Below are 67836 nucleotides of genomic sequence, written 5' to 3'. Positions count from 1 at the left end.
TTTTGCATAACATACTGTAAGTGGGAAAATAAAGACATTTTAAGGGAAATAAATGTCACAACATAGTTTTCTTATTTGTTACAGTTATGCATCTATAACTTAAATAACTAACTAGAATAACAGTTTATGGTTGTAATGTTACTATCCCAAAATGTATGTCCACCAAAGTGGACGTAAAATAGTTGCCAGGTAAGATATTGGACATGTTAGTTTGATCACATTTGTAAAATCTTTTGTTACTTTGTGTTGATTTTATTCAATATGATTGTCAAAGACAAACTGCTACATATTATATGCTAATGTAAAATATGCATAATTGTAAAACAAACAACAGTGTAAAGTGTATTATGATGTGTTTATGTTTTGGACCTAAAATTAGGACTCCACCTTACTAAGTTCCATGGTAACTGGGTTCAGTCCAGGGATTTCTGGGGCTTTCTTTCTCTGTTTGAGGATGTTGTCATTGTCTCGTGGCTGGTAGCTAAAGTTTACCATTCAGCAGAGATTTTTAAAATTGCTTAACCTTGTCCTTCACTGTGATCTATGAATACATCAGTAGCCCTTACTAGTTGTTGATTAATGGTAACGTCAAAATATTTGTTATTAAATTCTTGACTGTTGTGTATCAATTATAATATTTTCACATTTGTAAGTGAAAGACAAATGTATCTGTAGGGGGTTGGTGGTCTATGTTTGATATATGCTGTTGGTGTGTTTTTGTTACATTCCTAATGTAGTTGGTGTGTCACTACAACATCTATACGGTGTAGCGATATTGTCAACCTTGTCGTATCTCTTCATTGCCATTGTGTAGTCACATAGAAGTCCATGGCTGCACATATACCTATATCTGATGGTGGTGGGTTGGCTGTGTAAATGACATTTTTGAATGTAGACTGATATTCAACCCTATTAAAGCACAGAGGGCCTCATGTACTAACGCTTTTGCGCCCACTTAATGCGTATTTGTTTCTCAATTTGCGCGTAAAAGCATTGCAAGGTATGTAGGCTACAAACATGCAACACTGAGGGTAAAGCGCAGACTGCCTGTCGCGGGAACTGAAAATGGCAAACTGCGCTTTTCTGAGTCATGCATATGAATTCACGGGAGGGTCAAGGGGAAGGTGGGAGTTCCCATAAAGAAATGGGAGATGCTAAAGTGCGCCTAATTACGTATTCCGCGGAAAACACAGAAACCGCCCGAGAAAGCGTGCTTCTATTTTGCGGTGAAAGAGTATCCGCATTTTAAAAGCAGCCGTAAACCAGGATGCGCATATGCCTCCTGTTGAATTTGCAGCCTTAACACGAGCAAGACGAAGACCTAGGGCAAAGGAATTTTGCCACAAGGATCACACTTTTCGAGTTGAGAACAGGAAATCATTACGCGTTACAGATTAAGCAACCATGCAATATTACAGTTATTGGTGACGGCCTCCTCAGCCGTTAAGTGGCTACAACTGGGCCCGGTTGTTTCCTCCCCTTTAAATGGACTCCGGGAGAGAGAGACCTCTCCGTTTGTCCACAGCACACTTTTGTTTTGAGATGTGGCAACCTTTTGATCTTTTGTTAATAAACCTTTCAACACTGCTCACATGGGACTCTCGCACACATGTACTGATTTACTGACTTACATAACTCACTTTTGATTATGTTAAATTAATATTCTTTAATAAATTAGCACAGCATTAGTCCTCGCGCATGTTCCCCTTTGTTTTGTCTCAACCCCCGAGCCGGGTTCGTGACAGGAAGGAATCAAATTTCCGACTCGTTCATATTCTATTCCAGCAGTTGTTAAACTCCTTGCTACATTACAAATATTGTCATCAGGATCATTTCAAACAGTCATTGCTGTTTTGACTTTGGTGGCTGATCCATGATGATAGAAAGAGAAAAGGGGGAAAAGGCGCATTCAATTGCGCGTTTAAATGCTCGCAATGTACGGTATAGTGGGCGGAGAAAGGCGCTGTTTACCCGATGACCTGCAGGTTTCGTAAATACGCCGTAAACTGAAGTATCACAGTGTGCGCAATCTGCGGGTTGGCCATGGCGCTAACAACGCTACGTTTGCGAATGTACGTACATGAGGCCCAGTGTGTTTTGATGCTCCTCACTGTGTTCTCTTCATGACCCAGAATCATTCAGATTACTGGCTTGGGTCACACACACCTGGTGTATGAGACTCATGGAAACAGGACCTCTCATCTGGATCTCTCCGTTCTGGATCTCTGCCCTCTCAGCTCTGATTTCTCGAATGGCTATTTGCTCTCTTGAGTTCCTCTCTAGGAAGTCTTGATCTTTAGCTCTACAGTGCTTATCTGCCCCGAGCAAATAGATATGATTCCAACGCCCAACCACTTATATAAGCCATAAATCTAAGCTTTTGCTTCTGAGACAGATAACATGAATGCTCACAGATGTCACATGGTTATGTATTGGCGTGTTGGATGCATTTCAGCCGTGTTCTGATCATGCTTTGTACTTAAAGATTTGACCTGTTAACTGTGAACACAAACTGTTGCTGTTTAGCCAGGAAAAGTATCTGATGCATGCATGATAGCCACAGGAGATTTAAGTAAACAAATTGGAAACATCACACAACAATAAAATCTCTCAGTGAAGCTGTGTGAGGAGTAGGAAACAGAAGCGGAATGTTAAACTTGTTGATGCCACAGGCATCCAAACAGATAAGCAGTCTGTTAAGATATCTCAAAACCTGTAGTTTATTTCTTTCCCATAAATTACACCCCTGTGAAATGGCATGAGACACAAAATACCAAGGACTACAATTACCAGCTTAACAAAAGAAGATGATAGGGTTTTGACATTTTTGTTGCTGAAACTGTTTCAGTGTCGGCCCCAGAGCATACCTCCGGCTAACCCTGTCTTTGTTGAAGCATATCAGCGAGGGCCAAAGTATTAGGTGACAGGTAAGACCCTTATAAAATGCTTATTAACATACATTAATAAGACTATTCAAGTGTTAATAATATAAGTAAAGGTTAGGGCTAGGGTTAGGTTTAGGATTAGGGCTAGTGTTAACATAAGATGAGATAAGTGTCAGTTAATAGGTTGTAAAACCTTTATGATATGCTTAGAAACATTCAAACTAAGACTTTCTAACTTACCAAGGCCTTATGACCTGTACCTAACACTCATTACAAGCATCGGGATCCAAAGCGTCACCTCATTTTGGAGTTGCACGTGAGTTGTATAAACACAGCATGTATTGGTAATGTGTTATACAAAAAATTGCACAAGGCCAAGAGATGATACCTGCTACACACTCTCATGGTATGCTACAGACAACATTGGCGTGACTCACAAAGGGTGATTAAGAGTTAAGTCATACGTTTTTATGAAATTCCACTTTGGTTGAAGAAGGTGTAGATGTTATCAGCTGTGTTTCACATGTGAACACGTTATAAGTGTGTGTGTGGCAGGGAGCAATCCCAGAGACCCAAATATATATGTGCAGTAACAGTTAAATATGCTTTACAGTAATTATGCCAAAATATGAAGCACAGACATATCTTTCACCTGCCCTGCTCACAGGATTCATATTGAAAACTGGAATTTAATATAAACTTTTAACAATCTTCATCCCCCATCAGTATGGCCTGCAACACACCCTGAGGGACAAATCTCTCAAGAAGATGAAAGGACACAGCTAGCAAAGAGCACAAGAGACTGACAGCTTGGCTATTAGGCGAGAGGGACATGTTCCAGAGGAGCTAAGTCAGATGAGAGAGGGAACCCAACAAGACAGAGAAGATCGACAGGTAACTGGGGAGATAAGCACCACAGGACACGAAAGGAGACAGACAGGTGGAAAAGAGGGGTTGAGTGGGTCATTGAAAGGACAGTACGAATATGAGAAGAGACAGAGAGAGCAGTGGCCTCCCGTGAGTACACATTCATGAACAAAGTTCTGAGTGGCTGTGACTCGAAGGGATCAATGGCATATCAGTTCAAACTGGTCTGCCTCTTCTTTCAGATCAAAGTGATTAACGTGAAACAGATAATGTTTTGAAATGTGTATTTCCAAAAAGGTTACTCAAATCTGTCATACAAGCCCGTATGGAGCTGGCCTGACGTTGTCATACTCATAATTCTAGTCAGAATATGAGTCTGAAAACTCTCCGTTGAGCTTTGAGTACGGAGCGTGTTTCAACCGAACTCGTAAAACAAATGCCTCTACACTCAATTGGATAGACCTACAACCAGTCAGAGCAACGTATTATGTTGTTTGTTGAAACTGAATTCAACCCAAGGGCTCTTTCGTGACGTTGTTGATTACGTTACTGTTCATCATCTGTCCATCATCGTATAAAGCCCGCCCTGGCAATTTCATTGGTCCGCCCAGATCCTGGTTTTATGTAGTTGTCCCTAATACGAGACCCTCCAGACCCAACTTCCCGAACAAATGTTTTTGTGGGCGGGAGAAGTTGGGCTGGCAGCCAGGCTAGTATGGAGCATGTTTGGGAGTCCGTTGCTGGTTTTCTGATACTGATACAACCTCTAGTGGTGGAGATGGGAAGTGTCCTTTCCCAGTCCTTGCTTCTCATCTTTGTGGACAGACAATATTGAGCTATCTCAGAGTCCCATCTAGTGGTGACAGGTGAGATACCAGGACTGCACACCAGTTTCTCTGGATATTGGAGATGCTTGAGGGAGTTCAGTGAATTGAGTTCCTTCAGATGGTATGTTACTTCAGGGCAGTCTTAGTCTATGGTTCTGACCATTGCAGGAGCTGTGGCTGCCTGATCTCAAAGCCTGCTTAACATCATTGCTATTGTGACTAAATACAAACGAGGCTCAACTTATTGAAAAAGTGTGCAACATTTTCATTCTTGACTCTTTTCAACTCTTTATTTGATCAAACAATCATGATCAGGCTTGATTAGAGACCAGACCCTGCCAGAGTTGGAGACAAAGCGATTGCTCCTTCAACTCTCAACCGACATACAGTACCAGTCAAAAGTTTGGAAACGTGTCCAAACTTTTGACTGGTACTGTATTTCATTGTGGTTTCTCTGATGAACATGAAAGGCATTGGCACAAAATGCATTCCTTGTATCCCAATTCTATACACTTATATTTAAAAGGCATGGCAGTAGTTAACATTTTTAAGATTGACTTAATAGCACTAACCCAATGATTCAGGGAGTCTGTATAACCAGGATACAGGGACACAGTAAAAAACCCATCTATCCCATCTCTGGGCCCTGTTCAACACATTCTCAGTTAGTGAGCTCCAGGAGACAGTGAGCTCCAGGAGACAGTGAGCCCCAGGAGACAGTGAGCTCCAGGAGACAGTGAGCTCCAGGAGACAGTGAGCTCCAGGAGACAGTGAGCTCCAGGAGACAGTGAGCTCCAGGAGACAGTGAGCTACAGTAGAACAGTTAATCCCTCCCTCCATCTCTCCCCTTTCCACTTAATGCCCTGTCAACAAAGGGGTAGGCCAGTCTCTCTTAGACCCCTTTATTAACGTAGAAATCTCCCCTCCTCCCCAGCAGGCTGAGTTGGGCCGGGCCCAGGTGGTCTCACAGCTTGGAGAAAGTCACTTCCTTGGGGCTCTTCTTCTCCATGGAAGCCTGAGCGGACTTCATCACGTCCTGGGTCTGCAGCATGCTCATGTTCCAAGTAGCCTGCAGACAGACAGACATTATCAAATGAGCCTAATCTGTCTAGGATTCTAACCCTCCATAAGACCAGCGATCACTAGACCATCTGAGAGTACTGCTAGTCTCACCATGTAGTCCAGTCCTTCGGCCACGCTGTGGTCCCTGGAGTAGATCAAGTTGACCTTGGTACCCTGCACCGCCACGGGGCTGCGCCCGGCAATCTCCCCCGCCAACTCCAGAGCCGCCGCCATCATGGCCTCCTTGTCGTCAAACACACGGCTAGATGTGGTGGCGGGGGGATGACAAACATAATAACCATGAATTACAAACTCTCAGGCACACAAACAGACACTCACAGACACACACAGACACACTCCTAGTCTGCCCACCTGACAAGCCCGCTGCTCTTTGCCTCGTCAGCATACATCTTCCTGGCAGTCAGAGCCAGCTCATTCACAAGGCTGCAGGAGCAAAAAACTGTTATTTCATCATTTAATCACATTTACAGCAGGTAAATAACCTTGTAAATCAGCATTGTGTTATTTCTAGTAATATTGCTGTAGTATGATCATGGGAGTCTCTCTTTACCTGCGGCTGCCGATGACCTTCGGAAGTCTCTGCAGAGTTCCCACGTCAGCTGCCAAGCCAATATCCACTTCCTGGAGGAAGACAGGACCAATCATGTGATTGGTCGGTGGTTCTGACAATGAAGTGAAGGAAATAACATTTCTCTATGTTGAACGGTGGACCTAAAACAAAGTGTTTTATACTAGTTTGTTATCCCAAAGTTATCCAGTTAGTACGCTATTCAAGCCAGTCCTACCTTAACCTGGAACCAGGCATCCTGAGTGCACAGCCGGATGTCACACGCTGTGATCAGATCCACACCTGACAAACACATCAACATAGACATCCCCCACGTAAACACAAACAAAAACTGCAGATCAATACGAATGACTGGACAATATCAAAAAGCATTTGAGGAAGCTATTGTTCTAGATAGATGGAATGGTGCCCCCGCCCCCCCCGGCTGACCTCCTCCTATACAGGCACTGTGCACTGCCACCACCACTGGCTTCGGACACTGTAAGAAGACAGGTGGGTGGATGGGTGAGCCAATATACAATACACGTTTGTCTCTCTGATTGCATACATTTTGTCCACAGACCTTCTCAATGACGCTGAATGTCTCCTGGTACTTGCTGATGATGCGTTTCATGTTCCACGAAGTTCGGGCTATGTCGTCTCCCTCTGGTTGAAGTATATCACTGGCCATGTCCATCAGGTCGATGCCTGCTCACACACACAGACACACACGATCTACGTTCAGTAGGGATATATGCTTGATAAGGATTTGTGAAGGAATGATAACTATACTGCTAATCAATGCTGCTATACCAATCACTACCTCAAGTACATCAAATGTGTAATGCTTGATACTAAAACATATCCAATAATGATCAATTGATTTATTAAAGAACAGATGGGATCAGGCATCAAGATGTTTCTGAGTAAGTGAGGTCATGCTGAAATGTTTGTTTCTAAGTAACACTGTGGTGTGCGTGCAGGTATGACGAGGTCAAGCAAGCTACCATGGGAGTGAAGTTTGTGGTGCTCGGGGACTGGTGTGAGCACAATGGGATACTCAGCTTTTGGGAGCAGAGTGTCAGAATGAGAGATAAGGGGATGCTGGGACTATAACTATTCTCTGCTTCAGTACAAGCCAGACCGGTCTGGCTACCTTTGGATATACAACCTCTGTTCTGAGGTCACATTCCCTAGGAGACCCTGTCCCCCCTTCCTCACTGGATTATCTACCCCTTCTCCTTGGAGCCCCTGCCCCACCTGCCACTATACATAATCGACCCTGGCCTGGTGTGCCTCACCCCTTCTCCTGGACACACAACCCCCCCTTTCTTCCCTGGAGATGCAGCTCCCATCTCCCTGCACGCCATCTGGACCTTGGGGTGATCTACTCCCTTCCCTGGAGAACCCCACCTCCTTGGATTACCTCAGACCTGTGGGTCTTGTCTGCCCGCCTCCCTGAGCAGACCTGTGGGTCTTCTCTGCCCCCTCCCTCTCCGAACATTACCAGATCCTTGGACTGCCCACATGTGCCACCATGAAAGCCCTGGACATTTAACTGGACAACCACATTCCCACTCTATGGTCTTCTGACCAATCACCTATCAGAGTTCTCCCTGTCTGGGGGGTACAAGACCTGTCTCCCGAGGACAGGGAGACAGAACTTGGACTGGGCAGAACTCTCTCTGATCTCTGTCATGACTACTTTCTTAACAAAGGCCTTTTGTTTGTTCTATTCTGACACCGTTTCTGTGAAGCTGCATTGGCATCATCAACTGATTCACTGTACTAGACTAAGAACATCCTGGTGTGTCGTTTTCATTGTGTATTGTTGTGATTGCATCATTACTTACATTAAACTACAAATAACTTGGTCTGGTATTTAACCTTGGATTATTCTCCGCTACCAGTTTGACACAATTTAACAGAGTCCTATACAAAAGACTTTCATCCAACCATCTGACTCACCGGAAGTAAACATCTTGCCTGCTCCCGAGACGACCACCACTCTGCAATCTGGGTCTGCAGCTATCTGAGAGAAACAATCCACCATCTCGCTGGGAGGACGGCAAAGAAGATGGCGGGTTAAGAGGATCGACTCTGTGTCCCACCTCAATAATACATGGTTCATGGATGGTAGGGCATAATGACCGACCTCCAGAAGGCACGGTTCATGGCGTTGCGTTTCTCGGGGCGGTGCAGCTCCACGTGGGTGACGGCCGTGGCTGGGTGGCTGATTGAGAGGGTGGTAAAGGGGGAGGTGGGACCTCCGGAAGACATGGCTCTCATGGCTCTGATACCTGGTAGCCACACACTGCTGTCTGTGGAGTGGAAAGAGGGAGTGAAAGAAAGAATAAGGTATGGAGAGAGTGAAGGAAAGATAAAACAACTTTGCGAATGAGCGAGGGGTAGAGAGTAAGAAATGGGTAATGAGATACTGACAATTACAGAAAGGCAGACCAAAGACAAAGTCAAAACAAATGTAATAGAACATAAATGCACAAATCTGGACTCAGATCAGAGTGGACGGGCTTGACAGGCTCGACACAGTTTTAACCTCTCACCCACAAAACTGACTAGCTAGTAGTAAAAGGAGTTAGCTAACTAGCCACTCTAATTGCCCAATCGTCACAGGACTGAAGATAAACATTTAATTAATTCTAAACCATGCTGCTTGTCGTTACAGCTAGCATTGAAAATACGTGCGTGTTTTTATCATACAAACTTACTTTTTGTTAGAGCTGTTCTGACAATTAATGACAACATTGCCCTTCACTTAGTCCTCAGTGCTATCTTTCCAAAAGCTAAGACAAACCCGTCCTAACAAGTGGAAACACAAAGCAAATGGCAAATTAACTATCAATTTTATCCGCAATTTACTTTGCTTTCTGTTGTAAATCTTAATTTGTTGTGGCTTACTATCGGCAGATCTTACGAAATAGCCCTTCACGCACTCAATGTGTAGCTATTCTGTGCAGCTGTGTAAGGACGGTGTACGTGAAGGCTCAAATACATTCGTTCGTGCATTAGCGTGGAAAAGCCCTGTGTTGCCTACGGGACAATCTTAGTGGTTTGCAGTAGACTTACCGTAAATCCTCAAATAGTGGCCGGGGCTTTTATTTACATAGGCTGCACAGCGCACCGGCCTGTATTTGGGGCAGGCTTGTATTAGGGGCAGGCCTTTATTTCTTACTTACCGGTATCTTCTTTTATAGAATTGTATTATTTAAATAAAATAATTGGCATAATTACAGTAGGCTAATATCATTCATTGCATATGCGTTCAGCACTTCCTGCAACCATTTACTGATAGGCTACCGGTAGAATGAAACCGGTAGACCTATAGCTAATCAACTTTCTGGAGACTAACCATTTAGAAATGAATCAGTAATAAACCATAGTGTCGGTCTTAAGATACATCGTTAATTGCAGATATTTTCCAATGTTCTCAATTACAATCAAGCAAGTCAAAAATTTCACTCGGCCAAAAAAAAAGTTGATCGCGTATAGCGCTTTATTTGCAGTGTCAACGTAACAATAAATATCTGGTCCTGTCAAAGGACAACAATCACAGAACGAACAGGAGACCACCCAAATTAAACCAAATGGGCAGGACTTAGACTAGGTCTATCATATTACGCAACTACCAAATTCATCAGCAACATCTGAATGGGCATAGCCATTAAGCTACGGTCAAATGGAGCAAACAAACTCCGAACTAAATGGACCTTGCAAAATAGGCCTACATCTAAACATAATACTTAGGTCTACATCCAAAGCTCACCAGTAATGAGGCAACATTTGTACAGCTATTCGGCGTCCCCCTCAACACCCTCTTCCCCATCCTCATCATCGAGAACAACAAGTTCATTATTAAGCAGCTCCTCTTCGTCGTTCTCCTCATCCTGGGCTACTTGCGTGCGGTTCTCCTCCCCCCGCTGCCGGAGCTGCGCCAGCGCATCCCTACCAGCGGCGCATGGCTGTCCCGCTTTGAAGCAATGGATGAGATCATCTTCACTCCCGTCATCTTTCAGTGTCAGTCCACAAACTTTGAAGGACTTTCGGATCATGTCCTTGTCCAGCTTCTCCCAGGCAGCGACTACCCAGTTCACGAGCAGGTGGCGGGCAGGGGCTCTCAGGTTACCTCCAGCAGTATATTCTTTATCTGAGTCCCCGGCCATCCATAAATCATACGCCTCGTGTAGACTCTGCTTGAACGGCTGGTTCCACATAACATCTGGGGCTTGGATGTACTTAGTGCAGCCGCCAGGGATAACTGCAGTTGTGACATTATAGCCACATTTGAGTTCAGCCTTAGTGGCGGCGCTGATGTGGCATCGATATGCATCCCAGGCTAGGAGCCGTGGGGTGAAACTGAATTTCCCGACGACTGACTGTAGCCAGTCTGATGTCAGGCTGTCGTTCATCCAGCCATTCGCTGAAGTTGCAATCACAGCGCTTACTTTCTGTTGTTGCATTCGAGCCACTTCACGCACAGCCCCTTTGAAAACGATGTACGGCTTAAGTTTGGTACCATCGGCCTTGGCAGCCAGGATCACTGTGAGATGGCTCTTCTCATGCCCTGTAGTTTTTAAAGCCACGCTTTTGGCCCCTCGCTTATCCACCGTTGTGGACGACAGCATATCAAACCAGACTGCTGTTTCGTCCATGGCAATTATGTCTCTCTCCATAATATTTTTGGAGGCGATTACTTTTCCCACGTAGTCAATGTAGGAAACCAGCTTTTCAACCACCTGGTCTGGGTCTTTCTGAGACACCGTTGTACGTCTCCTTACTGAAAACCCATTGCGCTCCAGAAATCTCTGGAGCCAGCCCCTGCTTGCCACGAAGCTACAGTCTCCACTGTCACTCACGGAGGGAAATATTTCCAAAGCTTTATTTTGTATCATCTTTCTAGTTACCCTAGAATGCCTATCGCGGACTGAAAAAATCCATTCAATCAGGCTGGTCTCCATATCCAGGCTAACCTTTTTCCTACCTCCACCTGCTAGTCGGGCTCTGTTCTTTTTGGTCGCATTGAATTCATTCTTCTGCTTCTTCCAATATCGAATTTGTTTTGGGTCTATATTAAACTCCTTCGCTGCCTTTTCTCCCGAATGTTCTTCTGCGAACTTTAAAACCTTCTCTTTGAATTGTATGTCGAATTTTCGCCTTGGCGCCATAGTGCACTGCTTTATTATCTCTTTGAAAAAAGTAGCCTAGCCAACTAAAACGTTAAAGATAAATAACAGTAGGCTACGATACGTGCATTTAGGCTAAACAATAACAAATTCGCCTAGTAGGCCTACGTGGTAAAATGTCTTTTTTTATTGGCAACAGTCCATGAAATTAGCCAATAACATTAAACATAAGGAGAACATGTATTTATGAAATATTACTTTTACATATATATATATAAAAAAATAAAAATACCCCCGGCCTGTATTTGGGGCCCGGCCTTTATTTGTATGTATAGACCACGCCCCCGGCTACTATCTGAAGCCCGGCCTCTAATTGAATCCCGGTCTTTATTTGAGGATTTACGGTAACTACCTTACTTCCACTGTTTTTTTCAGAGAGTCACAATTACATCTGAATTTTCTGATCTCTTGTCACAAAAACATTAAGCCATGTAAAACCATTAACTGGAGAAAGCAGACAAGCTTTAATTCAAATTGGTTTTTAATTTTTCTTACAACAAAAGAAGCACTCTCCCTCCTCAACAAATGGACATGGACATGTTTGTGTACGCAGGTGCAGTACTGAGCAGACAGCAATAATAAAAAATAAAACAAAAGCAACGATTCAACATGGGAGAGCTATTGTAAAATTTTCAAAACAACATTACAAATAGCATGTTCTTAATCATCCGCCAGGCATAAAAATTGTTTATCCACAACATTTATCACATTTAATCCATCTTTTATGATGTTAATAATACCAAAGAATAAGGACAGGAGGGCATGACTGCAGACACACAAACTCCCTACAACTAACAGTCTGGAAAGAACACAATGTGAAATGGAGCTGTAGGGATATAGGTTAGAACGATCTCCATGGCGATGGCCAGAATGGGCTCAGTTTGTGTGCTGCGCAGTTGAGAAACACAGCTTGAGGGTGTAGGGGTAAGGTCCAGCTGAGGGGAGACATACAGAAAGTGTTAGGTACAAAATAGGTTTAACTGATCAGTACATTACATTCTACGGGTAGGCTTTTACACTGCTGTCGGCTTTGAGACTGTAACAAGGCTTATGTGTAGACTGTTGCAAGGCTGATACGGGCCCAGCGGAATGGGCAAAGAAGAAAGGGACTAACGTGAGGACGTACTGGAGTTTTTCATCTGGTAGTGGTTCATCATGGACAGGGCCTCCATGGCATCGTTGATGGACTCCCACTCCAGCAAGCCTGAAGAGCTGCGCTCGCTGGTTGCTGCCCCTCCTGCTCCACCAAACAAAAGCATTAGAACATGGGTACACCAGCATATAGATACAATTATACTGAAGAAAACTAAGTCACACCCTTTCCTGTGAACAATTTGATGTTGATGGGACTCTTGACACCCAGTTCTTCACAGATCTAGAAAAGAAAAAAAGCACCACAGCTGGTTAGAAACGAGTGGAACAAGCAAAGCAGACTGCAATCGACACCAAATTACATCCCAACGACAAAAATGCTATGATATAGCAAAACAATACATGTAAAGAACAATCTAGCATGTGACTGTTCCATGTGACTTTTTTTAAGGCCCCTCTGGGGCACCCACCTGGGAGAAGACCTCGACGGAGGCGTCGGGCTGGGCGTTAAAGAAGTGCAGCACGTTACTGGGGTGCTGGATGCGGTTCTTGGCAGCCTGCTCGGGGGAGGTGAAGCGGTTGTTACGGGAACCATGGAAATCTTTGAAACTGGTGGAACCGTCTTCCAGCTCGTAGGACTGTCCTGGCATGATGGCCTGCTGCTTGGACACACTGGAGAGGTGAGGCAGGTGGATTAGTGAACATCAGGAACTAACTAAAACTTTGTGATACATATCGCAACTTGACAAAATAATCTAATGAGGAGAAGTAAATGAGTGAAGAGAACAGGTGAGGGAGACACGGAGGCGTCTAGAGCCATGTCTAGCTACAGTGGGCATCCTCACCACACGTTCAGCTTCTGTCCAAACAGGAAGTTGTTGTTGAGGTGGGTGATGGCACGGTCAACAGCATAGCAGTCTCCCATCTCCACCATGGCTGCTCCAGGTTTGCTCTTCATGAACTTCACCTGGTGGTGGTGGGGGCAGGGGTTAGAGAAGTGTCACCAGATATTAAAGGGTACTCGTACTAACATTTATTTAATTGGCCACTCAACTGTCCAAATGGAGAGCTTCTGTCCTACTCTTCAGGAAGAGACATGACAACTCCAAAGTATCAAAGATTGCTACTGCAGGCGTGCCTACACATTCAAACTCACCCTCTCGACATTGCCATAGAGACAGAAGACATTGAAGACTCTGTCTGCGTTCATCTTGAGAGCCTCCAGGCCGTACACCATGACAACGGGAGAGTCTGCGTGAGCACTGTACTCGCCAGGGGGCGGGGGAGGGGGTCCATAGCCAGGGGCACCGTAGCCGCCGCGCCCACCACGCCCTCTCATTGGTGGGCCCATACGGCGGCCCTCGTGGGGCGGTGGGCCATAGCTCTCGTCGTATCCGTAGCCGTACCCACCCTGTCCACCTGCACGAATAGGAGACATGACCGTAACAGAGGCGGAGCCAGAGGTCAACTAAAGGCATTTTGCTGGCCATGGTCACTTTAGACTGGCACACAGAGCACGCAACTAAAGTTGTGAGGAACTGCCTACACAGAGTTTGACTACACAGCACCACTTTAGCTGCCACTGTGGGGGAACCTGATCGCCTTACAGAATTGTATTGGTCCCATTATAATCATTTAAAGAAAATGGCTGACTTTTGCGGGGGGACAGCTCAGTAGTGTGGTCCCCAGGAGCCTGAGGCTTACCGTACTCTGGAGGGTGGTCTCCCAGCAGAGCAGGCTGTCTCTGCCGCTTGTTGGGGTTGGCATTCACATCTGAGAAGTAAGGCACAGGGAGAGAAGCAGGAAGAGGATATGGAGAAAGAAAGTGATAGATGTGAAGGAAGGGACAGACGGTTGATTTGCCAGTTCAGAGACAGTATAGATGGATTCCTAGTGAAAACAACCAACCAATCTAAAAGGAGCACATTTAACCATAAGCGTCGAGTTCTGCCAGACTAACACAAAAACTGCAATGCCAAGTGTTCCATATTTCTCAGCTAGGGTATTGTGACATTGACCCCTCTGTGACAAATACAGATTACATCAGAACTTCCACACCAGGAATCACTTGCGTAAACATCAGTTCATTAATGCGATCTGAGTAGGGAGCGATGCTTAGCACGGATTGCTGCAGCAATACCCAAAAACCAAACCAGTACTGTAGTTCTATAACACGCTACATCTATGCTAAATGTGCTATCATTTAAGAACTGGAATAACATACGTTATCAAACTAAACAGTCCTGATGCTAGGCTACAACCAACATGCCAAATTCTTTAGCCCTAGAATGACTAGAACAAAAAGACAACAGCTTGGTTAATATTGGTTTCAAATAAGTGGCCAAGAAACAGGGCATGGGATTTGAATTGGTGGTGTGTGAAAGGGGTGGAGGGGAGGGGGGGATAGGATACCCAACTAACGGTTTTGTACACACACCTGAATTGCTCCCATTTCCATCAGCCTCAGCATCTGTACAGGTACACATAATAGAGTCAAACTCAGGTAAATCCACCTCAACATCACAACACACTGGCAACACATCAAATCAGGACAACGCTATCAAAACACTGCTTTGTCCACATCAGAACGGGGTCAGCGCTCGCTTACTGCAACACCTGCTGTACTAACGACAGTGATGTCTTAACATCTCAGGCCGGATTGCATTCAAGCAATAAACCATTTTTAAAGGGGTAGATTACACAAAATGCATATCAACACCCTGCCCTTAAATAAACAGCACTACTACTACCCAAGTGGCAAACGTTCATTTGCATTTCGAGTAAACTGTACTTTTAAAACACAAGCTTTATTAATTTAGGTAATTGGACATAGGAAATTGATACAGTTTGGCACATATGCACCCCCCAGCACCCATACACCAACTTCAACCTGGCGCAACTAAAGGGCAAAATACAATCCTGGCAACAGACATGAGGAAAAACCAGAGGACAAACAAATGCAGGACAACATTGTAGGCTCCATTTGCAGAGTCTTGGCAGCAAAAAAAGAAAACCCGCCCACAAAAGAAAATAAAGTGATTAGGGTCTAAAATGGAGTCACTTGAAAATGATGTGGTGAGGAGAATCTTGAGTGTTGCAGGTGTTGTGCTGCTACTGTTTCCCAGACAGGGGGAGCAGATTACTTACAGCATAGGCACAACATTGGCAGTAACTTGGAACCTCTCCTATCTCTCCATCCATGTTTGTTTCATCCATCCATCCACTCACTCCCATCCTCTTGGGGGTGGGGCACAAGAGCACCGTTTTCACCTTTGGGACTTCCTTGAATCCTTTATCAAGCAGTAATTGCCCCAGTTGCTCCGTCCTCCGAGTGGCTTATCCTGCTTACCATTGGACGACCACTGGGTAAAATTCCCAGATTGGGGAGGCAGGGTCCTCTCTAGGCGTAAATTGCCACACCTGCATCACATGGAAGGTGTTACACAGGTGCTAACAGGATGCCAACATCTCACAATGGAGCTGTATTTCAGAAAGGGGTGAGCTAGACAGGAAAGTATGTAGTCAGAACAGGAAGGAGGAGGAGAGGAGAGAATAGAGGTATAAGAAAACACCCGAGTCCATGATGTGGTGCATAGGTAGGTATCTGTGGGTCAGAGTAGGCCTGCCTGAATGTGCCTGCATACTTGGGGGGGGCGTGTTGTCAGCAGTGTCGTCTTCATCAGCTTTTATAGGCTGCGGCCTGACCAATGGAATCAGTGGAATCATCGACATCAGAGGAGTGGAGTGACGGATTCTGGGTGATGTAGTTGTGAAGTAAACAGTGTCCCATTGATGTGTTGATAAACACCTGGAACAAAAGTGTGAGATGGCCCATACCATCCCCCCCAGTCCTGAAACAGGCCGGTTGAGAGACCGCCAGGACAGGCCATGGGTGCTGAACGACTGGTTGACAATCAGTATGGTTGATCAGTTGTGGTGTTTTGCTCTGCTCCATCTGTCACTAAGTGAGTCTGTCTTTGTCTGCCTTCCAAATCGACCGCACAGACAAGGGTTCCATGTCATCAGTGGTTTACGGTGGTGGTGATGATGACGCAGGTGTGGGTTGTTGGGTGGAGGAGGAAGAGGAGCAGTGTTTCAATGTGTCTGGCATCTCACTTGAGGTCACAACTGGGAGTGGGGCAGGAAGGGGAGGGAACCGGGCGGTTGAGAGGTACAAACAACCCCGACTCCCCCCCCACCCCAGCCAGAATGAACAATGTGTTGTACTGTGGAAGGAACAGCGTGTCTTCTTGGATCTGTAGATTATGTTGCTGAGGTTGAAATGACGAGACTCGGGTGGTGGAGAGGCATGGGGGGTGTCAGTCAGTTGTACGACTGTGTTGAAGGGAGTGTCTCTGGTCTCAACATCTTGTTGCAGTCTACCTCTTGGCTCAATGTCGGAGGGGGTGCGTGGATGGACTGTGCAGTGTTCCTTAGATCACTAAAGAGACTGGATGTGTCCTTAGACGTAGTATTGATTTAGTCAACAATGTGTCTGACTCTCCCCCAAGAGAGCATGGAAATGTGTTGTTGTTCCCCAGGGCAGGGAGAGGGAGATGAGTCAGTGAAGGACAGCCCTGACCACCTGGACAGCAGGTGTGGTAGGAGCAGCTGGATGTTGGGAGGCGGTGGAGGATTCAAAAGTGACTGGTGCATAACAAAGGAACTAAGTACCTGCTTTAAGACTATGAATACATTGTAGTCAGCCTAAAAAGTATGTCCAAGGAATCAGGCAGCAGCAAAATAATAAGCAGCTGCCAGGCGTCACCGCAAACTATGAGGGCATGGCTTATGTACGTTTGTGTCATATAGGTGGAATGCCAATCATGAACTGGAACTTCCTTAAAAGAAAACCTGCCCTTCTCGTCTTATGAAATGGTAGAAGCTAAACTTAGACCAATGCGGTTCATCTCATTCTAGAAAATAAGTACACTAGTATTCCAGACAGGAAGATCACATGCTACATTCTGATATGCATAGTGCATTTATTCTCCCTTCGGTTTCCTGCGGCACCGTCTACAACCTTAGTGCAGACACAATATCAGCATGTTTTTGGACTGGTCAGATTAAGCAGCTCATAAAGCTGTCCATCCACGATTCCAGCTGCTCTTAGCATACTTGTTGTTTGTCAGTACAACCCCTCAAATGCCTCAGTCATAACACCACTGAGACAAGACTCAACATCCTCTGGCTGAACCTTCCATTTACCAGCTCCCCGTTCCTGGCTTGTAACAGTGCTAGCCCAAACAGTATAGCCAATCCATTACAAGCCATATGTAAGACACAGAACTGAGGGTCCAGCCTTGAGTACCATCTATGCTGAGTGGTGCTATTCTGGAAGCTCTACCCTCCCCTCCCCCAGTGGCACTAAGGGTGCTGGGTAGTGACAAAAAAGACCAGTTGGACAGGTGTGTTACCTTGGGCACCAAGGTTGGGGTTGGTATAGTCCCATGTGTCCTGGTCATTCTTGAAGACATTAAGGCGTGTCGGCTAAAGGGAAAAAAATATGAAAAATTGATGACACCCCAACAGTATTACAACACCTGGCCTGCTATCTTGTCTGTTGAGTACAACAGGATCGTAAATGTTATAGAACTTGTTGTAAATAGCAGGTCTGTACAGGTAGCCGTTTATTAGTGTGTGGAGGGGTTGTATGTGCTCACCTTGGCATATTCAATCTTCAGGGTGCAGCAGCCAGAGTAGATGTCGGCTCCATTGAGGGAAGCTTTGGCTCGCTGTGCACTCTGCACAGAGTCAAACGTGGAGCGAGGGAATCAAGGAACAGACAAGAGGGAGCAAGGCCACAGGCTAGAGCATGTTTCATACAGGTACTGAACACTAGTTCCTTTAAAACACACTGTTATTACCCGTGTTTATATATACAGCCAGTGTAAAAACAATAACATTCCCAGACTCTTAACACAACTGAAGTATTTTGTGACCTTGTCAGCTTCGCTAAGAAATCCTGAGGTTGTATAAAAAGTGGAGTCGAGGTAAGCCAACCCATCTAAAACCAGGGGGAGCATTGCATTGAAAGCCAACGTTCCTACATCATGCTGCCATCACTATCTTTTATACAGGTACAATAATTACATTTCTCCTACATTCACCCACATCAAATCACCCCTTTTTATAAAAGGCAAGACCCAATGCCTATAGGCCAGACATTCAAAAAGATTAGCAGGCAGTTTATTAGGAGGTTTGGATAAGACACTGGGGAGAGTCAAACGGAAGCAGGAACAAATAATTCCAATGGACCTGCACTTGTTACAAATGGCCGAAACCTTGGAGTTTTAAAAAGGATATTCAACCATGGCCTGGACACCATTCTTCCTGAAGATGACGATCCTTTGGACGGGGCCACAATTGTTGCAGATGGTATAGAGGACGTCCTGAAAACCACATTATAGACGTGCATTTTTACAAAACAAACAAGACAATAATTCACACAATGTGGGGATTAGACTGTGCCGTTACCGTGGTGACTGGATAGATGGGGTTCATAATGGTGAGCAGGAGGACGTTGTTGACGCTACGGGCGTCATCCGGGTCTCCAGGCCGGGAGATCTTCTGGCTGGTGGAGTAGTTGATGAAGGCCGGGTGTCCAGCAATGTACACCTGGTTGTCGTTAGCGTAGGTGACGGCAGTGGACGAGCCATTCATATCCTCGTACTCCACCAGGGCCTGGCGCTTCTTGGGCATCACCACCACATAGCTGAGAAGAGATGAGGGTGCTGTTAACACTGCACAGCTCAGACAACACTGGTAGAAATAACACTGCCAGGCAGAGTACTTAATCTAACCACATGGAAGGACATTTTAGGGGGATTCAAACATTAAAAAGACTAATCAATGTATACAAAAAAAGAAAAGAATACAGTCAAGTCACAGGGTCAGATCAGGTCCTCTGACAACACCAACATTTCTTAACGCATGAATCATTCCTGAGATAAAGCAGCATTGTATTTCCCGTTAGACCAACTATGACGCATTCCATATGTCAAAACAAATCACAGACACCAAGTTAGTGTTACCATCGACCTGTAGTTGCTCACCTGATTGGGCCAAACTCTTGCAGGGCCTCCACAAGGTCCGCTTCTGTGATACCATCAACCAGCCCCCTCACGTGCACCACCACGGAAGGAAGGGTCTTGTGTGGGTCATCATAGCCCTCCTGCAAACATGAGAGAAACTTAAATCCACTTATCATTTTACGAAAGCGTTTGGTCAAGGCCGCAGTACAGACTACTAATCACTGGCTTGTAGGGCATCGTTATAAAGAAAGTCAACTTCCAGAATGCCGTGAATGTACTCTAAAATATTGCACTTTAGGTAGAATTATAACAAACTACTACGGTTACGAACAAAGATGTTTTGAAACAATGAGGACATAGGCGTACAATGAACCCCGAGGCCGAACCCCGTGGGGGAGGGGTTGTTCAACAAAATTTGAATAAAGTCAATCTGAAATGCCTAAAATGGTTAAGGTCATGCATAGTTTTATCATCGTAAATCTAGTCAACACAGTACGAGACAATAAATATACTTGGCCGTTCATTGCGTCGACTTCTTCCCCGGATGCCGATAACGTTTCAACAAAGCGGTACGGTAGCTAGCTCACGCTTGCTGGCGAGCTAACATTCAGTCCATATGGCGTGGCTTGAATTGCACCCCATTCATTCACATCAACAATCTGCTTTAGTAACCACGAATAGACTTCCGAGGGTAAACTATCACGGTCTCACTTGCATTAGTACACAAGAGTAAATCGAAAGCAGGTCCAATAACGCATCCTGAGTCAAATGCTTTTTCGATATTTTGGCAGCTCGCGTGGATACTAAGCAAGCTTCTGCTAGCTGGCCGACAGCTAGCTACAGATAGCTACGAAATCCATGAACCATCGCGTTATATCTATGATGAGTTGGATTGGTTTATTAAATGCAAAAGGTTTAAATATAGCTTATGAATGCAGCGTGATATATTACTCGTATAGGGATATTTAGTCATCACTTACTGTGGCCATTCCGTCGTTGTCGGTTTTTTGTCTTTTCGTTGCCCTACCGCCTTCGCTGTAATAACGGCCCGTCTGCGTAGCCATGTTGTCCCAGTTAAAAAGGTTGATAGTGGTGACGGAGCGAAATGGACGGAAAAGTCAAGAAAACGACACTCCAATGGACACGCCTCATAGAGTCACGGCGTGCTCCAATTGGCTTACCTCTTACGTCTATTTCAAAATCATCTCAATCGTGACCCAATGGCAATGCTCAGTATAGATCCTGGCGTTTCATGATTGGAAAACCATATCCTCAGTCAAATACCGCTTGTAAAATTAAAGCAGCCAGTTTCATTAAAAAAAGGAAACCATTTATATTTCTATCAACAGATGCAATCTGTGCTTCTGTAGTGTCTGATACGACTAGGCCCATTGTTTTGGTGAAACTTATAAAGGTTGAAAAGAAGCAAGGTAAAGGTAAATGTAGTTATCCAGATACTCAGATAAATAAACCCAACGAGCCCAAAGTACATGTCACCCCGGCATCAACTAGTAGAAACCTTGGGCATCTGTGCTTTATATACCAGGAAAACAACATCACTCCAGGGTTCTTCCAACTTGTCTCACCTTCTCAACACCCAGGTGGCAGTTTATATACAAAGGGAAACATAATGGCAACAGTATCATTCCTTAGATTCTAAAAAAGAACACAAAAACATCTGTGTACAGATTTATTTCAAAATAAACTGCTACTGCTTGCAAACTGGAACAGCTTTAACTGAACAGAACAACAAAGCCCAACACAACACTAGAACTTAATCTCACTCTGAATCTAGATCAAATACAAACAGAGATCGTTTCTAAAGAAATCCAATAAATCATGAAAATTATTTACTAGAACTGATTTGAGTAATTAAAAAGGGCAGTAGACGTAGACATGGGAAACATCTGCACGAGGAATGTGACATCGTAATCATCAGGTGAGGCATGCAGGTCGGGGTAATAAGAATGCTTGTTTGGGCGATTCAGACGCAGGTTTGAAGCCAACAGATTACTCTTATTACAGGTACAAAGAGGAAACAAATCACATTGACATAGCAATTCAAACACATATATGCAAAAAATCAAGAAAGAAATCCTTGACAAGCTGCTGGGCTGTGAGAACAGATTGATTTGTGGGTGGGGCTTTCTTCCTGGTTCAGTCCCCCGGGGTCTGGCTCCTCTTTGGGCTGGCCGATCTGGAACGACTGTAACACACCAGACAGGAGGGTGAGGGCCTGGTAAGAGAGGGCCTGCCAACTTTCTCACAACTATAACCAACTGACCCCTGTCTGTAACCCAACCCAACACCAACCCTGCTTGCTGGCCTGCCTGTCTCACATGGCTCTCAGACCTACCACAGCCCATTTCCCTGGACCAGGAGGCTTAATATCCGATGGCAAAGCAGTTGTACCCAGGTCATCAAGTCATTTGAAGGCCAAAGTCCTTCATCTTTCCAGCGCACCGGAAACAAGTGTCAGTGCAACTAGTAGAACACATAATGGCTGGGGGGCTGCCTTGTCTAAGGCCTGCCAGTGCTTATGTGAACATGTGTGATAAAGGTCCTGTAACCTTAAACATCAGAGGGTGACCCCCATTGTATGGCAGAAGTCCCTGAGATCAAGGAAATGGAGGGCAGTCTGTTGAGAGTCCATGACGAGTCTAAATGACCACATACAAAAAACAAAACATAAAGGCCAAGGCCTTCCAGATTGGGCAGGAGCAGAGGACAGTCACTAACTCAAACACAACTCCCCTAACCAATAATCACTCCTTAGTCCCTACAACCATATCAATGATGAAACGAATCAGCTTTCCTTTGACACACAAGTCCAAGTCTGTACAGAAACCCAATGACCCCTGCATTGTTAACTTAATATCACCACAGTGTAGACATTTGACTTACTCTCCAATGTAAACCTACCATTGTGGTCCAATCTAGGCCGCCGTGACCATGTTAAGCAAATATTGTATGTACAAAGCCACCACTGAGATATCTCCTGTCTTTTAAAAGTATTAGTAGTGTAAATTGAGTTATTACTACGGTTATATGATACCAGTATCACATGTGATTGGACAGTAGTGTCAATAAAATGTGGAATTGAACCAAATTAGGTGTCATTTGAAATTCACACCAACTTTCTCTCATCACACACAAACATACACGCACACACACACGCACAAAACCTTACTGTGCATGCCCAACAGTGGTTTAGAGTTAGTGTGTGTCTGTAAAGTAAAGTTAGGGACAGTATCAGACAAACTAGGCAAGTCCCATGTGTTTTGACCAAATCAAATGACATAATTTCAACTTGTTGTTGTTTTAGGTTTGGTTACCTTTGGAGACAGTGGCAGATACAACATGAACAGAGAAGCGACGGATGCTAGAACTGGAAGACACACTCGGAGGGTCTTGAAGTCTGATCTCTCGTCTCCCTCTCAGAAGCTAAGCCCTCAGGCAGGTAGGTAGGTAGGTAGGGACTGTAGTAGGGGGTTTAACTGGTCGTCTGAACGGAGCTCAGCGGTGTTCTCATCTGCCGCTGGCTGATTCTGGCTGACTCTGGGAGGGACGCGTGCTTTGGAACAACTGTGTGTGTGCAGGCAGGGTGGGTGGGTGCGTCTGTCAGTCGGGATCTGTAGCCGGTCGGACGGAAGGTCGACCTCTCTCTAAACCCCCCGCAGTGGAGGGGAAGGCCAGGCTGACTGGGCGGGTGTCTGGCCAGCTGTGGTCACCCTCCGGCTGGACGCACACACCACCAGGCTGACCCTGGGCTCATCCACTCGCTTTAAAAGGAAATGAAAACACACAGGCCCACTGCAGGTCACCGCTGTCTAGTCACCACTGAGGAGGAGGAAGGGGGAGGGTGGAGGGGAGGGGGGGGGCGTGAGGTTCTCTCTCTGAAGAACTAGTCAAACTGAGGCTGTATGGAGGGATCTGAAGAAGAGAAAAGAGAAGACCCCCCCCCCCACTCTCCCTCCATCTCTCATTCCATCTCATGCCTCCAACTTTTACAATCCTGCCCCCCACTAGCCACCCCCTAAAACATCCCCCGCCCCTTTTTCTGAGACTGCAGCTTCTCACTGCCTTTCAGTGTAGTGAAGTAGTCATATCCAAAAGTATTAAACAAGCTTAAAGACTACAAAGCAGATAAAGGACAGTTCCTATCTCATCTCTATCTTCTATCTGGCCCCAGGGTCCCCATCTTTCCTCCATCCATCTCCAGCAGCAGTCAGGACTCTCTAGGTGATGGGGGGTGGGAGGGTGGGATCGCTCAGCACTGCCGTTGGGAGAGAGGACAGTCTTCCGGTAGAGGAGGCCGACAGCCGGAAGTGGAAGGAAGGAGAAGTGTCTGCCACCCTAACCCTTACCCAAGAACACCCCATTGAAGGCTAGCACACTACAACTTTCAACTGTCAACACTGAGTACGGGAGGGCGGGGACAAGGGGGGGGGCTTTTCTTCGGCGTCTCCTCATGGAATCACATAAAAAAAAACATTCTAAAACATCCAAAGCAACTGTAGATTAACAGTAGTGTTAGGAACAGGAGCTGGAGGACAGACAGTTAAAACATATGGAGGCATAGAGACTAAGGAGAGGGGGAGAAGGGCTTACCTGGTCCTCTTGCGACTGGGGGAGGGGGAACGAGAGCGGGAGGCCGGGCGCCCTCTGCCCCGGGGAGCTGACCTGGAGCGAGACCTGGAGCGACTACACAGGAAAATACATCTCTTAGCCTATCACGTTCACATTGCCTGAGATGTCACAGAAGCAGGACTTTTCGTCCATGTTTCATCAGTGCTGTCCTCTCTACCCCTTGCCAAGAGCAAGTCCGTATAAATTCAAAAACAAAAAACCACAGGAGTCCACTCAAAGCCTCTCAGAGGAGAAGAGTATGAATGCTTTAGCTAAGCCATGTTGACTCATTTGGAGACGATAACTCACCTTCTCACAGGGCTCCTGGACTTGGAGCGAGTAGGGGAACCAGACCTAGTGGAAGGGGAACATGGAGCACTCCATGTTAACTCAGTCACAACAGACAACAGGCCTGTTCATCTGCAGTCACAGTCTTACCTGCTCTTGCGCTTGGAGTATGAGGGAGAGCGATGCCGGCTGCTACAATAGAAAGATGTCACATGATCAAGACAGGAGCAAGAGCGCACACAGCTCTGCAGGGTATATGATCTCATGGGGGGGAATACTCCTGTTGAGAAAGCTTGGAGTAACCCATGGGAACTTACCGTCCGTTGCTACGGCTGCGGGAACGGTATCGGCGACCACGAGATCTGGACCGGGAACGAGAATGGGAACGAGAGCGTGACCTAGGAGATGAGTAGACACAAAGCTGTGATTGTTCCATAGGGGCAGACACACTAATGGTTGGTCTTAAGGAGCAAATACATGGCTGTGATTGGCCTATTTGGTTTCCTAATGCACAAATTGGAAAGACACAACTGCCACCTTTGACTGAAAACCACAAGGCCTCAGAAAGATCCTGAGGCCTGCAAAACGTATTCATGTTCATCTGAAACAGTTTAATGAATCAACACTTGCACCTGTAAACACCTGTATCTCAAAAGTTCCAAATGGAAAAATGTTCCCATGTTCACGTTGTTAACAGATTGACAAAGTTTATGCTGCAGCATTAAGTAATATGAAAAGAAACCTAGCATTTGGGATTTGTTGCCGTTTCCTGTTTTATCAAACTCGTACCGAACCGTGACGCCAACACGGTGGTACGTTCCAAACCGTGACTTCTGTGTACCGTTACCCCCCTCATCTGTTTCTGTGTGTCTCTGTGAGGCTGTGCCAGGTGTGTAGGCTATGTATCCACTAGTGTATGTGTTCAATTGTGTGAGTCAGCTTGCTGAGTATCTCCACCTGCTGCGCCGACCCCCTCCTCTCTTGTTGAAACGGTAGCAGTCATAGGCATAGTGGCCCCTGTCTCCACACTGGTAACATCTGTCGTTGGGGTCAAAATGCCGCCGGCTGGGACGGCCATGGCGACTCTTTCTGGACATGCCTGTAGACAACTCCACACGGATTCGAGAGCCACACATCACCCTGGGAGGGACATAACAAAACATGATGAGTTAACACACAAAAATATGAAGTAACATTCTCCACAGACACGCTGAAGTTACAATCAACACTCACTTTCCATCCATCCCCTTCACCGCGTCCTCCGCGTCTCGCGCATCCTCGTACTCCACGAAGGCGAACCCGGGTGGGTTCCTAGCCACCCATACGCTGCGCAGAGGACCGTAGTAGCTGAATGCCCTCTCCAGCTCACCTTTGGCAGCACCGTTGCCCAAATCACCAACGTACACCTTGCAGTCGGTGTTCCGGGAAGAACCTCGCGAAGATGAGTAATGTGACATCTCCCTCACCTGTCCTACTCAGAAGTCAAAAGGAAAGGGCGATAGACGCACACTGTCATTCTCGCCTAATGTTGTTAATAAGTGACTTCATGAACATACATCTTACAAAAAATGTAAGGATTGACTCAATAGTGAATTTACACACAACAGTTAAAACAGCCTAACATCGAAGCCTCGGTTTGGGACGTCCCATGGGATTGGAGTTGATTCGGACATTTTAGCTATTTGGTATGATGTAAACAATGCAATGGCGTCCGTCGAAGCGAGAGCTCATTTTACCTTCCTGTAGTCCCACGGTTGAGTTTGTCACCCACGATTACTTCACAGAAAGACGATGCAATCAGATCACATAAACACACTATCTGTCTAGATAACTGGAATATTTAACTATATTTCAAGATGTTTTTTTCTGAACACTTCTAGTTCCGTGCTTTATTGAAGGGGTTTATCGCCTTACTCACTTGTACTGTACAGTGGTAGCCAGACTGCGATTAAATTGGCTTGCCAGATTGAAACATCCCCCAATTGAATGCATGCACCTTGGACGTGCCCCGTTCTGTGCGAAAATAAAGAGTGTGTATCAGAAACCTGGCAACCCGAGAGTTTACAGGGTAGTTTGAGGGACAAACTCAGCGCCTCCGCAAGTCCGCAATCAATACAGGAACCCAGCGCACGATGGCAATCGAAGCATTTCCACCACGACGTAGGCTACACTGCATAGGCTACTCAAGAAATCGCTATCTGGTCTTACTGGACCGACCAGTTAAATTAGTCTTTCCCCCAAAGAAAAGTTTACCTAAACAGTTATGTGTCAAAACAGTTAAACCTATGGGTCCTCTCTGTCCCGGTTTTACCGCAGTGTGCATAATGTAGGCTTAGGCTAACGTACTCAACGTTTGTGTCGTTTTATGTAAAATAGATCTAGTAGGCCTACACACACTTGTTTGCTGTTCGAACCTTTTAGAAACTAATGTCAGTTAGGCTATATTGGATTTATTTAGCAGACACATTAATTTAAAGAGACATACAAATAGCGCATTTATAAAACAGGCTACATAAGATCAAGGATCAAAAGTGCATTGTCCTAACAACATTTCGGTGGTCATAATCAAGCATCTAGGACTCATGCACGTCATACTTTCAACATCTCATAATTAGTGGGTGCACTTGCATATTGTCCATTGTGGCCAGACATCGGAAAGCGTACTGATTCAATAAAGTATTTATTGGGATTGATTTAGAAACAAAGCAAGTGTCCCCTTTTTTATGTCCATCTGTGTACCTTATTATTCCAATGAGTAATACAAATCAGAAAGAAAACAGTGGTAAAGAGAATAGCATGCACCATGGAAAAGCAATCAATCACTTTCTCACACACACATGCACATTTTGTCTCCCTGGTTCCCTGTCGACAGACTGTTCTCACCTTCTGCCAAAGGCAATTAGCCAATCACATAAGGCTCTGCTGTAGAGCAGCAAGGCTGTATTGATTAAACAGAACAGTAAGGCAGGAGGGGATGGAAGGATGTATGGAGTAGTTGTGAGATGAAGGGATTGGGAGGAGGGAAGACAGAGAAAACAGGCTAGGTATTGTCAGGAGAAAAGGTAAACAGATGTAATTGCTGAACTACTTTGATGGATGAATGGGTAGATGGATGGAAGGTCGAGTGAGAGGAGCAGATGGAGCTGAGTATAAAGGTGACCATCAGCAAAACCTGGAAATCACTCTGGCTACTGTGTGCATGTTTGATCTGCTGTGACATGTAATTCATTAAATTCATAACCTTTTCCCCTGAGCTTTCAAAAGCATTGAAATGTATCCCTATACATAATTTAAAAACGTCTCATATATCTAAAATGAAATATTCATAAATGCATGTATATATCTTTTTGTAGTTATGTACATGTATTTGGGATTTAATTAATGTATAGTGCCTGTTTGTTTCATAAATGTGTGCGTGAGAAAGACAGACACACACACACACACACAGAGAAAGAGAGAGAGACAGACAGACAGAGAGAGAGAGAGAGAGAGAGAGAGAGAGAGAGAGAGAGAGAGAGAGAGAGAGAGAGAGAAACAGATAGACAGACAAAGAGAGAGAGAGACATAAATAGAAAAATACTGTGACATTTATATATTGCCATGCCAATCTGAGATTTTCTGCTGTTTTGTTCTCTTCAGCAGCAAACTGCTGGGAAGTAGGGGTGTGTTTACTGGGTGAGCCACTGTATATCTGGGACATTTGACACAAACATATATTGTTCTCACACAATATGTAAGCACACATACATCATTATCATGTGTAATTACTTCAGTAGGCCAACCAATTCATATCTGGCTCTGCCACATGCCTTCACTCATAATTCCTAGCAGCTGTAATTAGCACACGTCATGACGTATGCTTCTCACAGCACACTGATTCAACCCTCCATCTCTCCTAATGAATGTTGGCCTAATTGATGTGTCAATCAAAACAACCTGGTTCAGAAATAGCTGAAACTGCAGAATAAGATCCTATCATTTGGTATTGTCTGTAATTACTGAGGAGCAGAGACAGGATTTAGACAGCTGCATATCTATATATAGCATGGTGATCCATGAAAAGTGGAGAGAGAGAGAGTGAAGGTGTAGAGTAGAGACAATGAGAGGAGTAAGAAAGGGATGTCAAATGTAATGTAATAGAGGGGGAGCTCAAATTGTTGCATTGCGGAGTGGTGTTGCGGTCGGTAGCCATGCTTGGGAAACTGCCACACGTTTCACTTTTACAATCACTCTCTCTCCTGTCTCAACTTTAATCTTGAACCAGCTAACCCTTTCCTCTTTCCCAATCTCAGCATTTTATACGGCACCCCTTACTCGTTCTTTTTCATCTTTCAATTTCTCCTTTCCCTACTAACCTAATCTTCTTCTTCAATTTTTTGAACACATTCAGGATTGTTGGGTTCTTTTCGACTTCAATTTCTTTGTGTTTTATTCTGTGTCAGCATTACGGAAATGTGGACAGAAAGTGGAATGCTGATCAGACACATACACACTGAGAAGGATTATACCTAATATCAGCTTCCAGAAGAGATTGTGTGATGGCTTCAGTATTCTGTTTACATTCCTAGGATGAAGATGGAATGGAGGCAAGGCCCATAGAGGGGTTTTGTCAGATTGAAGGCAAAGTCCAATAGATTTCTCCAGCGAAGGTTGCAGGTCAGGATGTTTAGGGGAGGCAGCCCAGAGTCTCTCTACCTATCTCTCTCACACACCCAAATTAATTTTTCACCCCTCTTCTCTGTGTCTTCAAGTCATGCTTCTCTATCTATATATCGTAATATTGTATTCATTTAGCAGAGGCTTTGATCCAAAGACCAAGACAGCAGGGGATTTGAATTTGCAACCACTTCAGTCAGTCAGTTCGTCAGCCAGTACAGTCAAATGCTCTTACCAATGACCTAAACCAATCCCCATATCCTATCATTAATACCTCCTTCTTTCATAACTCATCCATTTACTTTGACAGACTCATAATGATCTTACTTCCACCCCAACTCCCACTTCATCCACTCGCCCCATTGAGTCCTGTCTTTCCTCCCCCCTTACTAATTCCTCTCTCCCCTCCTCTTCTCCTTCAATACTCATCTGTCTCTTTCTTCCTCTCTTCTCCCCAAGCTCCCCCTACCCTCATTCTTCTTCTTCACCCCATATACTGTAGACTCTCCCTGCTATCTCAAAGCACTCTGCTAAAATGAGAAAATGTAATTAACTCCCCTCATCTGTTACTTGAATGGCTAATGGGGTAATGATGTCACCAGGTGACAGCCAGCCTGGAACAACCAGTCAGCAACAGGTGTTTGCCTATTTTTTACTTGCCTTAACAACCTATGCCCTTTATCTATTTGTTTTATTATCTAGTGAAGCACATTGATTTATGTAGCCTACATTTTGTGCTCAGTATGATCAATAGAAGATCTGAGACAACAAGATCAGGGGGAGTGTCGCTGAGGGCTTCAGATTATTACTCCCTCTCATTGATATCTAAAATGTTATATGAGGATGGCCGTCTAACCCTGCTCTGTCATCATGGTTCCCATAACCAGTCTTACTCTGAAGCAAGCTTTGTATGTGTGTTTGTGAGCGTTGGTGGTAGCGTTTGTCAGAGTGTTTAGGAAGACCAACCAAGAGCTTTACACAGTATCATGTGGAGGAGAGACCCGAGTCATAACCCGCCTTACTGCAGTAACTTTTCATGTAGAGAACTATTTTAGCAAAAGAGGGCTCTGCGAAAGACTTTAATTGTTAATGCATCTCCTTGCACTTCACCTCAAAGCTCCTGGAATGATGTCAAATATGCGTCCATCTCTGTCTAACTTTGTATTGACCCAGACAGTTGAAATTTGTGTGTTTTAATAATTGGGTAGCAGTGTACCCTGTGTGGGGGCCAGTGAACAAGCCTGTGGTGTTTATGGTGGCTGACAGATAGACAGACAGACAGACAGACAAGGAGGCAAACCCACATTTCTTTCCCTCTTACTCTCTGTTTCTGTCAATCTCTCTCTTTCTCTCTGTTTCACTCCCCATCCTCCCTCTTGCCTCCCCATCCCCCATCCACATCCCTCCCTCTGTCTCTCCAGTGGTTTGTTATGTAAACATGTAAATCCTAATGACAGTATTCCCTTCCTGGTGACATTTTAAATTCAGGCTTTTCTTCTCAGAGACAATTGCGTCCTAATGGTGAGGGATTAGCAGAGACAAGATCCAGGCCACATCACAGTGACTCTGGATCACAGGACCTTGTCTCCCCTCACACATTCATCCACACAGACAGGCTTCTGGACTATGTCGCTCCACAGGTGCAATACTCCCCAAACACCTGATAACTTCTCCTGGCTCAACGTGTAGAAGGCTCAGCAGACACTGATGTCTCACCTGGCAGAAGCTAGTGAAACACTGCTGTTTTTAGAATGACCAGAACAGGGTAGTGGATGGTCTGTCGTAGGCTGGATGTAGAAAGGCCTCTTTGCCAGCCTCAGCTGCTGGTGAGCCTGCTGGTCAGACTGTTTAACCTGCTGGTGGTCAGGCTGTTTAACAGGCTGGTAGTCTGACATGCTGGTCAGCTGTTCAATCAGTTGAAAATGAGTTTGGGAATGATTGAGCCTTTAAATGCATGGATGGCTCTAAGGGATTACATAAGAGAAAAGAGCTTTTAACAGCGGCCCCACCCACCACACATACATGACAATGGTCTCTTAGCTACTTTTACTGAATGTGTGGTGGAGTGCTTGTGTAAGGCAGTATAGCATAAAATCCATTGCTAGTAGGATCTTGTTTCAACCTTTGTTTAAAATTGCCTACTGCTCAGCCAAGCAGTCAGTTAGTTAGCCAGCCAGCCAGGCAGTCAACCATCCAGCCTGTTAGCCGTCCAACTATCTGGTCAGTTAGCCAGCCAGCCAGCCAGCCAGGCAGTCAACCATCCAGCCTGTTAGCCGTCCAACTATCTGGTCAGTTGGCCAGCCAGTCATCCACCACCTGGTCAGATAGCCAGCCAGCCAACCAGCCATCCAGTGTGTGTGCTAACCTGCAGTGCTGTCAGTAATGAGTGTGTGGTGGTCCAGCTGACATGTCAGACTCAGTGATACTGGCTAGCGTGCTGGGAGACAAGGCAGCCAGACACGACCTAGGAGACGTGTCGTGCCACACAGTCCCTGCCAACCTGCCAGAATGTGTGTGTCTCAGAGTGTGTGTGTGTGTGTGAGCAAGAGAGAGGTTGAGAAGGGAGAGTAGAGCTGGTGTTTGATTGGCGCGTTCTGCTAAGATCTGCTGCTTCCTGTTAGACCACGCATCATTTCTCCTCACTCAGCCCTCAGCTACTGCCTCTCTATCTTAGCCTCCTTCTGACACTTTCCTCTCTCTCTCTCTCTCTCTCTCTCTCTCTCTCTCCCTCTCTCTCTCTCTCTCTCTCTATCTCTCTCTCTCTCTCTCTCTCTCTCTCTCTCTCTCTCTCCCTGTCTCCTTCCTTAATCTTTTCCTCTCTTCCTTTGTCACATTCCCCTCTTTTTTGTCCTTGTCTTCCATTTCCTGCTATTTTAGTTGTTCTCCTTTCTGTCATCTAGTTTCTCTGTATATTTTGCAAATGCCTATTGATCTCTTCATCCCTTTTTGTCTCTAGCTGACCTTCAGTCCCTCCACCCCTCCAAGCCACTGAAGACCATTTCAGATCTGACACCTTTCAGCTCATCCCCCTCAATGAAGTTGCCTCCTTCCCTCTCTCTCTCTATCTCTCTCTCTCTCTCTCTCTCTCTCTCTCTCTCTCTCTCCATGTTTCTCTCTCTCCTTCTGCATGTCCTCTATGTCATCCTACCCACATCCTCCCATGCCACCCCTGCTCCTCAGCTGCTTTCCCTGAAGTCAAGCCAGAGTCAGCCAGGCAGAACATCCTGCATGCTCCCTCCCCCCTCCCTCGCCCTCCCCCTGCCTCCCTCTGCAGCCCTCTAACCCTCCTCCTGTTCCTCTCCTCCCTTCATTTCTCATTCCTTTTAAAAACAATTTATCTTCCTCCACCTCTGTATCCCTACCATCTTCTCTTTCTCATTCTTCCTTCTTTTTCTTCTCACCCGTCTCTTTATCCACCTTGTCGTCCTGTACCTCTTTCCTCCTTCTCTTTTTACTTCCTCCTTTTTCTCTCTCTTCTCTACCAACTCATGTTCTTCCAGCCATATCTACTCTGTACTGTATCCTGTTCCTCAAACTCCTCCTCTCTCCTCCAGCCACCTCCATCCACCCTTGCCCATCCCTCAGCCCCCCCCCCCCCCTTCTCTCAAATGTTTGAATCACAAGTACTATATGTTATATGTGTGTTCATGTGTTTGGACCACTGTTTTCAGCAGCACGTGGTAGATCAAAGTGTATTAAGTCTATACCTCTGTGGCAACCTAGGGGCTGGTAGGAAATCAACCTACAGTGAAATTAGAGCTGTGCTCACAGTCAGTCACCTGGCCAAGGACACAATGTACTGTATGGGTGATTAATGAGAGAGTGAGGAAAAGAGAGAGAGAGTCTAAGCAAGGTGAACTACAGTATTGATTTACTGTAATGATGAGGGTTATGGGTATGAGAGGATTAGATGATGGGGATGAGGAGGCTGGCCATTACGAAGGGGAGGGAGGTAGGTGGGTGTTTATGAAGGTGGTTGTATGCTTGTTGTGGCAGAGAGCATGATAATGATGACAATGATCATGGAGTTATGATGAAGGTCGTGCGGCCGCCGGTCGTGATGCTGTCTCCGGGGTGTTCTGTGGTTGTCAGGAAGTGATGCGCTCCCATGGCCATCTGTCTACAGATTAATCCTCGCTGCGCTTAAAGATATTACCGCCTGGCTTATCGCCGTGGCAACAAGCCCTCAATCCCAGTTCAGCACTGTCACCATGTGACCCTGCCGGGAAAGTAGGGGGAGAGAGAAAACACACACGCTTCACACACACCCAGATTGTGCATGCTATGTTGAAAGACACTGCACACACAGGCAATATTCCACCCCCCACCCCCCACCTCCTCGTCCTCTCCCTCCCATTCTCTTGCCCTCACCAGCTCTGTGGTCTGTGGAGGTTTAATCCTACTGAGAGGTTCCAGAGTCACCTCCGCTTGAGATGAGCACCATCCAGTTTGTCTTTCTGTCTGGGAAAGATCCAATATTTTGCCTATAGTCGATATGTGACGTGTCAAGGTTATAAGATTAGTACTAAATTTGATCATAAAGCCCCCCTCTCCCCCCATCCCCACACACACACACACAAACACACACACACACACACATCATAATCATTCTGTAGTCCATTCCCATCCCCACAAGGCAGTCTCAGGACCATATAGAGTAACATTCAAGGTTTATTCAGTCTTTACATACAGTACACAGTCAGAAAGGGACAGACCAAACCTTCAAATAAGGTCAGATATAAAAAACAAATCTGCCAAAACAACAGATTATTTTTCAAAAGGACAAAATGACATTTTTTTTCTCTTGCATTATTCTTTTGACATCCTTGTAGATGTTGGAGATGCTGAAGCTATGTTGAGCAGTGATACTAGTGCAACACCAAGTCTGTTTGGATACCATAATAACCCATCCAGTGGATGGAACGACCACACAGCACTAATGTGACTCCGTATAGAGACCTGCCGGTTGCCATGAAGACAGCTATACTGTAGGCTCAACCTCCTCCACTGTCCTTAACCTATCACGTTCCAGATCTTATCTTTAATCACCGTCTCCCTGGCAACCCCACCCAGAGTTCTCTTTGGGGAAAACGGTCAACGAACCAAGCAGAAGGTTCAGCTCCTTCTTTCTTTTCTGTATGCGAGGTATAAACTCACATGAACTGACTTCACACATTTTCCCTCTCCTCCTCTCCTCTTCTTCCTGCCAAGCCCTACCCAGACAAGTCTCCAATGATCTGACCTGATTACTCATCAGAAGAGATCAATGGGTAGCAGATTGACCCTCATAAACACTAATGTGTGTAATTTTAGTATGTACTACATACTATAAACACTACTATGTGTAATCCAGATTATAGCCTAGAATCTTACAGATGTGTATGGATGTATAAGCACACCAGCAGCCCTGCAGAGCCAAATGAAACTGTTTCATTAAGGGCAGTGTGGTCTTCCTGGTTTTGTTATTAATGGACAGTTGGAGCTTCCTTTCATGTTAGAAAAGATTTGTTTAGATACAAAATAAATGTGTCAGGTGTCAAATACAAATTCTTACAAATTGAATCTTTATGCTTTTTTCTTCTTCATATGTATGGCTCTTTAGTCAGTAACAAGGTTTAAGCCCTTAAAGGATGGGAGACTCACATAGAATGACAACTTCCTTGTGTACTACCAAAGCAAATATCAAACTTTTTTTGACAAATGGGAATATAGATTAGCCTCTGCCATCATGAAAGCCCAGTGACATCATAAAGAGGATACATGAAGTGACTCTATATGTCAGGTTCCTGAGGATGAGTCTAATCTCCACATCTGTCCCATTAGCACCAGCATGTTGAGAGTGGAGTCATATATCTGTCACAGGAGCAGAGCACTGTGGTGAGTTTGTGCCTTGACTCTGCAATATTAAAGGGATGTCTTTCATCTCTCAAGACGTCTGCTGTGAGTCTGTCAGCTTTGTCCTGATGGGTGTACTCCCTCTATCCAACAGACTTCCTGCATCTCTCAGATTCGTCGCGATGGCTAACCCAAGATGGCCGACCCAAGATGGCTGACCCCCAAAATGGCCGACTCAAGATGGCTGACTTACACACAGCATGTTTTGCATGCAGGAACAAGTCATAAACGAGTCAAACTGAGATGAGATCTGTAGTCAACATTTTGTAAAACTACATTACCCTTTTCTCATAATTGCCTGACACTAGTGCCTACCCTAGTACAGCTTCAGGGTTATGATGTGCTTCCTGGGTTAGACAAGGATCCTGATATAAAACACCAGCTGGATCGTCACAGACATGGTTATATAAAAGATAGTTTGTTGAGGAGCAGCCAAGGCCCTGAGGTGTCTAACTGGGGGGACAGGTGGGCAGCACACGCTGAACTGTCATCATCAGCTCAGGGAGTCATCAACAACGTAATCACCGTCTTAACCGGTTAATTAATCCGAGCGAATGAATTGTCCGGTGTGCTGTCGGGCGAGTAACCTTCAAAGGAGCTCACACAACCAGTGGGATTTACATCTATCCGTTGAATTAAACCTTGAAATGTTTTTAAAAAGTTATAATTGTGGTTTACAATATTATGATTGACCTAACTTTAATTGGCAGATTTTTCACAAAGTATAAAAACATTTGTCAATGTAAGAGTAGGTTAAACCCTGTGTTCTCCTGTTGCTAAGGACGTAGATGGCAGTCAGTACTGGCTGGCTGGATTTACAGGCTGGTTATACAGTTATACAGACTAGATATTAAAGAGTATTAGAGACACTTGGCATCAAGACTTCATAGCTTATCTCCTTCGTTTGGACTAAAAAAACATCTTAATCTTAAGATTTAGCATTTAAGAAAAGGTAGAAACATGCTTAGTCTAACCATTAAACATGCGTTTAAAAAAAGTTTTTTGAAACCTCAAGTTCATTTTTGCATTTCACTTTGGCAAAAGAAGAAATATAACATATTTCCACTTTTCCTAAGCTAACTTGCACATTGAAAAATGTTTTTGTTCTAGTAGAAAAAAAAGAGATATGTCCTTCAGTTACATCACTGTACCAAAACAGAGCAACAGACAAAAAATTCACAAGCCAAAAAGATCAAACTGATGAAAAAAAAGAACAAAATTGCATAATTTAAACACTGACAGTAAGATACCAGACGGTAAGAAGACTGTTTACATCATGTGAAGTTGTCACTTTGGGAAAAACTGCTCTTCTGAACCCACACACAGAGAGAGAGCGTGAAAGAGCCTCTTCTAAAGACTCACTGATACTGATAATGTTGCTGTAGGCCCCAGTCATGCAGCTTCCAAGCCTGAGATTCCAGCATACGACAGTTAGACTAGGAGGACAGACTTTAGATCGAAACGGAAAGGTTTGAGCCCCCAAAACCACCTCTGCTACACTGCTGGGGGGGAACATGTGATGGCATCCCTAAGGCCTTGCATCACAGACGAGAGAGAGACCAGAGCAAGAGAGACCAGAGCAGAAGAGAGAGACTAGAGAAGGAGAAAGAGGCCAAAGTCTGAACCACTGGTGATGTATCTCTGGTTGGTATTTCCCCTGTCAGCCTAGTTTCTCCAAGACTGACTGATGCTATTCGTCAGGACTTTGTTTTGGACCCAGGCCCCGATCTGCATCCCAGTGAAGCATCTGTCTAACATGTTTTGTCGCTGTATTTACATCTCTGACCATTTCCTTCCGCTGTCTAACACAACGCCAGCTCGTTAGAGCCTCCTGTGTCTGCTCAGGTACTTCCTGCCCTAATGCCTAGTTCCCTCTGGCTCTGAGCTACAGTAGTGAGGTGGATCCTGGGACGTGTGGTTCCTCTCTGAGAGAATTGATGGCCTTGTCCGTTGTCAGCCTGCAGACAGGCATAATAAGCAAAAACACTGTTGAGGCCAATGAATGTGTCCTTTCAGGGCTCCTCTGCTTCCTTACTTCTTCTTTTCTCCCCTTATTCTCCCTTCTCTCCTTTCCTCTCCTCTCTCTTCTTTCCCTCACCTCCTCTTCCTGTGACCCCCAGTCCAAGGCTGAATGCAGATGAAGAGAGAATATGCTGCTCCAAGCACTTCCACTCAGGCAGAACCACGATAATGGTCTCTCTCTCTTTTTATCGCTGTCTCTCTCTGTCTTTGTCTCTCTCCCTGTCTCTCTGTGCATGTGTGTGTGTGTTCAGTCTAGTTTGTAAGGTTTTGTGCCTAACCTCCCTCTGTGAGCTTCTTCACATATCTTCCACTCTCCCCACTGTATGCATGGATCAAGGTGCAAACACATGTCTCCTTCCTTAGTAATCTTTTCTCTTTTCTTCTCATGTCAGTAGAAGGCATGCATGCGTATCGCCATACGAGAGATGCAGATGAATCACACCAGTTAGATGATGTGGAGAGTCACATGACCAGAACACAACTGGATCCTTTTACAAACACACAGCTTTGAAAACATGCCTTTTTAAACCCCTCAGAACTTGGCCTCAGGTCTGCTCATTTTCTGTTCAAGTCAATTTAGGAAATTAGTTAAACTATTCCTGAAACCTTCCTTATTAATGTATTAATTTAATAATATGGCATTTCTTGATAAATGTCCTTATTACATTTGCTATACTACAATTTTGATTACATATACATACTACATCTACAGTACATCCTGAAGTGACCAGACAGAAACTGAACATACCCAAAACAGTGGTTCAGACAGTCCCAGTCCCACCCACAAATGATGCAGTTCCCTCAGGAAGAAACATGAAATCAACAGAAAAAGAAAGAAAAACAGAGTATTTGTACATAACGTTCAACCTAGTCCTCCATTGCCTCTCCATAAAGACAATTAAGATAAACTCTCTAACTAAATGATTAAATAATATACAGTTTAACATTCAAACATTATAAATCCAAAAGGATGGCACCAACTCTGTCACAAAAATAATAATAGATCGTAACTCAGTATTATATAGTTATAAAAGTTCAAATCAATAGTAATAAAGTGATCTGTTCCAACACTAGCTATAGCAAGGAGGAGAGTGATCTCTCTTTCCCTCCCTCTTTAGATATTTCTCTCACGTTCATTCTTTCTTTCTTTTTTCTTAATCTCCTTCCTTCTTTCATCATATTTATTTTTCTCTTACTCTCAGTTGCACACACACGCACACACACACACACAAAGGTTAACACATTGGAATGCTAGAGCAAGATCTCTCAGGTGTGGGGGGTATGAGAGAAGGGTGTTCAGTGTTGAAGAGGGTATAGTTTATATAGCTGTCCGCTGCTCTCTCGCTAGTTTATGCTGACAAGAGGAGCGGAGGACATTAATGTGCTCACACGGCAGCGAGCTGCCAGCGCAGAGAGGGAGAGAGAGGGTGGAGGAGAGAGGAGGAGAGCGGAGAGTGTTTACAGTATGTTGTCTGTGTGTTAGTGTTAAGTTGCTGCTCAGCCAGGAGAGCAGAAGTAAACACTGGTAGGCGTCTGGTTTTGGCTTTGTCTCCCATGGTGACAGGGAGGTGACACTTCTCAGACTCCTCCAGACTGCTGCTGGACAGGCCCGTTCTCTTGACTCTGCTCTCTCCCAGGGGAGATTTCTCCCTCCGTTTCAGTTCCCTTTCTTCCTCTTAATCTCCCTCTGTCACTTTTTTCTCTCTGTCTCGTACTCCTCAAATATTTTGTCCTCTATTCCTCCCCAGCACCAGGCCGCTCCTGTCAGCTGATCTCTCTGAGTTCATTATGTTTGTGACAGCTCTTTCACTCCTCGGTTAACAACACTTGCCCTTTCTCCTCCATCTCTCCTCGTCCAATCCTCCAAACCTGGCTCTTCTCACCAGGGGGGACAAAGTTCAGAAGAAAAGCACCATGGGATACCCCCCCCCTTTCCCACCCTGAACCAAAAACTACTTCCTCTTCCAAAAAGAAACATCCAGTCCCAGATATAAGAAACAGTTCTTCCTGTCCTCCAGTCCCAGACTAAGCCCTTTGGAAAAGTTGGAGTATTAAAGCTCTTCCATGTCTATGACAACAAAAGGAGACATTTGCATGGTAAAAAATAAACAATTCAATCACGAATTCTGCGGGCAGTGTTTAACAACATCTCTCCTTTTCTTTCTCATGATCAAACATCCCTGAGTCATTAGACTGGTAGAATGTCCTCTCATGATGGTTCTCCCCTCATCCCCTCTTCTCCCACCCGAAATGTGCCCCTCCCACCTCTTCAAAAAAGCCCCGTCCATCAACTCAGACATAGGCTGATTCGCTGGACTGGGTTCGCCCCATATTGGGGGGCTGTGACAGGTGGGACATATCCTTCTTCCTAATCTCGCAGATGGACTTCCTGCGAGCTTGCACTCCACGCACGGCCGCCTTGATCTTCTTCCAGCCCAGGTGGTTGAGCTCAGCCAGGTTCAGCAGGACACAGATACCACTGACCGCAAACATGAAGACCAGGAACACGGTCTTCTCCGTGGGCCGAGACACATAGCACTCCACCTCCTTCAGACAGGGGTAGCGGTCGCACTCGAAGATCCCCGGAACGCTGAAGCCATACAGGAAGTACTGTCCAGCCAGGAAGCCAATCTCCAGAGCGTTCCGGAACACTACCTGGATGATGTAGAACCGGGAAATACCCTCCTGACGACGTACCTGGAAATGAGATAACGACCTCAGATGAAAGATTTGTATTTCACTATGAACTTGCATGGAAATGTGTCAGCAATGTATTAAGTTAGAAATAACGTGACGAGAGACGAGATACAAAATACAAGACGAGACGAAAGACAAGAGAAGGATGTAAACTGTTATGGAAAAATGTTCCATGGTCCTTCCAGCGGGAAAACACTCCCAGAACATTTTTTAGGTTCTTGGAAGAACCTTTTATTGGGAAATGGACCTCGCTAGCTAATTTATTTCTTTACCTGGAGCCAAAAGACGAGAACGAGAAAAGATTGTACTTTACTTTAAACTATTTTATGACGGTGTGAGAGTAGACTGCTGACAGCAGTCTGCATTGTGTGTGGAGGGAGACGTCACAAAGCTCCGGAACAAAAAACAGACGAGACAGACGAAACAAAAAAAATATAAAAACGAGGAAAAAAAAAAGAAAAAGTTTACAAAAGTAAACCTTGTTCTTGGCGTGCGTAAGCCCTCGCGGTGCGTTTGGTATCTCCTTCACCTCCAGACATTCTGGCTCCTCCTTCTCCCGTCCACTGTCTCCATGCTGGACCAGGATCCCGTTGATGTTCCGCAGCTTCCGGGCTCCGCCCTGCCCGCCGTAGTCCCTGTCCAGCAGCGGGTACAGGAAGGAGTAGCGGCGGTCGCGCTGCTTGGCAGACTGGTGGACGGAGTAGGTGATGAAGCAGAGGCTGGGCGTGCACACCAGGATGATCTGGAACACCCAGTAGCGGATGTGAGAGATGGGGAAGGCCTTGTCGTAGCAGGCCTGGTTGCAGCCGGGCTGCATGGTGTTGCAGATGAACATGGCCTGCTCGTCCTCGTAAACGGTCTCACCGACGATGGCCACGATCAAGATACGGAATATCACCACCACGGTCAGCAAGATTCTGATGACAGACAGAGAGAAGGGAAAGAGGCAGGGGAAGGAGAAGGTATGTGAGATACTTTAAACCACAGGTAGAGTGAAGAGAGGAAAGAAAGAAATAGACAATCAACTGGTCAGCAAGAGAGAAGAGGTGTGAGATGACTAATAGAAAGTGATGGTGAAGAGATTCCGGGGAGGAAGAGATCATTATTTTCTCATGCCTCTGCAGTCATACTTCATCTTCGGTGTTATGTAGAAAGAGAGAGTGATTTTGAAAGTGTGTGTGTGTGTACTCATGCAAACCAGTGAGGTGACACATCCCTATGCTCAGGGTTTAATTTTAGCATCTTCAGTGCCATTAAGTTAATTTAACATGGTGACCTGCTTATCAGCCCTACTCAAGCTGCTCTCTACTCTAATGCAAATGAATACTGGAACACACATCTAATATGTCTTCCTCTCGCTGCCTCTCTCTTTTTCTCTCTCTATTCCCCATATTTTCTCCATTCTTCCCTTTCTCCTCTCCTTTCCTCTCCCCTAGCAACAGAGTAGACTGCTGTGCACCTTGTTTGCAGCTCCTGAGCTATTTCTGTGTGTGACATGGAGATGGGGGGGTTACTGTGCTGGTGAGATGAGGTAATTGTGTGAGTGTGGCTATTGAGCATTGACAAAAGACATTACAGTGTTACATTTTCTCTGAAAGAGGTTGTAGCAATGCACCATATCTAGTATTGTGTCAATGTGTGTGTGAGCATCTGTCTGCATTTTTAATTGTTTTGGGTGTTTTCAATTCAATTCTACCTCAGAATCGCCTGGTCTCTCAGTCCCCCCTCAAACCACACCACGCTGCACAGTGTATGACTGCAGGCTTGCCACACATCACCATGACAACCATTGCTCCAGGTCTACCTGCAAACCCAGATGTGAGCTGCTGCTAGCGGCTGCCTTTACTGGAGCTGCTCTCTGGGGAGGTCAGGTGGAACCATTTAATAAGTGTTCTCGTTAGGACCACAGTAGGTGAAGGGTTCTTGAAGGGTTCTTCAGGTTTTTTTAAGTGGTTCTTCCACAGCAACAAATAATGAGTTCAAGGTGGCACTTTAAAGCATTGAAAAGACGTCACCATTTGAAACACAGGCAGCACCACCGACCAGCCTGTCAGTTCAGAGTGTGGTGACCTGATATTTCACCAAAATAATCATTTGATTTCATGTCATTTGGAGGTTGGTTTAATGAGCGTGTGTGCCCGCCTGGTGGGCCACAGCTGGGGGGTTAAAGGTCACCGTTAATCAGCTTCAAAGTCTGCCGGCAGACATACACAGCCTGTAGCTCCCATCCTAGGAAAGAGGTCACACAACCCCACACATGGAACATCTACACAAATCTGCCCACCTGTAAGCTGTCCGACTGGAGGGATTGAGGGAGGGACAGAAGGATAAGAGGGTAAAAATATAGTAAAAAATAAAAATGCTTTTGCCCTTGTAGTGACTCCATTAAGGAGCTTATAGGCTGGAGAATTGGCTATACCAGAGAGAGAACTAAACAGAGAGACATTCTGAGAAAAAGGGAGAGAACAAGAGGGAGGACAGACCAAGAGAGAGAGACAAAAAAAATTGAGAGACAGAAAGAAAGGTATTTTGAAAAATGGAAAAGAGAAGAAAAATAGAGACATAGAAAGAAAGAGAGACACAGAAAGAGAGACACAGAGAGAAGAAAAGAGAGGGAAACATACAGAGTAGGATGCTATGGGTCAGTTGTGTGTCAGGTTGCAGCAGTGATAATAACGAGGGTTGGAGGCAGATAGTCCGTAATTTGACGCTTTGGGAACACTTCCAGTGAGCACACTGCCATCGCCAGTGGATAAAGAGGCAGCATAAAAATAGATTTTTCTTAAATTAAAAGTAAAACCAGCCAGTGTTGGTGGTGTGTTTGTGGGGGAAGGGGTGGTGGAAAAAAAGGAACAGATATGAGAGAAGGGACAAAATCTCATCAGGGAGAATGAATTATATAATGTCTTCAGCACGCTAGCCGCAGTCCTAATCTGCCGGCCAGCCAGGAGAGCCTCCAGCATTAGCAGTGTTTTTGTTGAATAGTTTCAGATTATCTGGCCCACCTGTTCCATCTCCTCTCCTCCCTCCACCCTCGGCTTTGTCTCATCTTTCTTTCTGTTTCCTGGCCTTCATCCCTCCATCTCTCACTGCAGCCCCCCCTCACGACCCCTCTCCCAGTCTTCCTCTCTCCTTCTGTTTCTCTCTTCTCTCCCTCTCTCCCATGTGTTTCCTATCTTTTTGGTGGTTTTAAGTGGAATATGCCTACTATGGATGCAAAACCATCTCTGTGAATTCAACCACAGTCTTTTCAACAACAATGCCACATAGTCCAGAACACATGAGTACGCGCACACGCACACACACACACTTACACAGATTTGTTTGTCTGTAGCTGAACCTCGTCTGTGTTGTCATACAAACCACAGTGATGATGTCAACATGTTTTACCCACAGAGACCCTCACGTTCCTTCTCTTTCACACTCCCTCTCTCTTCCTCGAACACATCCTGTCTTTCGATCTCTCTCTCTCTTGCCCACTCTCATAGCCAGCCGGGTGATTCCAACTGTTCATTTGTTAGAAATGAGGGTGGGTGTTTGGTTTATAGTTTATTTCATGCTCCATTAGCATCTCTAGTGGCATCTCCAGCAAACAAAAGTGAATAGGAATGTGAAATCAACAACCACCTCCACTTGCTCCTCGAATGTCTCATCAAGTGTCATGTTTTATTTTTTAAATATGGCTGTGCGTTGCATGATCAGAGATGTTGTTTATCAGGTAGACTGGTGTATAATTGTAAAGGAGGAATCTGGATGTTTTTATAAACTCCCTTATCTGACTGATAATGGAAGGAAGAAATGTGTTAGAGGCAGAGGAAAAACCAGATTGAGAGGAGGAGGGGTTCTCTGTTCCTCTCCCCGGTTCCCCCCCCCCCCCACACACTCTTGTACCCCTCCTCCCTCCCTTATTCCCTCTCTAGAAAACCCAACTTCCCCTCCGCCAGTTACCACGGCAACAAGAGAGGGGCAGAAAAAGATGCAGGGGAGGTGGTGTACCAGAACGCTACAGACTGATGCTACAGCTGCCTCAGTCACAGCCACAACCTGCATGTGCTGCTGTGGTCTCACAAACCACCAGGACCCCACAGAGGTTGTTGTTTGCGGGGCCCATGGTGGGTTTACGTCTCCACCGAACAGAGACCAGACTGGGAGGGCAGCGCCGGACCACAGTCCTGGATGGTCCTGTACTGACCGAGCCTGGGAGTCCTGGACGGTCCTGTGCTGACCGAGCCTGGGACCTGCAGTGTCGGGGCTGGTGCTTCCCCTCTGTCTGGGATCCTTAGTGTTTTCAACCACCACACACACACCATAGTAGGAGAACAGCTTCACTCCATCTGACTCCATCTGTATCTCATGCTTCATGTTGCTGCCTCTTGCTCGCAATCACACACACACGCCATATTCTACAGGTACCCTCTCTCTCCTTCTTTCTCTCTCGCTCTCTCTATCACACACACACACACCCTTTCTCTCCCTCTCTCCCCCTCTCTCTATCGCTCTCTTTTTCATTCTCTCTCTCTCCATCACACACACACACACAGAGGGATGTTCCGGTCCTCAGGGCCTGGTCCTGGTCCAGGTCTGTTCCGGTCCAGCGACAGAAGGAGCAGAGGGGCCACACTAGGTCTGCCAACACACACACACTTAACACACACACTCAAACACACACCCACACACACTCAGACAACAATATTAATACACTCATACACACACAGAGTGGGGTGTTCCAGTGGCGGAGGCTTCTCTGCAAATCTGATGGTGGTATCTGTCTAGATGTGTGTGGAGGGGTGTGTGTACCAGGTGTGTGTGGAGGGGTGTGTGTACCAGGTGTGTGTGGAGGGTGTGTGTACCAGGTGTGTGTGGAGGGTGTGTGTACCAGGTGTGTGTGGAGGGGTGTGTGTACCAGGTGTGTGTGGAGGGTGTGTGTACCAGGTGTGTGTGGAGGGTGTGTGTACCAGGTGTGTGTGGAGGGTGTGTGTACCAGGTGTGTGTGGAGGGTGTGTGTACCAGGTGTGTGTGGAGGGGTGTGTGTACCAGGTGTGTGTGGAGGGTGTGTGTACCAGGTGTGTGTGGAGGGGTGTGTGTACCAGGTGTGTGTGGAGGGTGTGGCTACCAGGTGTGTGTGGAGGGGTGTGTGTACCAGGTGTGTGTGGAGGGGTGTGTGTACCAGGTGTGTGTGGAGGGTGTGGCTACCAGGTGTGTGTGGAGGGATGTGTGTACCAGGTGTGTGTGGAGGGTGTGGCTACCAGGTGTGTGTGGAGGGTGTGGCTACCAGGTGTGTGTGGAGGGTGTGGCTACCAGGTGTGTGTGGAGGGGTGTGGGTAGAAGGTGTGTGAGGATGATTTATGTTGCATAACATAGTTCAAGTTAAATGAAGGTTGTTCACAACATTGTTTTATCTCTCCTTCCTGGTCTGACGCACATACACCCTGCTGAGATAAGCTGTGTTCCAAAGCACAACTATGATTTTCAGTCTGTGTGTTGGTGAGAGAGAGAGATTGACAGAGAGAGGGAAAGAGAGAGAGACGGAGAGATGGTACAAGACAGATCCATATAAGCGTGGGTGGATGAAAGTGAATTTGCAGGAGATTTGATTCCATTGTCTGTGCATGTCTAAACCCCCCTGTCTGTGCGTCACTAAGTCATCCTGATCACTATACAGTCAGAGAGTGGTGCCACGAACCAAGGATTCAACATCCTCATCATCACTATTCCTACACACACACACACACACACACACACACACACACTCACACACACACACAGCCTGGAGAGGCTGGTGACTGCTGAGTGTGGTTGACCCACATTAGGGTCATGCTAACAGAAAGCAAACAGACTGAACCAGTCACACAGACTGAAACAACCATACAGGCTGAAACAGTTACAGAGATAAATGGTCACACACTCAGTCCTAATGATTTCATGACACCTGGCAGCTAGTCTACATTAAACGCTGTTTCACTCACGTGTACCTCTCTCTCTCACACACACAAACACACACACTCAGTCTTTCACCGCACCACACGCAGAGATGGTTCTCTTCCACGACAGCCCACCTCCAAGCAATAGTTGTGATAACCATGGCAACAGTCTCAGACAGCTGAAGGCTCAGTTCCATCGAGTGTCATCACAGGATGTTGATCAAATAAACAAGGACTGAGCTGATAAGATTGTAAATCAGTTGTAAATATAAAAATGTATTTAATTGTTTTTGAATTGGAAAGCTCAATTGACTTCCTTTTTTGTCAGAGCTTGATAGGGATTGGCGGTGTTCTCTCGCCTCTCATCATGGCAACAGAGCTATAGGAAGCAGACACCCCTGGCAATGATGCTGCTGATGATGATAATGATGATGATGCTGATGATGATGATAATGATGATGATGATAATAAAATAACAGTACTGATGATGAGAGTAATGGCGACCATGATGAGGGTGACAGTGATGATGAGGATGATGAGGAGTGAGCTAGCGAGGAAGAGAACAGCAGAGTGGAAGCTGGACGGTCGTGATCTCTAATCCAGATTAAATCTAATGTTTGGACTGTCCTGCCCTAGGAGAGAGGCCAGACCAGGCCAGTGCACACACTCTCTCTCACACACACACAAATACACAAATACACACATCCAGATGCACACAAGGGCACCCAATCACAATCAGAAGTTTAAAGAATATTAAAAGTCAGAATTTGGTCTATAATGCACGTAAATCTTTGAGATTTATTTTTGCTGTTGTTCCTGTTTGTATTTGGCATTCAGTGCATCTGTGTAATCTGTCCTCTGGTTAATGTCGAGTACTATCCCTATACTATAAGAACAGAATTACAGTTGAATAGTGCACTCAGAAACCTGGCACCCCCCCACTCCCATACACACACACAGTCATACACCCCCCCCCCTCCACAAACACACAGTCATACCCCCACACACACACATTTCCACCCTGGCATCACAGAGTGTGAGAGTGTACCATATTCATGCAGTGAAATTGGCAGCATCTCGTAGAGATGATGAGTTAATGAGAGTGTGATGGTGTTGGGGGGGGGGGGGGAGTGCTAGAGGGGTGCTGGTGGGGTGGGAGGGTGTCACATTCATTCACTGTTTGGATCCTGGGAGGGGATTGACTGCTGGGACACCCAATTAGATTTGTTGTGATGCAAAACGCTCACACACACACACACATATACACTCACACATTCTGTGGAGCCCAGGATTGGGTGGGTACATAGAGGAAACCCTTCTGCAGTTTGCTCACGTCCATGTTTGTGTTTGTGTTATTCTGTGTGTGTCTGTGTGTGTATGCGTGCATCTACGTGTGTGTGATGATGAGGGAGTGAGTCAGAGTGTTTCATGTCTAATGCTTCTTCATACTTATCAGCATCTATAAGGGGCAAGTGACCCATGTGCATCTTGTCAACGAGGTGTTTAGTTGGCGTGTGGGTGTGTTTCTGTCTTGTCTGGCTAACTCCTGGCTAACTCCTGGCTAACTCCTGGCTAACTCCTGGCTAACTCCTGGCTAACTCCCCCTAACTCCACACTGAGCAGATGCTCCTGCTCCTGCAGGGGCATCGGGACACACACACACTTTGCACGCACCCACGCACATACACAAACACATGGTTCAGCACGGGCTGAGTGAGGGGATCTGACTTGAGATCTGTCAGTGTAAACACCAGCAGAATACAGTCCAGGTCTAACACACAGTAACGTCTTAGTCTGTCTAACACGCAGTAACGTCTTAGTCTGTCTAACACACAGTAACGTCTTAGTCTGTCTAACACACAGTAAAGGTTTAGTCTGTCTAACACACAGTAACGTCTTAGTCTGTCTAACACACAGTAACGTCTTAGTCTGTCTAACACACAGTAACGTCTTAGTCTGTCTAACACACAGTAACGTCTTAGTCTGTCTAACACACAGTAAAGGTTTAGTCTGTCTAACACACAGGAAAGGTTTTAGTCTGTCTAACTGGAGGAATCAATATCAGAGTCGCTGCTGAGTCACATCAAAAACAGAGTCAATTTCTGACCCTGGGATGACTATCTTCGTCATGGTGTCACCGTGTGACCGGCCTGAGAGGAGGCTGGGAGGGAAGGAGACTGGGAGGGAAGGAGTCTGGGAGGGAAGGAGTCTGGGAGTGAAGGAGGCTGGGAGGGAAGGAGGCTGGGAGGGAAGGAGGCTGGGAGTGAAGGAGGCTGGGAGGGAAGGAGGCTGGGAGGAGTGCTGGGAGGAGCTGCGGATGAAGAGAGCAGCTCTGCTGTACAGAAACTGGTGTAGGTGTCGTTGTCAGGTGTGGACTTGCTAACACTAAGCTCTACTGGAGCCGTAAGCAGTGTGTTTGTTTGTTTGTTTGTTTGTTTGTTTGTTTGTGTGTGTGTGTGTCTGCCTCCAAGGCAGGGTAATGTGTGTGTCTATCTAGTCCAACAGACGTCATAAGGTCATTTATAAACTGTCCCTGTAAGCCTCTCCCCCTCTCCATCCCTCAACCCCCCCTGACAGACTCACTGCCCACCTGTGACTTTCACCCTCTAATCTCATTCATCTCTTCCCTCCCCCTTTCTTTTCTCTCTCTCTCTCTTTCTCTTTGTCTTTGTCTTTGTCTTTCTCTTTCTCCCTCTCTCTCTCTCTCTCTCTCTCTCTCTCTCTCTCTCTCTTTCTCTCTCTCTCTCTCTCTCTCTCTCTCTCTCTCTCTCTCTCTCTCTCACACTGTCTCTATTGTTGGGTATTGTTGTTTCTATGCTGTTTCACTTTCTTCAAGTGTCTTTCAGTGATTCCCTCCCTAGATCTCTCATTCTTTTTTCCATTCTTCCATCCCTCCTTGTATAGTAGTTTACCATTTTGTGTCATGGCATCTGATTGGTGGGGAAAGATCTCATTGGTATGTGATCTCATAGAGAGCGTCATTCTGAAGCCTGAGCTGGGATGCCACAGCTGTTAGACATCTTACACTTCTCCAACAGGATGTCGGGATTTCCAGAAATTTTGTTCGATGGATACATACACACACAAGCTGGAAAAATTTTTACGAGGGGTTTGAACTCTAAGACATAAAAATGCACACAAGCAGTAATATCATGACCATATAAGGAGTCTGAGATTTCGAAGATTGAAATGAGCAGAGAAATGGAGGAAGGAGGAGACGGAGGGAGATGGAGATCTTGATTGTGAAAACATGGACAGAGAGAGGGGACAGACACAGAGACTGAGATTGGAAGTGAAGGTGCCAGGGCACGGCTAAAGCATCTCGAACACACAGAAATTGTGTGTTTGAGTGTTTGTGTGTGTGTGTGTGTGTTCACACATATATAAAAAAGAAAGCTCCTGCACATGCCATCACATTCACACACAAGTACATGCACACTCCTACACAGTAGCACACACAAACAAATATCCCCAAACCTTCGCTTACACATATGTCACACTTCCATCCCAGAGCCAAAGCTCCAAACCAAACAGCCACAGTGGTCCTGTGGTCCAACAAACCAAGCCCCTAATACAGCAGGACAGCCCCTGGACAAAAGCAGGGGGTAGATAGAGGAGAGGGGAGAGGGAGAGGAGAGGATGACAGAAAGGAGAGGAGGGAAAGGAAGATAGATAGGAGAAGAATGGATTCGAATAGTCAGAAGAGAAAGAGAGGAGATTAGGGTAGAATGACGAGGAGTGGAGGATGGAAAGAGGAGAGAAGGGAAGATGGAAAGAGGACAGAAGGGAAGATGGAAAGAGGAGAGAAGGAAGGATGAAAGGGAAGATAAGGATAAGAGGGACAGAGGAGGGGAGGGAAGGGGAGAGAAGACAGGGATCTAGAGAGGAGAGGAGAGGTGAGTTGCTGGCAGGGAGGTGTCGAGTGTTATATCGTTCTTTGGAGACCCTGCATATGAATGAGGGAACCCCTCTATCTGATCTCACATGGGAATCCTATCCACATCTGGATGGACAAGTGGTAATAGCCAGAATCAATCACTCTCATGCAACCACACTCACAGGCAAACACTCACACACACACAGCCCACAGAATGGTATTTGGTGCCCGATAGCAGCAGTTGCCACTTCTTCCTCAGTCCGGGTGTGTGTGTGGAGGGTTATGCTAATGTGTGTTGTGAAGCTGTGAAGCCTGCAGGGTTGTTGTCATGTCGTGTTTATGGAATATACTATGAAATGGCCTGAGGGAGAGGTGAGGGGGACTGCACACAACACCAAGCCAAGATAGGAAGTCCCATGGAAGAGGGTCTGCTACTCCCACTACAGATGTATGGGACAGTCCCTCGTAACCATAGAAACAGTTGAAGGTGTTGTGCTTGATTCCTCAGACTCTTACAGTCTACAAGTCCTGGTCAGGCCGAGACCTTTCACACCATCTCGTTGTCAGAGTGATCTTACACTGGCACGTCAAGAACCCCTGTAGACCACACACAGTCACATCTCTGTCTGTGTGTCAGAAACCTCTCTCTCTCTGTCCATATCTTCCTGTCCTTGAGTGTCTGCAGCACTTACACTTATTTGTTCATTGCTTTGAATAAAAGCATCTGCTAAACGAATACATGGGAATGTCTCTCTTGTTCACTTTGAGAGAAGAGTGACTAGTTCAGATGTCAGTGATAGCTATGTGTGAAACATGAAGGAGACCACACACACACACAAACTCACACACTCCCACAACACATACACATTCTTAGCAAGCCCCCAAAACATTAATCTTTGATAGAATCCTATTATGGCTTGCTGGGTAATTGCAAGACTTCAAAGTGCTAAAATGAGTAGAACATGGTACTTCACATTGCTGCTGTAGTGCTGTATGTGTGGGGACAGTACTAGCCGTAGAGGTGTGTGTGTGTGTGGGGGGGGGGGGCAGTATTGCTGTCGAGGTGTGTGTGTGTGGGGGGGGGGGGGTCAGTACTGCTGTAGAGGTGTGTGTGTTGGTGTGTGTGGAGGGGAGCTTCAGTACTGCTGTAGAGGTGTGTGTGTGGGGGGGGCATCAGTACTGCTGTAGAGGTTTGTGTGTGTAGAGGTGTGGAGTTGAACGTACTGCCCTTCTGCTCTTACATGTAATGAGAACAGAACCTACCCTGCAGGCCTCACTAATGACTCCCTGGAGAGGAGAGGAGAGGAGAGGAAAGGAGGGAAGGTGGAGAAAGGAGAGGAGAGAAAAGGAGAGGAGGGAAGGGGGAGAAAGGAGAGGAGAGGAGAGGAGAGGAGAGGAGGGAAGGGGGAGAAAGGAGAGGAGAGGAGAGGAGGGGGAGAAAGGAGAGGAGAGGAGAGGAGAGGAGAGGAGAGGAGAGGAGAGGAGAGGAGAGGAGAGGAGAGGAGAGGAGAGGAGAGGAGAGGAGAGGAGAGGAGAGGAGGGAAGGGGGAGAAAGGAGAGGAGAGGAGAGGAGAGGAGGGGGAGAAAGGAGAGGAGAGGAGAGGAGAGGAGAGGAGAGGAGAGGAGAGGAGAGGAGAGGAGGGAAGGGGGAGAAAGGAGAGGAGGGAAAGGTACAGAAAAGAGGGGAAGGAAGGGGAAAAGAGGAAAGGGCTGGTTTGCTCATGCCTATCCAGAAAGCTTAGCATGGTATGTCCATGTGAGAATGAGCATTTATGAAAGCGTGAGAACGAAAAGGAGAGGATCGGGACAGAGTTAAGAGGGATTGCCAGAGTGTGAATTTGTATGTGTGAGAGACAGAGAACGAAAGAGGGGCAGAGAGAGAGAGAGAGAGAGAGAGAAAGAGAGAGAGAGAGAGAGAGAGAGGAAACGAGAGAGGGAACGAGAGAGGGAACGAGAGAGTGGAGAGAGAAAATCCAGAGAAGACTAAATAAAAATAGAGAGGAGGAGCATGGTTTGGGCAAGAGAAGTCAGTGATGTACTGCTTCTAACTCACTGACAGATGAAGCTACACATGGACCTATGGCTCTGCTCCAGGCTCCCATTTAACCCCTCCACACACACACACATAAACATACACACACTCACAAATACACACTATCAGCCAATCATTGTGTGGGAGGGATTAAACCTCAAGCCCCTCAACTTCAGATCAGAGACTTTGGTTACTGACACAATCAGATTTTCCTGATACACACACACACACACACACACACACACTGCAGTAGTTAAAGATACTGAACCTCACCCCCCACCACCCCTACCTCAGCGGGGTGATGTTAGATCATTTCAATCCAGAATTCATTTCATCATTGAAACAGTTTTGTTTTCCCAGCACATCATCCACTCATCCATTCCTCCATCCCTCTATCATTGCATCCCTTCATCCCTTTGGCTCTTACCTTCCTATCATGGTAGAGTGCTGCTGAACAGCAGCCTCTAGGAGGCGCTCCAGAATGGTCCACTCTCCCATGGCTGGACCTCGCCGGCATCCACCAAACACAGGAAATCAGGGCGGACCGCTTCCTGTCCTCAGCCTCGCGCCACCCAACGCTGCTCTGCCAGAGAAGAAGTGAGGAGTCCGAGGCAGGAAGAGAGAGATGCTGTGTCCTGGTCTGGGGGGTGAGAGGGGCGCGGGGGAGGATTTCCCAGTGGGCAAATCAATGGGTCCCCATGGCAACTCTCCCTGACTCCTAACTCTGACCCTAACTCTGACTCGACCTGAGCTAAATGGACAGACTTGTCTTTGCACTCACGGGAGATTTTCTTGCGGTTCTCTCTCGTATTCTCTCCTCTCTCGCCTCGTCGTCTCCTCTTCCTTCAGTAGAGCTCTCGCCCTGTCAGCGTCGCCCCTAAAGCTGCCCGGTGCCTGCCTCTCTCTCTCAAGCACACACACCTGCTCCTTCTGTCTCGAAGCACACACACACACACACTTAAACCCCTTCACACACTCTCATATCTGTTCTAAGCATGCAGACGGCAGACAGTGTGCCTGGCTGGAGAGTTCCTGTACCGCACAGTCTGTCTCTGCAAACACACTGACACAGAACCGGGATCCATCACACCCTGTCTGACACCCACACACCCACACACACCTACACGCTGTGTTGAGCCCTGGCTGTGCTATGCTCAGCTCCTGTCCTCTCGATGTCAGACTGAACAGGAACAGAGTTTGCTCTCTCTCTCCACGCCTCCATCACCTTCCCTCCTCTCCCCCTTTCTCTCTGTCTCTCCTGCGTCCACTCTCGTCCCTTTCCACCCCCGCCCTTGTCTTCCGGGTCCCACCACTTCCCCACGGTGTCTTGTGTTCTCCTTCCTGCGCTCCCTCTCCCTGTCTCTCTCCTTCGTTCGTCACGTTCGCACTGGCAGTGCCGGAGTGTGGCTTCCTTCCTCTCCAGCCCTTGCTCGCTCTGTTCTCTCTCTCTCTCTCTCTCTGCGAATCGCTTCTCTGCTGGTACGTGTGAGGAAGTCTTTCTCTCCTCCCTCTCTCCTGGCGTGGTAGGTAGCTCTCTGCTCTCTATCGTTCGTCCTCCCTCGGCTCCTCTGCCTTCATCTTGTTTTCCTTTTCGGTTTGACTTCACCCTCTCTGGCTGCACCTTCCACCTGCCCGTCTCTCTCTCTCTGTCTTTCCCTCCCTCTCTCTGCCTGCAGGCAGCCAGCTCGTGCGTGTGTCCAGAGGATTAGAGAGAGAAATCATCGTGCCACTCCTCCCCCTCCTCCAACGCTCTGTTTATCCCCCCTCCTCCTCCCTCCCCCCCCCCCCATGTCCTCTCTCTCTCATTTCTCACTGTTCCACTCCAAACACCACACAGCCACCACAAAAAGCATTCCCCCAGTTATCCTCTCTCCTCATCCATCCATCCTTTCTTCCATTGTGCCTTCCAACTGTTGTACCACTCTTTCCATCCCTCTTCCTCCCCCTTTTCTCTGTTGCTCAGGGCTGTCACAGTCTAGTTGTTGGTGTTGTTGGTCCAGGACTGTGTCTGGAATCTGGACATAGAACACAGCACCCTGGTCCCTTTGTGTGTGTCTGCATTAGCTGTGTGTGTGTAGGTGTGTGTGTGCATGTGTGGTTTTGTGCTGCACATTGAAGACCAGTCAAGCCTGAGACTTAGCAAATTCTAAAAATGCAGGTGAAAATTGGAGGAAGAAAACACCCAAACAGAGAGACGTGCGCACACTTAGATGACTTAGTGCTCATCGCACTCTCAATCTCTCCCTCTTTCACCACTTCACCCATTTAATCTCTCACTAACTGATGATTAACTTATGTTTCCAATTAACTCATGTTCCCAAGAACAAGAGGGATAATGTAGAGGTTAGGGCTGATAGTCCTTGCCCTCCCTCCCCTCCCCTAAAATGTAATCTTACCAAAACGCAATGTGTGTGGGTGCATTGGTCAGCCTGTCAGTGTGCATATCTTCCTAAATGTGTGTGTGGGTAACAAGCATTTAGAAAGCAGCAGAACCAGTGGGTGATCCATGTGGGGCAGGCATCTCTGTAGGTAAAAGATTACATTTGTGCCCTGATTAAGAGATAAGCAGCTTTGGTCACTCTCCAGAACCCCACAAGCCCTGGGCGGGGGTGTGGGGGTCAAGCCCTGGGAAGAGAGGACAGCAGGAAAACAGGAGAGGGGGAATAGTACATGTAGACAGCATAGAGAAGACACAGGAGAGGAGAGGGACTGGGAGAAAGATTACATGGGAGAGGGGATGGATGTCTCACCAACAGTAATTACGTCAGCTTCCCCACATGTCTGTGAAGCTAGTCTCTCCCAACTAAGGCTGACGCGTTCATACGCCCAACTCCCAGCCATGTAGAAACAGGAGCAGTGTGTGTCGTCAACACGTTCTCACCCCCCCCCCAAAGTGTCATAGTCTGCTGAAGAGGATCAGAGCTAAGAGGGTCTGTTCCTGGAGGGCTTAGAGGTGGGAAGGGCCTAACCGAGACACTGGGTGTCAAGTGAGTTACTTTGCGAACGTGTGCCTGGATTCCTGGTTCGAGAGCACTAGTTGCATGTGTGTTTGTAAGTGAAAAGCACCTAAATGATCAAGACTGGCTAAAGGGACAACTGGTGCCTACCCTCCCCCCCCCCCCCCTCAAACAAAACACACAAGCTTTCAACAATTATTTTATTTTCAAAAACATTGCTGCAGTTAAAGTACTGCAGCAATAGAACCCATGTAAATTCGACAAGACTCCATGTTTGGTCCAATGGTTTAACTGTCTGAGTCCTCCACCAAATGTGAACTTGGCATGAGTAGAGTCCAGGATTACATGTCCTTTACACCCAACTAACCCTTCTCTGCCCTCGTCTCCCACACACGGGATTGGAGGAAGGCACATGCTTATTCTCCAACAGAGCAGAGTGGACCAACACATCATGGGAGGAGCCAGGTAGGATAGAGGAGTTGCAAGTGCTGAGCAGCGTGACTGGTGAGAAGCCACGTGATGAGTGTCTCAGGGACTCCTGCTCTCCCTCAGGCAGACGTTGGCAAGGCGACAACCTGCTGTGACTCCCCAGGGGAATCCATGGTGCTGCCCCGACACAACCACCAAACGGATAGCTGACCCAGTCAGACCTGCTCTCGTAAGGTGGTAACATCAGCCTGGGTAATGGATTGCCAGTCTGTGACATCACTGAAGCACAAATTGAGGTCAAGTTAAGGACCACAGAGATTTCCCTCTCAGTAATCAAACTGGAGCCCAGCTTCCCTCCTGTCTGACTATATAAACACTGATCTGATGTGACTGGATGAGTGAAAGCCAGGCCCAACAGCACATGCCCTCATTTTCCCCAGTTTTTCAGCTCAGGTTACCGAGGAGATGGCAGAAGGAAGAACAATAGTCCTCAAACCCCCTAGATGAAGGAGATCCAAGTTTTTTTTTTTTTTTTTTTTTTAAAGGTACCAGAGCAGCTGAAGCTGGAGTCAGACACTTGCTCACAGAGACCTCAGAAATACTTCAGGACCATTTAGCAGGCCTGAAATAGGTTTTAATTGTACAAGTTGGGCTGATAATATAGTATGGGTGTCATATTTGTGGTGGTAGGAGGATGTGGCGGGGCAGTGACCGAGCAGTCTGACTGGTTGGTGGAGGGTGGGATTAAGTGATCTCCTTGAAAGCCCTCTTCTCTGTGTACTTCAGCTTGTGCCTCCTCTTGAACCTGGAGAGATCGGAGCGAATATGGTTAGTGGTCATGGAAAGCTGAAGTAACAATATCCATTTCACTAAATTACACTTGAGTACATAGCTAATGGAACTCGGGTAATGACTCAAAAACAATTGAGAAAGGAGGATGGATGGGGGGAGGGAGCCAGTGAAGGATAGAAATGTAAAGAGAGCTGAGGTCTTACTTGGCTCGCTCTCTGGGCTCAATCAGGTTTCTCTTCTGCATGCTCTTGAAGCGGTCTTTGAGGATGCTGCCCTCTGGCTGCGGGAGCACAGCATTACACACGCAGGTCAAAACCACTGTTCCACCACAACTACAACCAATAACATGCAGTGGATTTGTTGACGTTTCATAGACAGATGGCGTGCTCATGTCCCACCTTGAGAGTGCGCAGGGAGCCTGGGATCTCGTCACTCAGCTGCACATCCAGGTCTGAGGCCTGGAATCTGGGGGTGAAGAGGGAGGACAACAGGTCAAACTCCGGGAAAATGAACTAGTTAATTGAATTCCTTCGGTTTACCTGTCAAAAAAAAGGTATAGTCTGCCTAGTGCCTTCTACCGTCTGAAGGTCTATACTGACTTGAGCTTGCCGAGGCGTCGAGGCAGAGACTTCTGGGCCTCCATCTTGGCACGTCGCCGCTTCTGCCTCTCCCTGGTGGTCTGATCCCGCTTCTTCAAGGAGGCCTGGATGGAGCGCAGCTGGAACAGCTGCTGGTGGCGCTCAGTCAGGGTGCGCAGGCTATGCTGCTGTTGCTCCTGGAAGAGGTGGATAACCATGCTTATCTGAATTCACTTAGTCTACACAATAAGGTGCAAGTTGTAAGTGAAACGACTCCTCGAAGCAGCTAGGACTGGGCCAAGAACGGCCATGACAGTTTGTATACCTTTATCTTTTCCATCCTCTCCTTCTTCCTCTGCTTCTCCGTCTTTTTCTCCTGTGGCACCGCTCCCACAGGCATTTCGTCTTCCTCGTTTGGCTCCTCCCCTTCCTCTTCCTCCAGAAGGCCCTCCACCTGCTCCTGGAACACTGTCTCCTGCAGGGACAAGTTGTGAGGTTGAAGACGCATAGCAAGGTTGTAGACATGTAGTGGTGAGGTTGTAGACACAGAGTAAAAGTAGCAGTTAAATGGAGGTTGTAATGGGAGACTGGAGCAGTTAGATGGAGGTTGTAATACCTCTGTGGCAGTGTCCTCTTTGTTGACAGCCAGCTGTTTCTCCAGCCGCAGCTCCTGCTTCTGCTTCTTCACCTCCACCTCATGGGCCTCCAGCAGCAGGGCCTGGGGGGGCAGGGCAGGGGAGGTCAACTAACATTACATAACGCTGCTAGTCCATGACAACCAAGCAAATCAGCATGTTATTCAGCAACGGTTCATTGCTCTGGGGGCATGTCAGACATGTAAATGCAGAGTTCTACTTGTCCACAGTTGTATTTTGTATAACGGCCAAGCGTGCAGACTTTGGTCAGATAAAGGTTTAGGTTAATGCATTTACAAATTCCCTCATTTAAATAAAAGTTTAAAAGGGTTGGGAGGAAGATGGACTTCAGAAACCCAGAGCGGAGCAGAGCGTTGTGGCCACCTGATGTGAGAAGAACTCGGGGTTGTAGGAGCCTCCTGGAGCGATGACCTCCACAGCAGGGAGGGTGGACGGCTTCTCGTTCAGCTTCTCTGGTCTCTGGACGCCAAGCGAGAGGTGAGCAGGGTCAGTACACTGTGACTACTTTTGTACACAGACATTTCACACGACACCATAAAGTGTTTACAATGCACACCTTGACGCGTTTCTTGCCAGTCTGTTCCAGGAAATAAGGGTCTGCAGTCTCTTTGGCTGGAAAAGCAGAAAACAAACTAAATAAAACCCACGAAACAAGTGCCAACATTGGTAACAGAAAATGGGAGAACCGTTAAACTTTAAGCTGACTAACCCTGACCCTCTCTTCCCCTCACTCACCTTCAGCCCCCCACAGGTCGTAATACGGTCTGTCAGGATGGTTGTTGGCCACTGGTTGCTTCTTGGTTGCTGTTGCCGCCGTGACCGCCCTGCGATTCAACAGGCGTTTCTGTCTCCGTGGAATCTTGCCCTTGGTGGCCAGATGCTCGAGTCTCTCCGCAGTGCGCCGCAGCTTCTTGGCGTTAGGCTGCTGGTAGGCCAAGATACTGCAGCGAGGAGGAAGTAGTCACTTCAAATCAGGGAGCAGCAAGTTGTCTACACTACAGGGCCACTTCAAAGCTATCTACAAACAACATCTAGAGTATTAGACATGGGTACATGTGGTTGGGGGAATGGATGGGCCCTTTGTTGCCCTCAGTTCCCAGGGGGCCGTTTACATAACTGCCCCCTGAGGTCCAAGGCTGTCTTCACATTCCCCTAAGAGAATACTGTGAGCGCAAGGATGGAATCATCACTGGACACAGGGCAGGAAAAGGAGGAGGTGCTTGAGGGAAGTATGTTGTGGAAAGATGATGGGGGAGGGGGGTTAAATTGTAATGTGAGGTCGTTGGAGCAGAGGTGGGGGGGGGGAGAGAGAGAAGTATCAGAAGAAAAGGAGTCACTCACTCTTTGGGTGCAGGGACGAGGGAGTCGTGCTGCAAAATCAAGTCTATCCTGAGTGGTTTCGACTTCCTCCTCTTCCCCTTCCCCTTACACTCTGGTTCTGGAATTTCATAAATATAAACCTATCAGCAACTTACCAACTAACCAAGAAATTATAAAGATTTTGCTTTGCTTACAACTTGAATACTTCCTTGAGTATAACACTCAGGAAGTATGAATTTAGTTGAGACCATTGGGAAATTGCATAAATGACATCTTGTCCAGGCCAGCTACACCTTGACTTTATTCTGCGTACGCTTTCAAATGCGTAGAAAACGGAGATCATTTATGGGACTGGAGCCATGTTAAATCGTACCTTCTTGGATAGGTTTCCTCTGTTCTCCAACGTCCAAGAAAAATAGACTTTCATCGGACTTCTCTGATATCAGGCCTCTGTGAAAAAGAACACAACCACAACCACACACACACACACACACACACAAAATGGGTTTGAGTTATCAGGAATGCAGGGAACCAGTAGCTAGTTAGCTTGCTGGTTAGCTATTGGCAAACACATGCTTACCCCGTGGCCCTTTCCTGAAGTCTCACATCATCCAAAAACTCTTCAATATCCTGAATATCGCTGTGTTTGTTCCAGTTCTTTTTCTTGTTCTTATTTACACGCTTCCTCCGCCCACTGGTCAAATCATCGTGATCGGACGGTGGTTTAAACGACAGAAATCCAGGCTGTCCCGCTGCCACGCGCTTCACCCTCTTGGCCGCCATGCTAGCACAAACACGCGTTCTTCTTCGTCAGGAAATTTAAAGGGACCTATTTATACACCTGTGGCTATAGCGCCACTTGCAGTATAGTTGTTGTAAATGCCGAATAGCAGACTGTGCAAGTCAGTCGCCCACCAAACAGACATTAGCCGTTTTTTGATTAATGTAGGCCTACCTAACCTCTTTTCTGCTTTTATTGTCTTGACTTTTTAGCAATTTTTCTTTGAAGTGTCGTTCTATTTATGATTTTTTTCTGGTCAGAAACAACAACCAAAAAATGTCCGTGGAGACAACTTGGTCAGCTACAAATACAATCAATGTAACTTTGTTGAGTATAATAACGGCTATATTCCATTCCTTTCAAATAGGCTACACGTTGGCTAATAAAATCCTGTTTTGCTTATAGTGCAAAACAGCTTAACGGAATCAAAACTTTTCGAATCTGTATCTGCAAAAGTTAAAAAGTACTTGTTCATATTGTGCTGAAATGTCATTATCAGTGCAAACATAATATTTAGGATGAGACGATGAAAAATATCACGGTCTCATGTTACATGTAGGGTACTGAGTCTGACTGACGCAAGTGTGTTGCAGCGGATGCATTGTGGGAAACACACCTCTGTTCATTATTTTCTGTTTTCTAGTCCTCCATACTGCTGAGAACAACGCTTAACAGCGCACACATTTCGCCTTATAAAACAGGAATCTCAGTCTACTCAATCTACAAGGTAAGATTCCCCCCCCCCACCTAACAACTTATTTGCTGTTATCAGCAGTAAATTATTTTATTTTAGGTAGTCAATTTCACATATTTAGCAAAAGGCATAATGCCGGACCAATGACCGAAACAGCTTCCTATGATCTGCTTTGAACAGCAACCAAAAACACGTTTCAGTCCTCTCCAATTTGCTTCGGTATTGCGCGCTTTTTAAGGGGTCATCTACGAACCAAAGTTGATTGGTTGATCCCTGTGAGTGTGTAGAAACACCTACTCAAACTGATAAATGCCTTCACTGACGGTATTTTTTAGCTACGTCGGGATAATAGTCACCCCTACTTCTTCCAAGGTCCTAATTTTGCTTCCCTTTTTGTAGCAGCCATAGTCCGTCTTCTCCATTCTCAAATGTTCTAGGGGAGGGACCGATTTAATACACGGCCATGACCATTGGTGAAGAGGAGAGACGTGTACGCTACGATTGGTCTACTCTGATGTACATCTAGCTCCACGCATATTTAGGACCTGGGTGCCTTGGATACCATGTTTTGATACTACATAAAAGTAGCGGGGCCCCAGCAGCGCATGGATTTGTTATTGTTTTGTAGCAACCCTTTTCAGTTAGATTACTCGTGCGTAACCAAATAATAATTAAGACTACGTTTTGCTCATTGATTGTTTGAAATATCCTGCTACAAATGCGTGTGCATGCACTGTTTTCTGCAGCAGGCTAGATTTAACATTCTAAAAAAAACAGCTAATAGCAACTTTTCTGTTTGGGGAATAGGACGAGATACAATCTGTACTGTATGAATCTATGTTTATAGTTGATTTATAATGTTGCAGCTAATCTCCAGGAGCCATGGCCCGTACCAAGCAAACCGCCCGTAAGTCCACTGGAGGCAAAGCCCCCCGTAAGCAGCTGGCCACCAAGGCTGCCCGTAAGAGCGCCCCGTCAACTGGGGGCGTCAAGAAGCCTCATCGCTACAGGTGAGCTACACAGTCATATCATCACTCACTCACAACAGCATAAGTTATTTGTATGTTTATTTCCCCGAGGGCATGCTAAAAGGGTATCCATGTATCTAATGGATCCATAGTTAACATCGCGTGTGTGTGTGTGCCACCTCCAGGCCCGGTACCGTGGCCCTGCGTGAGATCCGTCGGTACCAGAAGTCCACTGAGCTGCTGATCCGTAAGCTGCCCTTCCAGCGCCTGGTGAGGGAGATCGCCCAGGACTTCAAGACCGACCTGCGCTTCCAGAGTGCTGCCATCGGAGCTCTGCAGGTATAGTCCATCTTACCATATGACCTTGACATAGCTGTCCAACAAAATAAAATAATATGACCTTTTTTTGTAATGGCATGGTATAACCCCACCAGTTAACTGAGCCGTGTCTGTCCCTTCTGTGTTTCTGCAGGAGGCCAGTGAGGCTTACCTGGTTGGTCTGTTTGAGGACACCAACCTGTGCGCCATCCATGCCAAGCGTGTCACCATCATGCCCAAAGACATCCAGCTGGCACGCCGCATCCGTGGGGAGCGCGCTTAAAATGCCCCGATGACACAGCTCCTCCCTTCATCTGCCATCCCTTTCTCATATATATAAACTTTGTTAGTAGTTTGCTTTGGCTTGTTTTTTTTGTTTGATTGTAACAAGAGTAAAGTGTAGTCTTGTTTCCTCTTTTAGACTTAGCATAAGAGTTTGTTTCGATAACTTTCATGGAGTGAATCTAAAACACACACACCTCAGACACAACAATCTCACAGAAATAGCAAGGCATCTGTGTGGATGGACATATTGTGTAGTCGTGAGTTTGTGTTTGAAGATGAGGCTGAAACTCATTAGTGTCTTTGATTCCTCATGTTCTTTTTCTCTCTTCCTACATGGATGGGAGTGAGAGGGAAGGTGAGGAATATAGGTCCACACTTCTGAGACCTTTCCTCAGCAAATAGTGCTCCACATAAAGTATCTTAGTTTCCTGTATTGACAAACAGATATAATACTGTTATAATCGGATTGTGTTCTCATTTTGTAATGCATGATTTTCACACACATAACCTCAATTATCTAGGTGTTTTTCTTTTACAACTGCACTGTATTTCTACTGGTTTACAGTTCAATCAAATTGGGCTTATTATGTTATCTAATTGAAATTACATGATTATATAAAAATGACTCAAAAGCCTACAGAGGCCAATATGTAGCATATATCTTTTGTTTTTATCTGGGTCATTTGATTTTTACTTGTGTTCCTCTCAGGTTGATGTGATACCCTTTTTTACTGGCTATGATTTTTTTTATATCATTTTAAAAACAAGTTTTTGTAATACTCAAATTTCACATACAAAAGGTGATAATAAACCTTGTGTTCCTTAAATCATGTGTTCGGTTTAGTAACTTAAGTACTATAACAGATTTTCTGAGAAAGAATCAGATTGTGAATATAACTTTTTCCTGTCTTTAATAGTTCACATAGTACACTCAGATTCAAGACTAAATGGTTTTGTATTCCTGATTCATGTACATTTGGGGTTTTACTAACAATCAATTTATGGGAAATAATACATTTGAGCACGTATAGGGCCGTTCGGCGTAATTACTAATGTTATTCATTAAATACATGCGCAGCGACTAAAACACAAACGTTCAAATTATATAATAATAGAACTTAAATGTGTCTTCCACCTCTGATAATTTTAAATGTCGAAGAGATACAAAGTAGCGAGAGGAACATTGTGTATACACAGTTGCATTCTGGGAGAAATGATTGACAGAGCGGCCATTTTCCCGCTGGACGATTCGTTCCCATTGTGGATACGAGGAAGAAAATACTGACACGACTAGACAAGCTAAATATTTCTCATACCTTTTAAGGTCACTTATCCATTAGGTAAGTCACTGCAAACATTCTACCTTTAGTAAAAGTAAACTTCACATTTTTAAAGTTGAAAATTGTCTACATTCTGGTGTGTTTTTATGAGAATGTAATGCATTTTCGTCGTAAAGAAAAATAACTAACACCAGCACTGTCGAAACGACGGAGAATTGCAGTCTATTCTACACCCCTACAGACGGGGAAAATTCGGTTTCAAATTATGCGCGTGTTCAGTTCGGTCGTGTGCCGTCTTGGGGGGCCGAACTCGGTTTCTATGCGCATAGACAAGTTCATTAAGATGTCCCCTTCAACGCCGTTGTGAACTTTGATGGCATGGTTTGTCAGTTATTCCGTAAAATATCAAAGTTTGAGTGGTAGTCATTTGCTCCTCTGCCCTGGGTTTTATCCCGGTTGCGCATCAAACAGACGCCATCATCACAGCTGAGTGGGCGGGACCAGCAACAATGTTAGAGGAACGTAGAGCCCGCCCTCTCTTAGTAGGCTACTTCCTGATTGGCAGTTGGTCTATGTTTACACAATTAGATCGACCATGCAACCAATGACAGCGCTTTCCCAATTGATTGATGGTAGTTCATAGATTTTGATTGGTGAGATGTTTACTATGTAGTTTGTGCTTTAATGTAGTTCAACTGTTTGTTTCATAGTAATGCTGAATACTCACATTTGTGTGTGTGTGTGTGTTTGGACTCCAGCTGAACTCCAGGAGCCATGGCCCGTACTAAGCAGACCGCCCGTAAGTCCACTGGAGGCAAAGCCCCCCGTAAGCAGCTGGCCACCAAGGCTGCCCGTAAGAGCGCCCCGTCAACTGGGGGCGTCAAGAAGCCTCATCGCTACAGGTGAGGAAGGTCACGCATAACCAGACACATAACATAACTTTTTTTTCTTAAACTCTTCCTTCAATCACATCCGGAGTAGATAAGGGCATGTCTGGACACGTCCTCCTATTTCTAGATTTTGATTGGACAGTGTTGTGGGAGGGGTTGCCCTGACCTATCTGGCCCTATTTGAATTGGGAAGTTGAGGAAATTAGGTCATAATGTCAGGAAATTTGTTTTTGAAATGTAACACCGCCTTCCACCCGACAACCAGTGTGGCCATCCAGGAATTCTTCTCAGAATGGAAGTTCTGAACACAACTGGACTCCTCTCTTGCTTGGAAACGGTTCTATCAAGGTAGTAATTAAGATTGTGTGTGTCCAAGGCCCGGTACCGTGGCCCTGCGTGAGATCCGTCGGTACCAGAAGTCCACTGAGCTGCTGATCCGTAAGCTGCCCTTCCAGCGCCTGGTGAGGGAGATCGCCCAGGACTTCAAGACCGACCTGCGCTTCCAGAGTGCTGCCATCGGAGCTCTGCAGGTATAGTCCATCTTACCATATGACCTTGACATAGCTGTCCAACAAAATAAAATAATATGACCTTTTTTTGTAATGGCATGGTATAACCCCACCAGTTAACTGAGCCGTGTCTGTCCCTTCTGTGTTTCTGCAGGAGGCCAGTGAGGCTTACCTGGTTGGTCTGTTTGAGGACACCAACCTGTGCGCCATCCACGCCAAGCGTGTCACCATCATGCCCAAAGACATCCAGCTGGCACGCCGCATCCGTGGGGAGCGCGCTTAAGAAGACACCATCTTGCTTTTATCTATCCTCCTATCTACTCCCTTCCTCCCCACACCAGTCTGTCTTCCCCTCCTCTCCTTCTCTCCTCCTTACTCTCCTCCCTCTCTTCTCGGTAGTGTGTAGAGAAACAATGATTATGATCATAAGAATAAAGTGTATAGTTGTGTTTTCTTAGTGCTCAATGCAGCAGTCTTCTAGGGTACTCTTTTTGTGCATGTAACTGCTGGTGGCTGATCGGACGTCTGCTCTCACACACACACACACACTCAGATGCTAGCAGTGAGACCCTTGTACAGTAGAAGTGGAGATAGAATGGTGTAATCGGAGCGAGAGAGCAGCTAGAAATGGGGTGCTGGGTTAGAGTGGTGTGAGGGAGAGAGGGAGAGAGGGGTGGAGCGTTAGAGAGCTAGTACAGAGGCAGACGGTGGCAGGTGTCTGTCTGTTTGGGAGGCTATTTTCCCTTTGCATGGTGCTACAAAAACTGCCCTAGTCCCTCTTCCTGCTCCCCTCCCCTACCAGCCATGGAGACAGTAGATGGGTCCTTGCTACCACAAACCCCTTACCCCAGGACCTGGGTTAGATTTGAACACTGATATGTTCAAGCTGAATGGTTGTCACAAAAACACGCCCTCATAAAGGGCTTTCACGATGACCACCATCTTGCTTGTCCAAATCTGTCAGTTTTGATACAGCGTTATGGAGAGGTCGGAGGTCATGAGCAGGCCAGGGTCCAGTGCTGCTTGTCGGCAGGTGCTGCAGGTCTGTCTCCAGCTGCCCTCCGCTCTCCACTGTGGTGTGTGTTTTTGAGGACTCAGATCAGCTCCGAAGATTGTATACAATTCTCAACGTCTCTGGAGAAATTATTATCAGTACAATTTTGATCATTGCTCCCATTAGTTATGATCATCAAAATAGTCTTGTCTTCATTTTTTTTCTTTGTTGAAATGCTTTTGACATGCCTTTTTCATAGCAGGCAATTATTTGTGAAAGAAATTAAGATGGGGGGAAATGATTGAATATTAAATTTTTCTACAGAAAACTACAACAGATTTGCTGTATTGTGTCTAGCTGTAAAAGCTTCTGGTGGGTTCTGAACCCCAGAGTGAATCATGTCAAGATGATCTAGCATGTGTAGCTCCTATTCTGTCCTCTATGTATATCTCCAATTGGCTTCAATGACAAAGGACTTCAAGCCAAAGTTCTGAAAACTTTACTTGAAAATCTATCCTGTGATATTTTGATATAGGGCCTACAACATATACAAAAGGACCACTTAGATCCACGAAGAACCAAAAAAAGAAAAAAATCTTTGATGAACAGTAACATTTGACAAATGAGGTATTTCAATGATTATGTCTGTCAGTGGTCTGTATTTCAAGACTGACCTCCTCCCTTCTCTTTTCCAAATACATCTATCAGTGTACTAGTTCTCAGGTTGAAGTGTCATCCCCACCTCTTAACTGTCATTTTATTGTTTTTCTGAATTTGATTTCAAATGTTACAACAAAGTTTCAATAAAAAGGATGTTTGTAATTTCCAGGTTTCTCATATAATGTGGTGATAAATGGATGTTACACACAAAAAATCTGTCTCTGGTTTTCTGTCCCCAACAGAATATATTATTTAATATATTGGTGTAATTTTGCTATATTCTAAAGTAACATTAGCATTCAGATTACATTTTGACTTGACAGGTTACAATTGAACATAGTGAACAGTCTTGGCTGTTTAATAATCTTCGACAGCTGAGCTTGGCTCTAAACCATGCACACAATTTGTTTTTGACAATTGCAGCAAATGTCCATGAGAAGGCAGTAGAGTAACACAAAAATCACTGGAGTCAACCTGAAGTGGCACAGAACAGAGTTTGAGCTGTGTGACAGGAACCACACCTCCCTATTTTATGTTGACCTATGTCAGTTTTAATTGTGTAGTCTACATTAGTCAGTATGTGTTGTCTTCTCATTAGATATTGGCAGAGAAGCAGTGGGACATTCCCTTCTTCCTCCCATTTACACTGTATGTGTGTCTGTATGGGCATCAGGCTGGCAGGCTGATTTACAAACATACAGACAAACAGACTTGGCCCTGGTCTATATGGGTCCTCTTCTGTTCAGGAATAACTAACCCTCACACCCAGTTTCCACCCTCTCTGACCTTCCAATCTGCACAATGGATCAGTGTCTTGTCCAATTAATGTCTGGCGCACACACACACATGTACACATACACACACACATGTACACACACACATATGTACACATACACACACACATGTACATGCACACACATGTACACATACACACACACATGTACACGCACACACATGTACACATACACAAACACACGCACACATATGTACACATACACACATGTACACACACAAACATAGACATAGAATAATTATTTCCTGATTAATAAATAAAAGGAGAGAACTTAAAAATCATACATTTTATTTTACAATGCAAATGATCAAATTTAACATTAAAGGTGACAACAGAAATTCACAGTGTGGCATTAGAAAATTACACCTATTTTTTTATTATCACTAAACATGCACCAGGAAATGGTATTAGTGTGTTCATAATACAAAATAGGAATGCACAGTTATACAACAATTGTAATTATTTAATCTCTTAGGACAGTCGGTGAAGAACCCTGGAGGGCAGAAGAGAAAGTAAATCTATGCAAGTTGCACACAGTACTCACCTGCAGCCTAACTCCTTTGGTCCCACAGAGAACAGGTTGGACAGGACACAGTTCTGTGTAAGATGACTCAATGTAGATATACTCACTGCAGCTACATTTAGGAGTAACTCACTATACAACCAACTCACTGTAGGCCTTATTCACTCCAGACTAACTCGCTGTAGGACTAGCTCACTATAGGAAGAACCCATTGTACTAACCCACCATAGATGAACCCACTGTGTGACTTACTCACTGTTAGCCTAACCCACTGTAAGATTTGCTCACTGTAGGACTAACTCACTGTAGACTAACTCACCAGGACTAACTCACTATAGACTAACTCACTATAGAATAACCCACTGTAGACAACGTAGTACTAACCTAAGTGTACCTTGACCCAACTGTACCACCACAGGGAGGACTTGAGATGACCTCGGACATTCTTGGGTTTGTTGTCAGACAACACAATTAGGATGAGCAGGACTTAAAGAGCCTTGGTGACCCCCAGAAAGACTGTGGAAGTTGATGACCTCCATCTATACTTAGTCTCTCATGGGCCGCCAAACAAATGGAAATAGATTTTTAATTGAAGGTATTTTCAGGTTATTTTCCTCTATATTATAGTGTTCTCATGATTGTGGTTGCTTTGCTGTTTGTTCCCAGTTCCATGTCTCCCTTTGCTAGGTTTGGGTTGAATGCTTTGTTTAGGTCTAGTCTTTGTTCTTGGTTGTAGGGGTTAGGTTTTGTTCTAGGGTTAGGGTTAGGGTTCTATGTGTTTGGTTCTATGCTTGGTTTGCCGGCACTGGATCTGTTGTCCCTGTCAGGCAAAGCAGTGAGCTGGATCATGGTCCTG

The 67836-nt window shown here is 45.9% G+C and overlaps 8 protein-coding genes across 22 annotated transcripts in view; 3 read left to right on the top strand and 5 right to left on the bottom strand.

Moving 5' to 3' along the window:
* The window catches only part of LOC146257328 (uncharacterized), a 6733-nt gene extending 5797 nt beyond the window's left edge, over window positions 1–936 (top strand). Inside the window, exon 11 of the mRNA XM_084674727.1 lies at window positions 1–936. This exon is cut by the window's left edge and continues 506 nt beyond it. The gene's annotated coding sequence lies outside the window, so the exon portion shown is untranslated.
* A 3919-nt stretch (window positions 937–4855) lies between these two features.
* Window positions 4856–9192, bottom strand: ech1 (enoyl CoA hydratase 1, peroxisomal). Of its 3 annotated transcripts, none has more exons than XM_084675042.1 (11): window positions 9129–9192; window positions 8939–9029; window positions 8365–8530; window positions 8178–8266; window positions 6793–6917; window positions 6660–6708; window positions 6448–6512; window positions 6213–6283; window positions 6014–6085; window positions 5753–5903; window positions 4856–5648 (listed from the first exon to the last, which is right to left on the bottom strand). In XM_084675042.1, exons 2-11 carry the CDS (start codon window positions 8973–8975, stop codon window positions 5544–5546), a joined length of 930 nt encoding a protein of 309 aa, XP_084531168.1. In that variant the 5' UTR covers window positions 8976–9029; window positions 9129–9192; the 3' UTR covers window positions 4856–5543. The 3 variants fall into 3 exon arrangements, with proteins under 3 accessions (XP_084531168.1, XP_084531169.1, XP_084531167.1); XM_084675043.1 differs by having other exon boundaries at window positions 9145–9163; XM_084675041.1 differs by having other exon boundaries at window positions 8939–9183.
* Window positions 9193–11873: 2681 nt separating this feature from the next.
* On the bottom strand, window positions 11874–20673 carry LOC146257326 (heterogeneous nuclear ribonucleoprotein L-like). Of its 8 annotated transcripts, none has more exons than XM_084673613.1 (14): window positions 20517–20673; window positions 19558–19676; window positions 18980–19217; window positions 18809–18894; window positions 18166–18262; window positions 17920–17992; window positions 14940–14972; window positions 14207–14275; window positions 13659–13921; window positions 13348–13469; window positions 12973–13174; window positions 12728–12785; window positions 12525–12647; window positions 11874–12345 (listed from the first exon to the last, which is right to left on the bottom strand). In XM_084673613.1, the coding sequence occupies exons 1-14, from the start codon at window positions 20598–20600 to the stop codon at window positions 12287–12289; spliced, it is 1626 nt and encodes a 541-aa protein (XP_084529739.1). In that variant the 5' UTR covers window positions 20601–20673; the 3' UTR covers window positions 11874–12286. The 8 variants fall into 8 exon arrangements, with proteins under 8 accessions (XP_084529739.1, XP_084529741.1, XP_084529740.1 ...); XM_084673615.1 differs by having other exon boundaries at window positions 12537–12647; XM_084673614.1 differs by having other exon boundaries at window positions 12525–12650; window positions 12737–12785.
* Window positions 20674–21212: 539 nt separating this feature from the next.
* Window positions 21213–26472, bottom strand: LOC146257325 (uncharacterized). Of its 5 annotated transcripts, XM_084673623.1 has the most exons (10): window positions 26372–26472; window positions 26190–26229; window positions 25687–25924; window positions 25411–25593; window positions 24771–24851; window positions 24604–24645; window positions 24475–24519; window positions 24148–24240; window positions 22872–23318; window positions 21213–21742 (listed from the first exon to the last, which is right to left on the bottom strand). In XM_084673623.1, exons 3-9 carry the CDS (start codon window positions 25908–25910, stop codon window positions 23264–23266), a joined length of 723 nt encoding a protein of 240 aa, XP_084529749.1. In that variant the 5' UTR covers window positions 25911–25924; window positions 26190–26229; window positions 26372–26472; the 3' UTR covers window positions 21213–21742; window positions 22872–23263. The 5 variants fall into 5 exon arrangements, with proteins under 5 accessions (XP_084529749.1, XP_084529751.1, XP_084529748.1 ...); XM_084673625.1 differs by having other exon boundaries at window positions 24604–24642; window positions 26190–26425; XM_084673622.1 differs by having other exon boundaries at window positions 26190–26423.
* A 12846-nt stretch (window positions 26473–39318) lies between these two features.
* gjd1b (gap junction protein delta 1b) lies at window positions 39319–52051 on the bottom strand. Of its 2 annotated transcripts, XM_084674425.1 has the most exons (6): window positions 51981–52051; window positions 43983–44001; window positions 43114–43138; window positions 41059–41071; window positions 40202–40640; window positions 39319–39723 (listed from the first exon to the last, which is right to left on the bottom strand). In XM_084674425.1, the coding sequence occupies exons 1-6, from the start codon at window positions 52049–52051 to the stop codon at window positions 39319–39321; spliced, it is 972 nt and encodes a 323-aa protein (XP_084530551.1). The 2 variants fall into 2 exon arrangements, with proteins under 2 accessions (XP_084530551.1, XP_084530552.1); XM_084674426.1 differs by lacking the exons at window positions 41059–41071; window positions 43114–43138; window positions 43983–44001.
* Window positions 52052–54696: 2645 nt separating this feature from the next.
* Window positions 54697–59104, bottom strand: nop53 (NOP53 ribosome biogenesis factor). The gene is made up of 12 exons (XM_084673395.1): window positions 58866–59104; window positions 58659–58735; window positions 58307–58403; window positions 57701–57906; window positions 57522–57577; window positions 57329–57424; window positions 56926–57027; window positions 56635–56784; window positions 56331–56506; window positions 56130–56196; window positions 55935–56011; window positions 54697–55744 (listed from the first exon to the last, which is right to left on the bottom strand). Exons 1-12 carry the CDS (start codon window positions 59066–59068, stop codon window positions 55684–55686), a joined length of 1368 nt encoding a protein of 455 aa, XP_084529521.1. The 5' UTR covers window positions 59069–59104; the 3' UTR covers window positions 54697–55683.
* A 599-nt stretch (window positions 59105–59703) lies between these two features.
* Window positions 59704–61403, top strand: LOC146257322 (histone H3.3A). Its single transcript, XM_084673396.1, has 4 exons — window positions 59704–59793; window positions 60627–60770; window positions 60914–61067; window positions 61201–61403. Exons 2-4 carry the CDS (start codon window positions 60643–60645, stop codon window positions 61327–61329), a joined length of 411 nt encoding a protein of 136 aa, XP_084529522.1. The 5' UTR covers window positions 59704–59793; window positions 60627–60642; the 3' UTR covers window positions 61330–61403.
* A 1139-nt stretch (window positions 61404–62542) lies between these two features.
* Window positions 62543–64475, top strand: LOC146257321 (histone H3.3A). The gene is made up of 4 exons (XM_084673397.1): window positions 62543–62671; window positions 63370–63513; window positions 63878–64031; window positions 64165–64475. Exons 2-4 carry the CDS (start codon window positions 63386–63388, stop codon window positions 64291–64293), a joined length of 411 nt encoding a protein of 136 aa, XP_084529523.1. The 5' UTR covers window positions 62543–62671; window positions 63370–63385; the 3' UTR covers window positions 64294–64475.
* The last annotated feature ends 3361 nt before the right edge of the window (window positions 64476–67836 follow it).

The sequence above is a fragment of the Hypomesus nipponensis genome, chromosome 15 (genome assembly GCF_054491055.1).
Source record: "Hypomesus nipponensis isolate SF chromosome 15, ASM5449105v1, whole genome shotgun sequence".
Taxonomy (NCBI): Eukaryota; Metazoa; Chordata; class Actinopteri; order Osmeriformes; family Osmeridae; genus Hypomesus; species Hypomesus nipponensis.
Note: the sequence above shows the minus strand (reverse complement) of the source record. Positions and strands in the feature narration are given on the sequence as shown.

Excerpts from the sequence above, each read along its gene's own strand:
- ech1 (XM_084675042.1), bottom strand. The coding sequence starts at position 8,975 with ATGTTGTCATTAATTGTCAGAACAGCTCTAACAAAAA. Across the intron at positions 8,531-8,938 it reads CAGAACAGCTCTAACAAAAA|ACAGCAGTGTGTGGCTACCA; the intron begins GTAAGTTTGTAT and ends TCCACTCCACAG. Across the intron at positions 5,904-6,013 it reads AAGAGCAGCGGGCTTGTCAG|CCGTGTGTTTGACGACAAGG; the intron begins GTGGGCAGACTA and ends CACCACATCTAG.
- LOC146257326 (XM_084673613.1), bottom strand. The coding sequence starts at position 20,600 with ATGGCTACGCAGACGGGCCGTTATTACAGCGAAGGCGGTAGGGCAACG. Across the intron at positions 18,895-18,979 it reads CCATCTATCCAGTCACCACG|GACGTCCTCTATACCATCTG; the intron begins GTAACGGCACAG and ends TGTGGTTTTCAG. Across the intron at positions 18,263-18,808 it reads GGTGTCCAGGCCATGGTTGA|GTTTGACTCTGTGCAGAGTG; the intron begins ATATCCTTTTTA and ends CCCTCGCTCCAC.
- LOC146257325 (XM_084673623.1), bottom strand. The coding sequence starts at position 25,910 with ATGTCACATTACTCATCTTCGCGAGGTTCTTCCCGGAACACCGACTGC. Across the intron at positions 25,594-25,686 it reads GTGAAGGGGATGGATGGAAA|GGTGATGTGTGGCTCTCGAA; the intron begins GTGAGTGTTGAT and ends TGTCCCTCCCAG. Across the intron at positions 24,520-24,603 it reads TACTCCAAGCGCAAGAGCAG|GTCTGGTTCCCCTACTCGCT; the intron begins GTAAGACTGTGA and ends CCCTTCCACTAG.
- gjd1b (XM_084674425.1), bottom strand. The coding sequence starts at position 52,051 with ATGGGAGAGTGGACCATTCTGGAGCGCCTCCTAGAGGCTGCTGTTCAG. Across the intron at positions 39,724-40,201 it reads TTACGCACGCCAAGAACAAG|GTACGTCGTCAGGAGGGTAT; the intron begins GTTTACTTTTGT and ends TCTCATTTCCAG.
- nop53 (XM_084673395.1), bottom strand. The coding sequence starts at position 59,068 with ATGGCGGCCAAGAGGGTGAAGCGCGTGGCAGCGGGACAGCCTGGATTT. Across the intron at positions 57,907-58,306 it reads CTCGTCCCTGCACCCAAAGA|TATCTTGGCCTACCAGCAGC; the intron begins GTGAGTGACTCC and ends TCCTCGCTGCAG. Across the intron at positions 57,028-57,328 it reads CCGAGTTCTTCTCACATCAG|GCCCTGCTGCTGGAGGCCCA; the intron begins GTGGCCACAACG and ends CTGCCCCCCCAG.
- LOC146257322 (XM_084673396.1), top strand. The coding sequence starts at position 60,643 with ATGGCCCGTACCAAGCAAACCGCCCGTAAGTCCACTGGAGGCAAAGCC. Across the intron at positions 60,771-60,913 it reads AAGAAGCCTCATCGCTACAG|GCCCGGTACCGTGGCCCTGC; the intron begins GTGAGCTACACA and ends TGCCACCTCCAG. Across the intron at positions 61,068-61,200 it reads CTGCCATCGGAGCTCTGCAG|GAGGCCAGTGAGGCTTACCT; the intron begins GTATAGTCCATC and ends GTGTTTCTGCAG.
- LOC146257321 (XM_084673397.1), top strand. The coding sequence starts at position 63,386 with ATGGCCCGTACTAAGCAGACCGCCCGTAAGTCCACTGGAGGCAAAGCC. Across the intron at positions 63,514-63,877 it reads AAGAAGCCTCATCGCTACAG|GCCCGGTACCGTGGCCCTGC; the intron begins GTGAGGAAGGTC and ends TGTGTGTCCAAG. Across the intron at positions 64,032-64,164 it reads CTGCCATCGGAGCTCTGCAG|GAGGCCAGTGAGGCTTACCT; the intron begins GTATAGTCCATC and ends GTGTTTCTGCAG.